The sequence below is a fragment of the Orycteropus afer genome, unplaced genomic scaffold, assembly GCF_000298275.1.
Source record: "Orycteropus afer afer isolate SDZICR_OR568_19922 unplaced genomic scaffold, OryAfe1.0 scaffold00107, whole genome shotgun sequence".
NCBI classification, from domain to species: Eukaryota; Metazoa; Chordata; class Mammalia; order Tubulidentata; family Orycteropodidae; genus Orycteropus; species Orycteropus afer.
The window spans coordinates 3214408-3286496 of record NW_006921694.1 but is presented as its reverse complement, the minus strand read 5'-3'; the positions used below and the strand labels follow the sequence as shown (position 1 = coordinate 3286496).

At 41.1% G+C, this 72089-nt stretch overlaps 1 protein-coding gene across 1 annotated transcript; it reads left to right on the top strand.

The window, feature by feature from the left end:
• The first annotated feature begins 38709 nt into the window (after positions 1 to 38709).
• LHFPL2 (LHFPL tetraspan subfamily member 2) lies at positions 38710 to 65647 on the top strand. The gene is made up of 2 exons (XM_007943451.1): positions 38710 to 39139; positions 65391 to 65647. The coding sequence occupies exons 1-2, from the start codon at positions 38710 to 38712 to the stop codon at positions 65645 to 65647; spliced, it is 687 nt and encodes a 228-aa protein (XP_007941642.1).
• The last annotated feature ends 6442 nt before the right edge of the window (positions 65648 to 72089 follow it).

The following is a 72089-nucleotide window of genomic DNA, read 5'->3' as shown; positions in this document are numbered from 1 at the left end:
TCACTGATAATGCTGAGTAAAATTGAAAATGACATGAAATTAATGTTAGCTCAGCAGTGTCATCAGCAGAATATTGGATTTGGAGTGCTGGATTTTTTTAAACATCATTTGAATTATTTGGTTGATCATAACAAAACAAGACATTTTATTAGATCATTAATAAGAATCCACATTAAAAGTAAGTGCCCCTGTAATGAATGTAAATCAGCCTTCTGGGGCCATTTGTAACTGATGAGAGAATTATACTTCTTGGCTTTAACAATTCACCAAGGAACAGAATAAACATCAAACATTAATTTTATAGGACAGTTTCATACGGTTTATGTTTTGAGATAAAAGGGACATGACTTTTGACTCCTGCCTGAAAGTAAAGCACTTAGATAGGAATCTCCCATGTTGCCAGATTCCCAAATTGGAGAATTCATATCTACATGCCATTGTTGGTCAGTTGCCACCTTTCTTGAAATATATAGAAGCCAGTATATAAATCACTTAGAAACTTGTATTTTACCATGTCCTCTGACGTATGGTGATCAAATTCTTCATGACTCCAAACATTTTACTTGTTTAGAATAAGATGTAAAAGCATGTTAGAGAGAGAAGGGCTCTTTTTATGACTATGGATTTTTCAGAACTGAATTGTTGTTGTTGTTATGTGCCGTCAAGTCGGACCTGACTCATAGTGACCCCTCCTTGGGTTTCCGAGGCAGTATCACTACAGAAGTAGATCACCCCATCTTCCTTCCGAAGAGTGGCTAGTGGGTTTGAACTACCAGCCTTCTGGTTAGCAGTCAGGTGCCTTAGCCACTATGCTACCAGAGCTCCCCAGAACTGAATTAAGGTCCTTTAAGTGTAGGATCCATCTCTGAAGATAAGGATAAAAGGGGCCTCAGTTTTAGGTATTAACCCAAGGATAGGAGTGGGGACTACTTTACTGTAATCCCAAGGATCAGAAAGACTCTGGAACTAGAAATGAAAGGTTCAAGTTGTGGTCCCTCACCCCAGGAAAAAAAAAAATGGATGATTGGAAGAGAGAACCAGTCAAGCCCACTTCCTTTGTCCATGGCCTCAGACAGGTCCCTGTGCATGTGTAAGGATGGGCCCTGTCCTTTGGCCTACTGTGAGAAAATGTGACCTTCTCTTCTACCACCTTCAGGCCACTGGACTCAGCATTGCTCACACACTACACAGTCTCCACTTGTCCCTTCCAACCAGAGGCCTCCCTGAGTCTGGAGAGCTGCCTGCTGTAGGAGGAGTCACTAGTCTGGTAAAGTGCCACAGAAGGTGGTAAGAGGTGGCCGTGTGCTTGGAATGACTGACATCTGGAGCTGAAAGTGTTAATGGTGATTTGCTGATCTGGCCCATCACCTTGTGCTTGAGACAGTAGTGCAAGAGTCATTAAGGGAGCTCTGTGTGATCACACACTAGACAGGGAAGAGCCTACATGAGAACCCCTGTCACCCTGACTTCCTGCTTAATAGTTTTCCTCCATGTATTATTTTCTCATTAGACTAACTTCAGTCTACAGGGTTACTGATAATAATTTATATGGCTGTGTGGAGACAAGGGAATCTCTTTATGGCACAAGTGGTTAACACATTCAGCTGCTAATTGATAGGTTAGAGGTTTGAGTCCACTCAGAGGCACCTCAAGAACAAGGCCTGGTGATCTACCTACAAAAACTTAGCCATTGAAAGCCCTATGGAGTACAGTTCTACTCTGACACACACAGGATCACCATGAGTCAGAATCAACTCGATGACCACTGCTTTTTTTGGGGGGAGACTACAGACAGGCCCTAGAAGAGCAGGAAAATAAGTGTTGACCAATATGATAATAGTAACGATAATGGTTCCTATCATGTATTGGCTACAATTATACCTGGCTCAATATGCATGACATTTGTAATCCAGGTAACGTGGTGTGAGGCAGATAATTTCATTATCCTTATTTTAGAGATGAGGAAATAGATCCTCAGGGAGGGGAGTTAATTTCTCAGAGACACAGAGATGGTTAGTGGTAGAGTTGTGTTTATAGCATTGGAACAAGTCTGGTTCCATGCTGTATCCTTGCTGCTATCCAACTCCTTTTACATGGGGAAAATTGGTGTTTGAAGGTAAGGCTGACTACCCACATGCCAAGTGGATCCAGAACAGGAAGATCTAAATGGCCAAAGGAATGCCTGAGACATGACCTCAGAGGAAGCCATGTTTTTGCTTGGTCACAGAATAGGGAGGCTGATCCTGTTCTAGGAAATGTAGTCTGTGTTTATGGAGTGCTTACCACGTGCTAAGTACTGTTCTTAGCTTGTATTTTAACTAATTTGATCCTTACAACTACCCTATGTGGTAGGTTTCATTTTACAGACACAGGAACTGAGGCACAGGGGTACAACTGTGCCCGAGATCACCACCTAGGCAGTAGTAGAGCCAGGATTCAAATGCAGACAGTCTGGCTCCACATTCAGTCACTCCCTGATGCAGCCTCTCTTGATGAGCTCAGTTCTGGGAGGGTGGAGTGGTGAGTTTGTAGTCACCCTGGAAGGGCGGCTATTGAGCTCATCCTTGCCATGTATGTTCTTCCCCAAGCCTGACAGAGTCTCCCCAATGGCATTGTCCTGCTCACAAATTATGCTGAGACCCCGAATTTCGAACCACCCCACTTATGGAGAGTTTGGCACTTACTGTGCAGAGAAAAGGAACTTTTCTGCCATGTGTGGATGTCTTCTCTTGAGGCCTCTGGTGATCAGGGCTGAAGGAAATGGTTTTCAGTAATAAAAGTCTGTTAATTCTCACCACCTCAGAGAAGTATGTATCAGCACCCCAGGGATGCTCTCTTTTATTACCTAACCAAAATAGAGTCTGTTTTTTCTCCACTGACTCCCCCAAGCTGTCTTATCTAGCATCTTTTTCATACTCAGAGCCTTGTGAGTTCTTCACTCCAGCCTGGCTCGTGCTGGGAGGATGGTCCCACTCCCACTGCGGCCTCTGGGAGAATTTAGCACTGGATAAGTTGGAAGCTGGGGAACAGGGCAATGGGAAGTCTCTCTATAGAAATAAACCCAAAGCCATTTCTGCTGCCAGCCTTCCCATCACTTTTGTTTTTGTTTTTGCAGTGGCCTGGTCTTCTCACACATACTCTTTTCTTCTGAGATACTCAGTTGAACTTTGTTTACCATGTCTAAGTATTGTCGGGAGCTGTGATAGTGCTTATTTCCGGAAAGAGGGTTCTGACTCCCAAGAGCAAGTATGAGGATGCAGACTTCCAAAAAAGGGGGTTTTCTGTAGCCATCTTGGACTTTGAGCCTGTAGTGACTTCATCTGAGCTGCCATGAGGAAAGTTTGTTGGACCTCCTCCTCCCAGCGGGTACATTCCTGAGTCATTAAGCCAGTTCAGTAATGCAGGCCAAGGCTGTTGTCCAAGTGTAAGGATCGTTCTATATTTACAAGGACCTGGAGCTGCTAGCAGCTGTGTATTGAAGTTGCTCTTTCTTCCATGAGTGTGTATCCCTTTGGGAGCTGTACATAAGCCCATCTGTTTTCAAAACACAATTTGAATCCCAGACATCTGGGGAATTCCTCTAGTTAACAAATGAAGGAAGTTAAGACTGCTCTACAGTTTTAAGTTTAGCATTCTCATTAGGGAAAGTTGAAAAATGCTGGAGAGCTTGATCTTTGGCTATGAAATCGTTGAGAGAGGCAGTGGTTAATGGACTGGGTGTGGACATAGTATACGAATCGGTCTTGCTGGTTATTCTCAAATGTTTTAAAAGTATGTAACATTATGTGTGTGTGTGTATCATTTCATGGGTCCGGTAGTGAAGTGGTTAAGGTATTTGGCTGCTAACCAAAAAGTTGGCAGTTGGAATCCACCAACTGCTCTGTGGAAGAAAGATGAGGCTGTCTGCTCCCGTAAAGATTTACAGCATTGGAAATCATATGGGGCAGTTCTACTCTGTCCTATACAGTTGCTATGAATTGGAATCAACTGGATGGCAGAAGGTTTGGTTTTTTGGATCGGAGAAGAAGGAGTCCTGGTGGCTCAATGGTTAAGCTCACAGCAGCTAACAGAAATGTTGGCCATTTAAACCCATCCAGTGACTTACTCTTGCAGTGACTGCAAAAGTAAGACCTGACAGTTGGCTTCCATGAAGATAACAGGCAAGAAAGCCCTATGTTTTTTCTGTCACCTGGAGTCACTCTGAGTCAGAATCTACAGTGCCTAACAACAACATGTGAGAGAGAAATAAAGCAGTAGAAAGAGATTTTTGATGCTTATAAAATTATAAAAAGCCATGTTTGTAAGCATCCACCATGCACATTCAATTCTATTTTTCAGTGCATGGGTGTTCAATATATAAAGCCATAGGCCATCTTCAGATCCCTCTTAGAGCTCTGCTCTCTGCTGTCACAGCCTTCAGTAAGTAAATACTGTGGACACTGAGACAGTCTTGGGCCAATGTCTAATATAGGCTATGTTCGTATCTTTAAGAGCAACACTGAACTCTTCAAATTCACCTTTTATTATTATTATTATTATTTTACTCACATTGGTCTGGCTTTGTATGTGTATATGTTTACATAAAATTTGCCAAGACAAGGAAACCAAGACAGGGAAGTTGAGACTTTGGGGCTGGTTGTACTTTGGTTGTAAAAAGACAGCATAATTCAAAAAGCTAAGCAGAGAAGCTAAGCAGAGAATTAACATGTTGTTGTTAGGTGCCATCAAGTTGGTTCTGACACATAGTGACTGTGTACAACAGAATGACACGCTGTCTAGTCCTGCACCAGCCTCACAATCATTGCTGGCCTGAGCCTATTATTGCAGCCAGTGTGTCAATCCATCTCATTGAGGGTCTTCCTCTTTTTCTCTGACTCTCTACTTTATCATGGACTGGTTATTCCTGATGATATGTCCAAAGTACATGAGATGAAGTCATGTACCCTTGCTTCTAAGGAACGTTTTGGATGTACTTCTGAGAAAAATTTGTTCATTCTTCTGGCAGTCCACAGTATATTCATTATTCTTTGCCAACACCATACTTCAAGTGCATGGATTATTATTTAGTCTTTCTTATTCATTACATAGCCTTTGCATGCAGTATCAGGCGATTTTAAAAAACAATGGCTTTGGGCAGGTGCACTTTAGTCCTTAAGGGGACATCTTTGCTTTTCAGCAATTTAAAGAGGTGTTTTGCATTAGATTTGCCCAATGCAATATGTCATTTGATTGCTTTACTGGTGCTTTCATGGGCATTGATTTTGAATCCAAGGAAAATGAAATCCTTGACAACTTCAAAATTTTCTCCGTTTATCATGATATTGCTTATTGGTCCAGTTGTGAGAATTTTTGCTTTCTGTCTGTTGGTGTGTAATCCATACTGAAGACTGTAGTCTTTGACCTTCATCAGTAAATGCTTCTTCAGGTCTTCATTTTAAGCAAGTAAGGTTGTGTCATCTGCATATCACATGTTGTTAATGAGTCTTCTCCAATCCTGACACTGTGTTCTTCTTCATATAGCCCCACTTCTCGGATTATTCGCTCAGCATACAGAGCACATACATGCTTGGTAAGAAGAAGGTCAGTGAGAAAGGGGAAGACCCTCAAAGAGATGATTGACAAGGTGGCTGCAACAGTGGGCTCAAGCATAGCAAGGATTGTGGAGATGGCACAGGACTGGGCAGTGTTTTGTTCTGTTGCACATGGGGTCACTATGAGTTGGAGCTGACTTGATGGCACCTAACAACAACTGATTGAATAAGAATGGTAAAAAGATATAACCCTGACACACACTTTTCCTATTTTTAAACCACACAGTATCCCCTGTGAGCTCTGGGCATATTGCCTAAGGCGTTTGACTGCTAACCAGAAGGCTGACAGTTCAGACCCACCAGCCACTCCTCTGAAGGAAGATTGGGCAGTCTACTTTCGTAGAGATACTGCCTTGGAAACCCAAAGAGGGGTCGCTATGAGTCGAATCGACTTGACAGCAGTATCCTCTAGTTCTTTTAAAGTCCTACATCTTGATCTTGGTACAGGTTCCATATGAGCACAATCAAATGTTCAGGAATTCCATCCTTTCCAATGTTATTCATAATTGGTTGTGAGCTGCATAGACAAATGCCTTTTCACAGTCAGTAAAATGCAGATAAACTTTCTGGTATTCTCTGCTTTCAGCAAACATCCATCTGACATCAGAATGATATCCTTCTTTTCATTTCAACTTGAATTTCTGCCCATTACCTGTTGAAGTACTGCTGCAGCCATTTCTTCAGTAAAATTTTACTTATGTGTAATATTAATGATACTGTTCAATAATTTCCACAGTCAGTCAGATGATCTTTCTTTGGAATTGGCATAAATATGGATCTCTTCCAGTTGGTTGGCCAAGAAGCTGTCTTCCAAATTTCTTGGCATAGACAAGTGAATGCTTCCAGTGTCAGGTCCTTTTGTTGAATCATGTCAATTGGTGTTCTGTCAGTGCCTGGAGCCTTGTTTTTTTGCCAATGCTTTCAGTGCAGCTTAGACTTCTTCCTTCAATACCATCTGTTCTGATCATATGCTACCTTCTGAAATGGTTGAACATCGACCAATTCTTTTTAGTATAGTGACTGTATATTCATTCCAGCTTCTTGTGATGCTTCCTGTGTCTTTCGATATTTTGCCCATAGAATCCTTCATGTTAATACAACTTGAGGCTTGAATTTTTTTTTCTCCAGCTCTTTCAACTTGAGATATGCTGAGCATGTTCTTCACTTTTGGTTTTCTAACTCCAGATCTTTGTGCATGTCATTATAGTACTTTATCCTCTCGAGCTGCCTTTTGAAATCTTATGTTCAGCTCTTTTATTTCCTTATTTCTTTCCTTCATGTTAGCTACTCTCCATTCAAAAGCAAGTTTCAAAGTCTCTTCTGATGTCCATTTTGGTCTTTTCTTTCTTTTCTGCCTTTTTAATTACCTTTTGCCTTCTTCATTTATGATATACTTGATGTCATCCCACAACTTGTCTGTTCTTCAGTCATTAGTGTTTAGTGTGTCAAATGTATTCTTGAGATGGTCTCTAAATTCAGGTGGGATATACTCAAACTTATACTTTGGCTCTCGAGAATTTTGTTTGAATTTTCTTCAGTTTCAGCTTAAACTTGCATAAGAGCAATTGATGATCTGTTCTACAGTCATCCCTTGGCCTTGTCCTGACTGATGATACTGAGCTTCTCCATAGTCTTTCCACGGATGTAATTGATTTGATTCCTATGTACTTCACCTGGTGGTCCACAAGTATATTCACCATTTATGTTGTTGAAAAGGTATTTGAAATTAATAAATTGTTGATCTTGCAAAATTCCGTCATGTAATCTCTGGTGTTCTTTCTGTTACCGAGGCTATATTTTCCAACTACTCATCCTTCTTCTTTGTTTCTGACTTTTGCATTCCAATCACTAGTAATTATCAATGCATCTTGATTGCATGTTTGATAAATTTCAGACTCCAGAAGTTGGTAAAAATCTCTAATTTGTTCATCTTTGGCATTAGTAGTTGATGGGTAAATTTGAATGATAGTCGTAGTAACTGGTCTTGTTTGTATGGGTATGGATATTATCCTGTCATAAACAATTGTCATATGACCTAGCAGTTCTACTTTTAGGTACATACCCAGAAAAATGGAAGTACAAGAAGATCCTTGTACACTAGTGTTCATTACAGTATTACAGTAGCCAAAATGTGGAAATAATCCAAGTATCTAATAACAGATTAATGTATAAGCAAAATAATGGTTTGTACATACAATGGAATATTATTTACCATACAAGAAATGAAGTTCTGATACATGCTATGACATGGCTGAAACTTGAAAACATGCTAAGTGAAATGAACCAGACACTAAAGGACGTATGTTGTATGATTCCACTTATATGAAACACCTACAGTAAGTAAATGTATAGGGAAAGAAAGTTGATTAGAGGTGACTAGGGACTGGAGTCCATGGGAAAGGGAAGTTTTTGTTTAATGTGTACAGAGTTTGTGTTTGGGGTATTGAAAACATTTTAGAAATAAATAGTGGTGATGGTTGTACAATATTGTGAATGTAATTAATGCCACTCGATTATACACTTAAAAATAGTTAAAATGGCAATTTTTATGTTATCATAATAATTTTAAAATAATAATAAAAAAAGAGCCATTGATGTGAGTGAAAAAATAAAACACAGGTGAGTTTGAACAGTTCATTGATTCTCTTAGAAATATGAACTAACCTACATTAAAAGTCAAGAGACTTCAAATTCCACTACTGCTTAGTAATGTTGGGACAAAGAGAAGTGATGTCAGTGAGACTATACAAGTTTGTTTGTTGTTGTTGTTTAAGTGAACAATGACTAGCATTGTCTCGGTCCCTGGGTATCCCAGATTAGGCTCTTGGTTTCTTAAGGATATGGGTTGCCTTACATCATTAGGCCCAGTTTGTTTACTGATAATATCCTTTAGAGGGTAATTGCTGATAACCTTGCAAGCAAACCCAATTAAGGCTGGTAGCTTTATTCTGTGCTTGGAGTGTTTGTTTTCACTTAATCCTGGGTGATGGTTGCTAGTGGGAGCTACTCCTGCCTATGTACTTCAGGAAGTTCCTGGGTTGACAGGCAAGGAATCCTCTTTCTGTGGTTCTTACAGCAAGACTGTCCTGTTGGCCACTTTAAGGTTTCTGCTGCACTTCTCTTCACACCCAGTCACCTCCTAAACAGCTGCTTGGAACCTTGGCAGTAAGGCCAACTTAAACATTACCACTCTCTTTTCTTCTGATAGTACCATTAAAGGGCCAGGTTGTCAGGGCCAGTGGACATAGGAGGAAAGAAAAACTTTATTTTGCCATTTTTAACCATCTTGTGTATATTTCTATATTAACATTTTTGTCTGTAACTAATTATTGAATTTATAAAATACCATATTGGTATTAAAAAGAAAAAAAGGAGGGGACCTCAATTCAAAAAGAGACAGTAACTAAATTAAAATAACTTCATTTTTAAAGTGACAGGTATTCTCATGAACTGGGACCATCAGTTGTCACCCTAATGCTATGTTCTTCTCATTCACCTCAGAAATGGCCATTTTCCTAGAAGGAATATTAGGATTCTAAGGCACTTGACTGCTCACCAGAAGGCTGGTGGTTCAAACCCACCAGCCACTCCTCGGAAGGAAGGTTGGGCAATCCTACTTCCGTAGTGATACTGCCTCGGAAACCCAAGGAGGGGTCGCTATGAGTCGGGGCCGACTCGACGGCAAACAAGAACAACAACACAATAGAAATTAGAATCCTAATATTTCATCTAGGAAAATGGTGGAAATTCCACCACTTGTCTGTCAGTTTGTCATACTGTGGTGGCTTGAATGTTGCTGCAAGGCTGGAGGCTGTGCCACTGGTATTTCAAATACCAATAGGGTCACCCATGGTGGACAGGTTTCAGTAGAGCTTCCAGACTAAGACAGACTGGGAAGAAGGGCAGGGCCATCCACTTCTGAAAAAACTAGCCATTAAAAACCTTATGAATAGCAGTGAGACACTGTCTGATATATTGCTAGAAATCTTTACGAATAGCTATGAAACATTGTCTGATATAGTGCCAGGAGATGTGACCCTCAGGTTGGAAGGCACTTGAAATATGACTGGGAAGAGCTGTCTCCTCAAAGTCGAGTTGACCTTAATGATGTGGGTAGAGTAAAGCTTTTGGGACCTTCATTTGCTGATGGAGCATGACTCAAATGGGAAGAAGCAGCTGCCAACATCCATTAATAATCGAAACATAGAATGTATGAAGTATGAATGTAGAAAAATTGGAAGTTGTCACAAATGAAATGGAGCATATGAAGATTGGTATCTTAGGTTTAGTGAATTCAAATAGACTGGTATTGGCCATTTTGGATCAGATAACCATATGATCTACTATGGTGGGAATGACAAATTGAAGAGGAATGGTGTGGCATTCATTGTCACAAAGAATGTTTCAAGATCTATCCTGAAGTACAATGCTGTCAGTGATAGGATAATATCCATACGACTAAAAGGAAGACCAATTAATAATACTATTATTCAAACTTATGCAACCACTAAAGCCAAAGATGAAGAAATTGAAGATTTTTACCAACTTCTGCAGTCTGAAGTTGACCACAAATATGCAATCAAGATATATTGGTTATTAATGGTGATTGGAATGTGAAACTTAGAAACAAAGAAGAATCATCAGTAGTTGGAAAATATGGCCTCGGTGATAGAAATGACGCTATAGGTCGCATATAGAATTTTGCAAGACCAGTGACTTATTCATTGCAAATACCTTATTTCAACAACATAAACAGTAGCTGTGCAAGTGTACCTCATCACATTGAATACACAGAAATGAGATTGACTACATCTATGAAAAGAGGCGATGGAGAAACTCACCAGTCAAAACAGGAGCTGACTGTGGAACAGACCATCAATTGCTCATATGCAAGTTCAAGTTGAAGCTGAAGATAATTAAAACAAATTCACAAGAGACAAAATATGACCTTGATTATATCCCACCTGAATTTAGAGACCATCATAATAACAGATTTGACACATTGGACACCAGTGACCAAAGACCAGATGAGTTGTGGGATGATATCAAGAACATCATACATGAAAAAAGCAAAAGGGCATTAAAAAAGACAGGAAAGGAAGAAAAGACCAAAATGGATGTCAAAAGAAACTCTGAAACTGGCTCTTGAACGTAGAATAGCTGAAGCGAATGAAAAAAAATTGGCAAGAGAGCTGAACAGAGATTTCAAAAGGCAGCTCAAGAAAGCAAAGGAGAGTATTATAATGAAATATGCAAAGACCTAGAGTTATAAAACCAAAAGGGAAGAACATGCTCAGCATTACTCAAACTAAAAGAACCGAAGAAAAAATTCAAGCCTCTAGTTGCAATGTTGAAAGATTCTATAGACAAAATATTGAATGAGGGAGGAACCATCAAAAGATGATGGAAGGAATACACAGAGTCACTGTACCAAAAAGAACCGGCCTGTGTACACCCATTTCAAGGGTAGCATATTATCAAGAACCAATGGTATTAAAGGAGGAAGTCCAAGCTGCAATGAAAGAATTGGCAAAAAACAAAGGTCTATGAATTGAATACCCATTGAAATATTTCAACAAATGAATGCAGTGCTGGATTCCAACACACGTTTTGAGAGGACATTGTTGTGTTGTTGTTGTTAAGTGCCGTCGAGTCGTTTCCGACTCATAGCGACCCCATGCACAGCAGAATGAAACACTGCCCGATCCCGCGCCAGCCCCACAATCCATGCTATACTCAAGCCCATCATCGCAGCCACTGTATCAATCCATCTCGTTGAAGGCCTCCCCCTCTTTCGTCGACCCTCCACCCTACCAAGCATGACATCCTTCTCCAGGGAATGGTCCCTTCTTACAACATGACCAAAATAGGTGAGACGACATAGTTCAATCTATAACAATCTGTAACACACTAATTCCATTTATGCCAAGAGATTTGGAAGACAGCTACCTGGCCAACCAATTGGAAGAGATCCATATTTGTGCCCATTCCAAAGAAAGGTGATCCAACAGAATGTGGAAATTTTATATATATATATATATATATAATTAATATCAAATTCAAGTAAAATTTCACTGAAGATAATTAAAAAACAGTTGTATCAGTATATTGACAGAGAACTTCCAGAAATTCAGGCTGGATCTAGAAGAGAATGTGAGACGAGGAATATCGTTGCTGATGTCAGATGGATCTTAGCTAAAAGCAAAAAAATACCAGAAAGATGTTTACCTGTGTTTTATCGACTATGCAAAGGCATTCAACTCTGGGGCTTATGACAAATTATGTATAGCATTGAGAAGAATGGGAATTCCAGAACACTTAATTGTGCTCATGAGGAATGTGAAATACACCAAGAGGCTGTCATTTGACCTGAACAAGGGGATACTCCATGGTTTAAAATCAGGAAGGGTGTGTGTCAAGGTTGTATCCTTTCACCATACTTAATCTGTATGCTGAGTAAATAATCCCAAAAGTTGTACTATATGAAGAAGAACATGGCATCAGGATTGGAGGAAGACATAATAACAATCTGTGATATGCACATGACACAACCTTGCTTGTTGGAAGTGAAGATGACTTGAAGCATTTCTTATGAAAAGCAAAGACTACAGTTTAAGTATGGATTACACATCAACATAAAGAAAATGAAAATCTTCACAACTGGACCAGTAAGCAACATCACAATAAATGGAGAAAAGACTGAAGTCGTCAAGGATTTCATTTTACTTGGATCCACACTCAACACCCATGGAAGCAGCAGTGAAGAAATCAGATATATTGCATTGAGCAAATCTGCTACAAGGAAACTCTTTGAAGTGTTAAAGAGCAAAGATGTCATTTTGAAGACTAAGGTGTACTTAATCCAAGCCATGTAGATGTAGATGTAGTCCCCTCATGAAAGCTGGACAATGAATAAGGAAGACTGGAGAAGAGTTGATGCCTTTGAATTGTGGTGTTGGCAAACAATACTGAAAACACCACAGACTGCTAGAAGAACAAACAAATCTGTCCCAGAAGAATTGGGTAGCTTTTAAAATCAGAAATTTCTCACTGATCTGAAGGTGAAAATCCAAGTTAGAGTCTTGGCGGTATCTATTCCATCCTTGTCATTTCTTGTTTCTTGGTGATCCTCACCTGGTGTCTGTCTTCCCTGTGTGTTCTTTCATGGTTCTGTGTCTAGGCTGTTCCTTTTATAACTCATAAGTTTAGGATTCACCCTACACTGGTATGACCGCAGTGGTTGATTCTATTAGACTACATCCACAGGGATAGAGGTGAGGATTCCAACACACGTTTTGAGAGGGCATAGTTCAGTCTATAACAATCTGTAACACACTAATTCCAACTTGTGCCTTCATTTGACTCAGATTTTCACTCTCCTTGCTTTGAGTACTTTGCATCATGGCTTACTGTTCTCCTCTTGTCCCTGGCTTTGGGTGTCCCCACTGCTTTCCTCACTAGCTTCTTGCCCCAATGTGAGTTAAGACCCTCACTTCAGCCCTGCGGTCTCCATCTGTGGGAAGACCTGGCCTGATGCATGTTGGAGAGAGTGAAGACTCTATGCAGCACTGCACCATTGTTCTTTCCACACACCTGGTACCAGTGGTCTTTGAGGTCTCTCCAGAGTTGCCCATCTGGCTGAGCCTTTCCCTTCAGACAAAGGTCAGAGCTCTCTGCTTGTGGCTGTTAAATGCAGAACTCCTCGTTGCAATCCTAACTGGCAGCTTCAGGAGGTGGTTAGAGCCATCTCAAGGGTAGCTCTTATGAGAACTAAGTGTGGAAGGAAATACAAGGAGGCAAAGGAAAACTGAGGCAGCTCCCACTGAAAATTAGGACATTTGGATGAAAGAAGTTGAAAAAACAATATTTTTATTGTAGCAGCTTACCTAGTTGAATTCTATAGTGAATGCTTCTGAGACAGTTGCCAAGATTTAATATGTCTCCCTAGATGACTCCCCCTGCCCATGGTTTAATCTCAAACAGATTTTTTGTTACCTGTATGATAGGGGGATGATGAGATTGAATTTAACCTGATACCAAGTGACATAGACAGATGGCAGGCACACTGGCCCAGTCAGGAGCTGTGTTGCTCAGAAGAGTGTGGGTTGTGTCATGATCCTAAAAATCTCAGCCTGGGCAACAACAGAGGTTTGGTTTTGGCCCACTCTGCACATCATCGAAGGAGCTCTGGTGGCATAGTGGTTAAAGCACTCAGCAGCTAACCAAAAGGTTGGCGGTTTGGATCCACCAGTCACTCCGTGGGAAAAAGATGAGGCAGTCTGCTTCCATAAAGATTTACAGCCCTGAAAACCCCATGGGGCAGTTCTCTGCCCTAAAGGGTCACTGTGAGTCAGTATCAACTCAGTGGCAGCGAATTTGGGGGCACAGCATCAAGAGTTGGCGGTGCCTCTGCATCATGCTGTCAGGCTGATGGAGCAGTCTCTGGGAGTTTTCTGATCTCATGGCAGAGGGGAAAGCGAGATGGGGAGAGCAAAGGGCCCGCCCCTAAACTTCTGCCACAAGTGGCATGTGTCATATCTGTTACATTGGATTGGTTAGGAGAAAATCTAATGACCAGACTTTATGTTAATGTCACTATAACTCCTCCAAGAAGGGAGAGAGACTACTTTAGGCAGGAATATAGGTTGGGCAATCCTACTTCCGTAGTGATACTGCCTCGGAAACCCAAGGAGGGGTCGCTATGAGTCAGGGCCGACTCGACGGCATATAACAACAACAACAATAGTCTTCCACAGGAGACGCTTCTAGTCAAGAAAGGACTCTTGTTCTAGTTGATTCTGTGTTCACTGGTGTTTTATAGGTTTCTGTGAGAGACTCAGAAATAACAGATGGCATAATCCTCTGCATTTCTCATGTTGGGGGTTTCTCAGGCTGTTAGGAGGCTGATGGTATTGTATCTTGGCTGATGATATTGCATCTTGTGAATAAGAAATGGTTCTTTCTGCTTCTGTACAAAACGGATGATAAAAACACCAGTTGTTGTAAAAATGAACGTTAGTTGCTTCACCAGTGCTGGGAGAAGGGAGGCTGCCCAGCTGCCCACTTAGATGAGCCAGAAGCCTGCTCTCTGAGGGTAATTTATTCTCAGAGTTGAGTTAATTGAACAGAGGGCATGTGGAGCTGCTCATCTAGGACACAGGGGAGCTCATGAAGAAGGAAATTGTGTTCCAGACTTTTATGGATAACTTCTTATAAGCTCTTTGCTTTCCACCCATTAAAACTCTCTCTTATCGATTCTGAAAAGCCAAATGAGGCTCACTTTAAGACTTATATTTTGCCTAATATCACATTAGTAATTGTAGGCTTGAAAACACTGTTTAAAATTATGTTAAACTGAGAAACTAAATGGCACCTCTTGAAACTCAAGTCCTAATTCCATTTAAACAAACCAAAACACCTTTTGACCCCACAGTGTGTACAGGACACAGGCATGTAGCTCCCCAGCTTAGAGGATCAGGGGTAATCACACTTTAGCATCTGCCTTGGAAGTTTGTCTCTTCAGTCCCTCCTGGCTGAGAGACAGAAATGGAAAGACACGTGAAGAAAGAACTTGCTTCCCAAAGCTTTTGAGATGATAACATTTGTAGAACACGGGCGGGGGTGAGAGCAGGGAAGAGAGTTGTAGAATGTTTTAAGTGGACTTCAAAAATCTTAAAGAATGACTCATTTAGAAAATAAGGCCAAGCAAGTGGACCTACTATTGAGCATTGCTGATGCCTCAGCACAGGAAATGGGAAGATGACTTCTCTGGAAACGGTGGTTGATTCAATCAGGCAGAAAAAGCAGACTGATTGGATCTGGGAGTAGTTGGAGTGGGCATTGAGAAAGTGAGCTATGACTGGTAAGGACCAGGGAATTAAGAGAGCAAACTAACAATGGGCAGCAGCTCAGGAGTGTTCACTGGGTGCTTCGTGCCCTGAAAATAGAGAATTGTTCAGGTGCCTCTGAAGGGTGGGGCCCTTGCTTCTCTGGAGGGCACCTGAAACTTGGTCTGTAGACTATGTTTCCTCCACCATTATGGCAACAAAGAAGCACCTTGTAGAATAGAGTCAAGCAGGTGTCAGGTCATCATTGGGCTGCCTAAAAATGGCTTAGGTCCATTTCATATATTCCTTGAGATTCCTTCCTGTTTGGAGTGGTCAAGGCCACCTGAACATGGACTAAGTGGCCAGCCCAAATCTGGAGGAGGGAAATTTAAGAGACATGAAGGATATGTGGCCAACCTTGCAGTTTTCTGCAGCAAAGCCCATGGCCCTCAGGTAGAGGGAAAGAAAGTGAACAGCAAATGAACTTCTGGTCTTAATAACTAGGGAGTGCCACTTTGCCATTTGAAGACTACTGAGAGCAAAGGATAACTTTAGTATGTGATCCAGAAACTTTTGAGACCCCCACAAGAATGGCAGGATCAGTACAGTGCTTCTGAGTCTGCCCACTCTGGCCAGTACACGTTCCTGTTACTCTGTCATCATGGACATACAGACTAGTGTGGATCTTAAAGAAAACAACTAAAAATGTATATAATTTAGTAAATACTATCAACATGTGTTGAACATCCACCACCACCCACTGCCATCCAGTCAATTCCGACTCATAGCAACACTATACGACAGAGCAGAACTTCCCATAGGGTTTCTAAGGCTGTAAATCTTTATGAGAGCAGACTGCCTCATCTTTCTCCTACAGAGTAGCTGATGGCTTCAAACTGCTAACCTTTTGGTTAGCAGCCAAATGCTTTTTCCACAGTGCCATCAGATCTCCTTATTGAATATAGCCTACTCATATTCCTATTTGCTTGAGTTTGGCTCTTTATTAAGACTGGGGACTGAGGTAGGTGGGCTCGGGGCTTGGAGGCTACTTTTCACTTGGGTGCAACACTGTATTAAGGCTGGGGCCTGAGGTAGACAGGTGCAGAGGGGTTAGGAACAACTAAGGAAAATGAACTTGTTTGTCCTCCTGTGGTGGCTTACATGTTGCTGTAAGGCTAGAGGCTATACCACCGTGTTGCAAAATGCCAGCAGGGTTACCCGTGGTGGACAGATTTCAGTGGAGCTTCCAGGCTTAGACAGACTCAGAAGAAGGAAGAGGCCATCCACTTCTCAAATAATTGGCCAGCGAAAACCTCATGAATAGCAGTGAAACACTGTCTGATGTATTACTGGAAAACTTTATGAACAGCCCTGAAACATTGTCCAACATAGTGCCAGAAGATGAGCTCCTCAGGTCAGAAGGCACTCAATATTTGACTGGGGAAAAGCTGACTCCTCAGAGTAGAGATGACCTTAACATTATGGATAGAGTAAAGCTTGCGGGGCCTCCATTGGCTGATGTGGCATGACTCAAAATGAGCAGAAACATATGGAAGCATCCATTACTAATTGCAACATGGAATGGATGAAGTATGAATCTAGGAAAATTGGAAGTTGTCAAAAATGAAATGGAATGGATAAAGATAGATATCATGGCATTAGTGAGCTGAAATGGACTGAGTTTGGCCATTTTGAATCAGACAACCATATATGACCTACTATGCCGGGAATGACAAATTGAAGAGGAATGGCGTGGCATTCACCATCACAAAGACTGTTTCAAGATCTATCCTGAAGTACCATGCTGTCAGTGATAGAACAATATCCATACACCTACAAGGAAGACCAATTAATACTATAATTATCCAAATTTACGCACAAACCACCGAAGCCAAAGATGAGGATATTGAAGATTTCTACCAACTTCTGCAGTCTGAAATTGACCACGCATGCAGTCAAGATGTGTTGATTATCTGGAGCAATTGATGACAGGGCACCAGAGGGGCAGCATTCACAAGGAGGAAAAGCAGGACACATAGGAGTGCATAACTATGAGGGGCAAAGGAGGGTGGTGGTTACTGGGCAGGGAGGGGAGGAGATCGGGTTAGGGTTGGGGATGTAATTGAGGAGTGAAACCAAAAGTACATGAAATGTTGAATGTAAAACAAACTCTGCTCTGTAAACTTGTACCTAAAGCACAATAAAAGAAGAAGAAGAAAAGATGTGTTGATTATCACTGGTGACTGGAATGCAAAAGTTGGAAACAAAGAAGAGTTACTGGTAGTTGGAAAATATGGCCTTGGTGATTGAAATAATGCTGGAGATTTCATGACAGAATTTTGCAAGACCAATGACTTACTCATTGCAAATACCATTTTTCAACAACATAAGCAATGACTATACACATGGACTTCACCAGATAGAATACACAGGAATAAGATTGACTACATCTGTTGCAAGAGGTGATGGGGAAGTTCAATATCTTTGGCCAAAACAAGACCAAGAGCTGATTGTGGAACAGACCATCAACTGCTCAATGTGCACATTCAAGTTGAAGTTGAAGACAATTAAAACAAGTCCACAAGAGCCAAAATATTACCTCCATAATATCCCTCCTGAATTTAGAGACCATTTAAAGAATAGATTTGATGCATTGAACACCAGAGATTGAAAACCAGAGGAATTGTGGGATGACATCGAGAACATCATTCATGAAGAAAACAAGAGGTCATTAAAAAGATGAGAAAGGAAGAAAAGACCAAAATGGATGTCAGAAGACTCTGAAACTTGCCTTTGAGCAGAAAGTAGCTAAAGCAAATGGAAGAAATGACAAGATAAAAGAGCTGAACAGGAGATTTCAAAGAGCAGCTCAAGGACTTCCTTGTAAGATAGAGGAATAGGCAGACAAGCAACACAGACCCTCTTCAACAAAGAGAAGAAAAACTAATTGACAGAGATACAGAAGATAATCCTGGAGCCCTGAGCTTTGAAAGGAACTACACAGAAGTGGATTAGGCACCAACTAGTGGAAAAACCTGAATGAAAACGGTGAGTATAGAGACGGTTGGAGCTGCGGACTATAAGCTACTCTGACGGGACCAACAGCCTGAATATTTCCGAGTAGTGTTGGGACCTGAGAATTGATGTAAAGATCAGCCCTAGTCACTAAGGGCTTCAGAGAAGGCTGCACTGGTGACCTATGACTAGGAAGGGAAACAGCAAGAAGGGAGACAGCATGAGCTGTTGACTTTCCCCTGTCCAGAGGGCACAGCGATTTTGATTGTTTACAAGCAGCAGCCATTGTGGATATTTAAAGTGACTGAGGGGCACAGCCATTTTGAATGTTTATAAGTAGCAGCCATTTTTTATATTTAAAATAACCGTGGGCTCAGCCATTTTGAATGTTTACAAACCCTTTTGGATATTTTAAGTGACTGAGGACACAACCATTTTGAATCTTTACAAGAGGCAGCCATTTTGAATGTTTACAGATGGTGGCCATTTTGGATATTTAAAGTGACCAAGGGCACAACCATTTTGAATCTTTACAAGTGGCAACCATTTTGAATTTTAAAGTGATAGCACTCTCATTCGGATTCCGGGAACCTAAGAAAAGGCTCTGTTTACCAAAGTTGCAGGGACATACGAGAGGCTGACAACAGGAAAGGAGACAGATGGTGAGTGTATAAATGCTGTCATCTGGTGAATAGAAGAGCACAGCACAGTACCCTGCTTGTGTACATAACATACAAACAAAACAAAATGAAAATTGTGAGCAAGTCCTCCAACATACAATCACCAGTTAAATATAAACACAAAAACATCACAATGCCTTGGAGACAACAGAGCATCACAGTCCACACAAAGAAGCAAGATAAAGCAGGAGAAACAAGGGACCATGATACAGACCGAAAACACATCCCTGAGGAAGACACAGCATTGGAATTCCCTGGTAAGGAATTCAAAACACTTATATTTAGGTATCTCCAACGAATTGAGAGGCAGATCAAGGAAAACACAAAGAAAACCCTACAACAGTTTTGAAAGACGATACAAGAACAAAATGACAAAATAATGAAAAATTAGAAATACCAAATCTACACACAGAAATCCAGAAGATGAATACTAAATTCTCAGAAATAGATAAGACATGGAATGGGCAAAGGAGCAGAACTGAATCAATGGAAGACAGAATAAGAGAGATTGAAGGTAAATGCCTGGATACTTCTTTGGAAAGGGATAAATCAGAAAACAGATCAAAACAAAATGAAGAAAGCCTAAGGTTCATGTGGGGCACCATCAAAAGGAATAACCTACATGTAATAGGTATTCCAGAAGAGGAAGAGACAAATAAAACCACAGAGAAAATTGTTGAAGATTTGTTGGAAGAGAATTTTCCTGGTGTGATGAAAGAGAATATATCCATTCAGGAAGTCCAACATACCCCAAACAGGACAGACCCCAAAAGAAAATCACCAAGACATATCATCATCAAACTCACCAAAACGAAAGACAAAGAATCATGAGCAGCACAGGAAAAACAAAAAGTTACCTATAAGGGGCAACCAATAAGACTCAGCTTGGATTTCTCGGCAGAAACCATGCAGGTGAGAAGACAATGAGATGGTATATATAAAACCCTGAAATAGAAAAATCTCCAACCAAGAATTAGGTACCCAGCAAAACTGTCCCTCAAATATGATGGTGAAATTCGGACATTTCCAGATAAGCAGAAATTAAGAAAATTTGTTAAAACCAGACCAACCTTATAAGAGATGCTAAAGGAAGCGCTTTGGACAGAGAAGCTACAATAGCCAACAACAACTGACCATTAACACACATGATAATATAACCCAGAAACCAACCCAGCTATGGAAGTATCCAAAGTAAAGAAGCCTACAAGATTGTAAACAGGGAACAAGAGACATCAATTGACAAATGAGGACAACTACAAACCAAAAAAAGGGGAAAAACTGTCATTACAGAACTTCTAGATGGTAGGCAGGTCAAGACAATTAAAAGATAGAACAGATCATTCTAAACTTGGGAAGAAAACTATAAATCACAAGCTAACCTCAAAGAAAAATGATAAACCTTCACATGAAAATTAAAAAGAGAACAAGCACAAATATTTAGCAAATACTAAAACAATAGCAATGAATAAAGTGATAACATGATTCATAAACAAAATGAGCTCAGCATAGAAAATTATATGGAACAAAGAAATCGCCACCATAAAAAAAGCACATAACAAAAATGACAGCAACAAATTCATATTTGCCGATAATTACATATCTGGCACGAGATTTATCTCTAAGATTTGTAGAAAACTCCAACACCTCAACACCAAAGGAATTATCAGTCCAATTGAAAAATGGGCAGAAGACATGAATAGACACTTCACCAAGGAAGATATTCAGGTTGTCAGCTAATACATGAAGAAATGCCACAATCAGTGGCCATCAGAGAGATGCAAATCAAAACAACAATGAGATATCATCTCACCCTAGCACTCATGGCCAGGTTCAATGAGACAGAAAATAATAAATGCTGGCAGGGATGTGGAGAGATTGGAACTCTCATACACTGCTGGTGGGACTGTGAAGTGATACAACCACTGTGGAAAGCAATATGGTGATTCCTTAGAAAGCTGGAATTGGAGATACCATTTGACCCTGCAATCCCATTACTAGATATATATCCTAGAGAGGTGAGAGCCAGGACGGGAACAGATATATGAACACTCATGTTCATCGCAGGACTATTTACAATAGCAAAAAGATGGAAACAACCTACATGCCCATCAACGGAAGAGTGGATGACCAAACTATGGTACATACACATAATGGAATGCTACTCAGCACTAAAGAATAATGTAGAGTCTGCAAAACACTGCATAATATGGATGAACTTGGAGGACATTATGCTGTGTGAAATAAGTCAATCACAGAAGGACAAATACAGTATTAGTTCATTGTTGTGAAGGGTGAAGGAAAGGTTTATATATGGAGGGAAACTTTCTTTGTTGGTTGCCAGGGATGGGAGGGGCGAGGAGGGAACATTGCCAAAAAAAAAAAAAAGTGCATTGACCCATGTCACTTTAGTTTTGTGTATTTCACTGCACATAAATTATATTTCAATAAAATGCATTAAAAAAAAAAAAAAAAGCAGCTCAAGCAGACAAAGCTGGTTACTGTAATGAAATGTCCAAAGACCTGGAGTAAGAGAACCAAAAGAGAAGAACATGCTTGGCATTTCTCAAGCTGAAAGAACTGAGGAAAAAAATTAAGCCTTGCATTGCAATATTGGAAGATTCTATGGGCAAAATAACAACAACAAACATGGGCAAAATATTGAATGATGCAGGAAACATCAAAAGAAGATTGATGGAATACACAGAGTCATGGTAACAAAAAGAATTGGTCAATGTTCATCCATTTCAGGAAGTGGCCTATGATCAAGAACCAATGGTTTTGAAGGAAGATGTTGACGCCACACTGAAGGAATTTGTGAAGAACGAGGCTCCAGGAATTGATGGAATACCCATTGAGATATTTCAACAATTGCATGTCCTGCTGGAGGTACTCACTTGGTTATGCCAAGAGATTTGGAAGACAGCTACCCGGCCAACTGACTGGAAGAGATCTATATTTGTACCCATTCCAAAGAAAGTTGATCCCACAGAATGTGAAAATTATTTAACAATATCATTAATATCACATGCAAGTAAAATCTTACTGAAGATAATTCAAAAACGGTTGCACCAGTATATTGGCAGAGAGCCTCCAGAAGTGCAAGCTGGATTCAGAAGAGGATGTGGAATGAGGGATATCATAGCTGATGTCAGATCGATGTTGGCTGATAGGAAAGAATACCAGAAAGATGTTTACTTATGTTTTAATGACTATGCAAAATCATTCTATTATGTGGATCATAACAAATTGTGGATAACGTTGAGAAGAATGGGAATTCCAGAATACTTGATTGTACTCATGAGGAACCTGTACATAGGTCAGGAGGCTGTCATTTGAACAGAACAAGGGAATACTGCATGGTTCAAAATGAAGAAGGGAGTGCATCAAGGATATAACGTTTCGCCATACTTTTTCAACTTGTATGCTGAGCAAATAATCTTAGGAGCTGGATTTTATGAAGAAGAACAGGGCATCAGGATTGGAGGAAGGCTCCATCTATGATATGCAGATGACACAACTTTGCTTGCTGAAAGTGAGGATGACTTGAAGTACTTACTGATGAAGATTAAAGACTACAGTCTGCAGTATAGGTTACACCTCAATATAAAGAAAACAAAAATCCTCACAATTGGTCCAATAAGCAGCTTCACAGTGGATGGAGAAAAGATTGAAGTTGTCAAGGATTTCATACTAGTTGGTTCTACAATCACCACCAATGGAAGCAGCAGTCGAGACATCAGATGATGTATTGCATTGGGCAAATCTGCTGCAAAGGACCTCTTTCAAGTGATGAAGAGCCAAGATGTTTCCTTGAAGATTAGGGTGCACCTAACTCAAGCCATGATATTTTCAATCACCTTTTATGCATGTGAGAGCTGGACAGTGAATAAGAAGGAATGAAGAGTTGATGCTTTTGAGTTGTGGTGTTGGAGAAGAATGTTGAGAGTACAATGGACTGCTAAAAGATCTAACAAATCTGTCCTGGAGGAAGTGCAGCCAGAATGCTCCTTGGAGGTGAGAATGGCCAGATTTCATCTCACCTACTTTGGTCATGTTGTAAGTAGGGACCATTCCCTGGAGAAGGTTATCATGCTTGGCAAAAATGGAGGGACAATGAAAAAGGGGAAGGCCCTCGACGAAATGGATGAACACAGTGGCTGCAATGATGGGCTCAAGTATAGCAAGGATTGTGAGGCTGGCACAAGGCCGGGCAGTGTTTTGTTCTGCTGTGCATAGGGTCGCTATGAGTCGGAGACAACTCAACCACACCTAACAATAACAACATATTCCAATGACCTTTTGCTTGTAAAAGTGTTAGAAATCTATTTTAAGTTGCACCAACACATTTAAAGGTGGCTTCATGTGGGAAGCCTCCAGAACAGGATTTCTCAACCTCAACACTAACATTTTGGGCTGGAAAATTCTTTGTTGTGGGGGCTGTTCTGTGTATTGTGGGGAGTTAATGGCATCCTTGAGCTCTACCCACTAGATCCTAGTTACAGGTCTCTCTTCAAAGTTGTGACAACTGAAGACTTCTCCGTACATTTCCAAGTGTCCCCTCAGAGGCAAAAATCACACCTAATTGGATACCACTGCTCCTGCATTTGCCCAGTAGAGTCAGAGATGGGATGGTGGTGGGGGTTTATCACTGAGGAAGAGGAAATAAGGAAAGAACATTGGCTATAAACAAGTGATGTTGAGCGTGAGTTAGACAGGAACTCCAACAATGTAATTATTAGTGCAGTTGGACCCATGTCTTAAATATAGTTAAGATGTCTTGTGTTTCTGTTATCAGAGTATGTCTTACAGAGTAGCCAGCATGAGAATTTTCAAAACTTATTTTGGTAACTGATTAAAAAACAAAGAAAAAAGTTATGCAAGGTGCTGTGCTTTTTGTACCAGTGCTATCCTTTCAGTCCTGGAAGCTGCTTTTGTGCTCCGAAGAGTCCTGAATTGTGCAGAGCTCACTTTCCTGCTGTCTGAAGACTTTTGGACAACATGTGGGATAGGGGAACAGCTGGGGGACAGAATCATTTGTCCCTATGGCTTGCGTCATTTCTTGAGCTGTGCTGAGGACAGGTGGTTTGGCCTCTAACTTTCTCTTGATTGAGCAGGGTCACACTTCTCTTCCCCTTCTTCCTCAGCCTCCACTCCCTCCTCAGCCTCCCCTTTCCAGCACCTAGTAACTGCAAGGGGCAGGTCTACCTCACACAGAGTTTTGAGACTTCATCCTGACTGGCTCTCAAGCTTCACTATTTAAAGACTCTCCTGGAGATTTGTTTAAAAATGTCTATTCTGGCACTACCTTCAGAGACTTTGATTCATTGCTTTTTAAATAGGTGGCCTATGTCTTCCTTTAGGAGATGGGGGTGGTTCAGGGACCACACTTTTAGAGATAGCACTCTGGAGGGTCTTTCCAACTTTTGGAGAGAAAAAGAACATAAGTTCTACCTACCTAGTCTTATTATTCCAGAAGACACTGGGATGGAGTCCATATTGCTGCACCTGTGTGAAGTTTGTTTATATCTGAGACATGGAAATAATGAAACTAGATATTGGCCAAGAAACTGCCATTGACATGGGGCAAAATATAAACTATTTTGAGGTACATTGATTATTTGGGCCACATGGGTCAATGTGCAGTAGTAAATTGATTATTAATAAGAGCTAATTTTTTTGCATGCTCACTGTACCACATTGTGTTGATCTGATCATATGACAGTGGTTAACGATAGCTAACATGTGTTGAGCACTGAGTTAGATGCTATGCTGATTATTTTATATAACTTTCTCCTTTAATTTTCACAGTACCCCTGTGAGAAATGCACTGTTGTCCTTATTTTACAGATGAGGAAATTGAGGCTAGCAGAAGTTAAAGGTAACCTCTCCAAGGACACACACTTACTTTGCGGCGGAGCTTATATATTTGATCTTAGATCTCTTGTCTTGGATAGTTTAATGCCCTTTTCCCAACATGACATTGCCTCACGCCTTATGACCTGTAGTTGTTGTTAATTGCCATCAAGTTGGCTCCACTACAGCTGGTTGTTGCTGGTCCTGCCCCATCGTCGTGATTGTTGATGTGCACTGTGCAACCACAATGCATTCTGCCGAGAGGGCTTGTCTTCCAGCACTGTAGCGGGCGGTCCTTTGTTATGATCCACAGGGTTGTCATGGGCTAATTTTCAGAAATAGATCACTAGTTCTTTCTTCCTATTCTGTCCCAGTCTGAAAATAACATTAAAACTTGTCCACTATGGGTGACCCTTAAATTTGGTTGCTAACCAAAAGGTCAATGGTTTAAACCCACCAGCCACTCCATGGAAGAAAAATGGGGTAGTCTGCTTCCATAAAGATTGATAGCCTTGGAAACCCAATGAAGGACTCTTGAGTCAGAATCAATTCAATGGCAGTGAGGGGTTTTGTTTTGTTTTCTCATTGGGTGACCCTGTTGTTTTTTGACGTACTGATGGCACAGTGTCCAGCATCACGACAACATGCAAGCCACCACAATATGACAAATTGACAAATGAGTAATGGTAAGACATGTTGGGCAGGGGGCAGGGGCAGGGGTATTGGGCAGAGAACAATCTCAGTGAGGTTTCAGACAGCCCAAGCTTGACCTTTTTGGAAGAGAAGGCTCTGAAATTAGGCAAAGGATTATGGAGCTCAGGCCACTATTAAATCATGTCCTCCTTTGTTACACAAAATCTTTTTCTGGTGCTCTCTCAGCTTAAGTAAAATCTCTGAAAAAGGGCTGCATTTGTTTAAGGTTGTATCTGTTCCTTAGGTCTGTACATCTTTTCGAGTTTTCATAAATTATATGCAAAACATGGTTTTATTGCAAATAAATACAGCAAATGATGCTGAGAAGTTAAATTCTTCTGGTAAAGACTATATTAACTTCTAGCATGGCATCTCTTAGAACAGGCTTGTCAACCATGGCATCAGAATCTACCTGAGGAGCTTTGTTGTTGTTGTTATGTGCCACTGAATCGGACCCCACTCATAGCAACCCCTCCTTGGGTTTTCGAGGCAGTATCACTACGGAAGTAGATTGTCCCATCTTCCTTCCGAGGAGTGGCTGGTGGGTTTGAACCACCAGCCTTCTGGTTAGCAGTCAAGTGCCTTAGGCACTGCACTACCAGAGCTCCCTGAGGAGCTTTAGGGGAAAAAAATTCCTGCCCTGACAATCCTTCTACCACCAAAACTACCAACCTTGTAATAATTCTCATAGAGTTCAGCACTGGAAAAGAGCTTGGGCATACATCTGTCTTTCTCCTGTCATGTATTTCTTTTGATACCTACACAGATGATTCAGAGCAGTAGGCTCAGTACTGTTCCTCCTGAGGTGGTACGGCATTACCTATGAGGAATTCTTGACAAAACTATTTAAGCTGACTCTAAACCAGCCTTTAGATTTAATCTGCAGTTTCTATGAAACAGAGGATAGAGAACATGTTTAATTGACATCATTAGGAAATAAAAAAAGCCGGATTGTTGGATAAACTCTAAAATGACTATATCCTGATAACTTCCAAAAGGTCAATCTGGGGGCGGGGGGGGGTTGTGGTTACGAGTGGAAGCCTTGATTGAATCATCATTGAGCAGCAACAACAACAGCTGTAAAAATGGGGATGTTGGGGAAATCTCTGTAGGGAGTAGGCTTTAGATATAACGCATTACTGTCAGTTTTCATAGGTGTGTTGATCTCATTGTGGTTACATCAGAAAATGTCCTTTTTTGGGGAGGTGTATGCTAACATATTTAGGAATGAAGTATCAAAATATCTGCGGCTCGTTTTCAAGTGATTCATAAAGAAATGTTTTTGTGTGAGTGTTAGTGTGAATGTGTATACTATTGTAGTTGTTGTTGCTAGGTGATGTCCAGTGGGTTCTGAATCATAGTGACCCTGTGCACCACAGAATGAAACACTGCTTGGTCTTGCATCATCCTCACAGTTGTTGCTCTGTTTGAGCCCATCGTTGCAGCCACTGTGTCAGTCCATCTCATTGAGGGTCTTCTTTTTCAGTGACCCTCTAAGTGTGATGTCCTTCTCCAGGGACTGGTCTCTTCTGATAACATGTCAAAAGTATATGAGGTGAAGTCTTACCATCCTTGCTATATTCTAAGGAATATTTTGGCTATACTTCTTCTAAGACAGATTAGTTCGTTCTTCTGGCAGTTCATTTAATATTCTTTGCCAACACCATAATTCAAAGGCATCAATTCTTTGGCCTTTCTTATTCATTATCCAGCTTTCACATGCAGACGAGGTGATAGGGTTTGGGTCAGGAGCTTCTTATTCCTGAAAGTGACATCTTTGCTTTTGAATACTTCAAAAAGGTTTTTGCAATGCAAATAGTTTGGTTTCTTGATTGCTTCTTCCATAGTCATCATTGTGAATCCAAATATAATTAAATTATTGACAACTTTAATCTTTTCTCTACTTATCATGATGTTGCTTATTGGTCCAATTGTTTTCTTTACATGAGGTGTAATCCACACCAAACGCTGAAGTCTTTGATCTTCATTAATAAGTGCTTAAAGTCCTCTTCACTTTCAGCAAGCAAGGTTGTGTCATCTGTATATCTCAGCTTCTTAATGAGCCTTCCTCCAATCCTGCTGCCACATTTTTCTTAATATACTCTAGCTTCTTGGAGTATTTGCTCAGCATACAGATAGAATACGTATGGCGGAAGAATACAACCCTGATGCACACCTTTCCTGATCTGAAACCACGTAATATCCCCTGGTTCTGTTCAAATGACTGTCTCTTGGTTTAGTTCAGGTTCTGCATTAGCACAGTTAGTGTTCTGGAATTCCTATTCTTTGCAGTGTTATCCATAATTTGTTATGGTCCACACAGTCCAGTGCCTTTGAATATTCAATAAAACAGGTAAACATCTTTCTGGTATTCTCTGCCTTCAACCAAGATCTGTCTGACATCAGCAATGATATCTCTCATTCCATATTCTCTCCTGAATCTAGCTTGAATTTCTGCCTGTTCCCTATCAATGTACTGCTGTAACTGTGTTTAAATTACCTTCAGCAAAATTTTATTTCCATGTGATATTAATGATATTCAATAATTTCCTCATTCTGTTGGATCACTTTTCTTCAGAATGGGCACTAATATGGTCTCTTCCAGACAATTGGCCAGGTAGTCGTCTTCCAAATTCCTTGGAGCCTTGTTTTTCATCAATGCCTTCACTGCAGCTTAGGCTTCTTCCTTCAGTATAATCGGTTCTTGATCATAAGCTACTTCCTGAAATGGTTGAATGTTGGTAAATTCTTTTTTGGCACAGGGACTTTGTGTATTGCTTTCATTTTGTATTGTTCGACATCTTGCCCATAGAATCTTTCAATATGGCAACTCAAGGCTTGAATTTTTTCTTCAGTTCTTCAGCTTGTTGAAATGCCAAGCATGTTTTTCCCTTTTGGTTTTCTAATTCCAGGTCTTTGTGTATTTCATTCTAATGTTTTCCTTTGTCTTCTTAAGCCACCCTTTGAAATCTTCTATTCAGTTGTTTTATTTCATCATTCCTCTCATTTGCTGTAGCTACTCTTTACTTAAAAGAAAATTTCAGAGTCTCTTCTGACTTTTATTTTTGGTCTTGTCTTTCTTTACTATCTTTTTAATCATCTTTTCTTTCTTTACTATCTTTTTAATGAACTTTTATTTTCTTCATGTATTATGTCCTTGCTGTTATCCCACAACTTTTCTGGTCTTTGGTCATTAGTGTTCAGTGCATGGGAGCTCTGGTAGCATGGTGCCTAAGGCATTTGACTGCTAACCAGAGGACTGGTGGTTCAAACCCCCCAGCCACTCCTTGGAAGGAAGATTGGGCAATCTACTTCTGCAGTGCTACTGCCTTAGAAACCCAAGGAGGGGTCACTATGAGTGGGATCCAACTTGATGGCAGTGAGTTTGTTTTTTTTTTGTTCAGTGCATCAAATCTATTCTTGAGATGGTCTCTAAATTCAGGTGGGATATATTCAAGGTCATACTTTAGCTCTTGTGGTTCTGCTTCAACTTGAACTTGCATATAAGCAATTGATAGTCTGTTCTGCCGTTGTCCCCTTACTTCGTTCTAACTGATGATATTGAGCTTCTCCATCATCTCTTTCCATGGATGCAGTTGATTTTGTCCCTGTGCATTCCATCCAGTGAGGTCCATAAGTACAATCACCGTTTATGTTGTTGAAAAATATATTTGAAATGAATAAATTTTTGGTCTTGCAAAATCCTGTCATATGATCTCTGGCATCATTTCTAATACCAAGGCCATATTTTCCAACTACTGATGCTTCTTTGTTTTCAATTTTAACATTCCAATCACCAGTAATTATTAATGCATCTTGATTGCATGTTTGATCAATTTCACTATACCAAACCAAACCAAACTCACTGAGGTCGAGTTGGATCTGACTCATAGAGACCCCTCCTTGTGTTTCCAAGGTGGTATCACTATGGAAACCCAAGGAGGGTTCGCTATGAGTCAGATCCGACTCGACGGCAGTGAGTTTGGTTTGGTTTGGTATAGTGAAATTGATCAATACAGAAAGGAGATCTGGTAGCATAGTGCCTAAGGCACTTGACTGCTAACCCGAAAGCTGGCAGTTCAAACCCACCAGCCACTCCTTGGAAGGAAGGTTGGGCAATCTACTTCCATAGTCATACTGCCTCGGAAACCCAAGGAGGGGTCGCTATGAGTTGGGTCCGACTGGACGGCACATAACAACAACAACAACAGCAATGACTACAGAAGTAGATTGCCCAATGTTCCTTCTGAGGAGTGGCTAGTGGGTTCGAACCAACAGCCTTCTAGTTAGCAGTCAAATGCCTTAGGTACTACACCACTACCAAAACTGTTGCTGTTGAGTTGATTCCTAGTCATAGCAACCCTATAGAACTGGGTAAAACTGTTCATAGTGTTTCTAATGCTATAAATCTTTTACAGAAGAAAACTGCCACATCTTTCTTCCACAGAATGAATGGTGGGTTTGAACTGCTGACCTTTTGTTTAGCAGCCAAGCACTTAACCACTGCACATCAGGGCTCCATATTATAGATTGATAGAACAAATATGGCAAGATGTTAACATGTTGAATCTGAATGTCAGGTATATGGGTGTGTTCATTGTTCTTTTCAGCTTATCTCTATGATTGAAAATTTTCATGATAAAGTTAAAAAAAAAAAAAAAAAAGAGCCATGGTATATAAGCAAGCTAGTGTTCTTCTAATCATCGTGATGACCTCATTCTTTGGGTTTGTTGCTCCTGTAATGGTGGAGAATGGGCTGTTTGATGAAGCTTTGCTGGAAGTCCTTTAATTTCCCTCCACCTTTCTTGGTAAATGTGAACTTTGCTCTGGGTTTCTAATCTAGTCAACAGGCCCTGGGTGGTACAGGGCACACATGCGCTTTCTTCCCTTCTGACAGCAGGAAGTAACCAAAAATAGAGCCCTGCTGACCTAAGTTACAAACACCAGTTCAGCTCTGCTCAACACCCTCACATCACCCTTTATATACAGTGAGGCTTCTGAAGAATATATATGACTGACTCCCATGGACCGACCACCTATAAACTCGCTCTTCTTCTGTATTCTGACCATAGTTATTAATATAAGCTTCTGCAGGATTCTAATTTTTTAAATTTATATATATGTATGTAAGTTGTTATTATTATACATATATATTAATATTTATAATTTATTTGCTAGAATGTTTTACTTTGTAGAACTTTGTGACAATCATAGATAGCATTGTTTTATAAAAGCCAGAAGGCTGTCCCGATCATCCTCAGTCATCAAGGATTTGATAATCAAATCATGTGTTCCACAGAAGTATGTTTAGTGGCCAACCAAGAATGGGAGACTTTTGTGTGGAATGGCAGTGGAGGCCTGTTCCCCACACCGTGCCCCCCTCAACATTTTATTATGCTTTAGGTGGAAGTATACATAGCAAATTAGTTTTCCAATCAATAATTTATACAGAAATTATCCATGACATTGGTTGCAATTTCCATAACATGTCAGCACTGTCCCTATTTCCTCCCTGGGCTCTCTGTTTCCATTAATCTCGTTTCTTTGTCCCTCCCTGCCTTTTTATCTTTGGTTTTGGGCAAATGTTGTCCTTTTTGTCTCATATAGTTGATTGTTCTAAGGAGCATGTTTTTCACGTTATGTATTTATTGTCCAATTATTTTGGCTGAAAGGTGGCTTCTGGTAGTGTCTTCAGTTTCAAGTTAGAAGGTTGTTTCAAGGCAATAGTCTTTCTTGGAGGTTTTTCTCTCTTTCAGATGAGAGAGTCTGGTCTTTTTTTTTTTTTTTGGCTTTGAATTTTGTTCTACATTGTTTTTACCCATTCCAACTGGGATCATCTATTGTGGTCTTGGTCAGCGTAGTCAGTAGTGGTACCATCTACTTGTTCTAATCACAGGTTAGAGGAGACAGTAGCTCATGTGGGTCATTAGTCCTTTGGACTAATTGCTTCCTTGAGTTTTCTTTTTTTGTTTTCCTATGCTGCATTTAGGAGCTCTGGTAGCATAGTGCCTAAGGCACTTGACTGCTAACCAGAAGGCTGGCGGTTCAAACCCACCAGCCACTCCTCGGAAGGAAGATGGGGCAATCTACTTCCGTAGTGATACTGCCTCAGAAACCCAAGGAGGGGTTGCTATGAGTCAGGTCCTACTTGACAGCACAAAACAACAACAAAAACAGTGCTGCATGTGGGAATACATCAATAATTGCTTCTTTGATGGTTACTCACAAGGTTTTAAGACCTCATATGCTACTCTCCAAAATAAGATGTAGAACATTATCTTGATGAACTGTGTTTTACAAGTTGACCTAGATATACCCCAAGACTATGGTCCTTAGACTTCAGGTCAAGTGGTTCAGTCCCAATGTCTAAGCAGTTTCTGTAACTCAGTAACTCTGCCCCCCATATGCTTTATAATATATATGAATACACATGCAACATTTGTAAATGTTTGTAGAAATGTCCACCACCATACCTATATATGTATGCAGATGTATTCCTATATGACGTCCCTCACCACCTATTCAGGATCCATATATACTTATGCATCTACTCACAAATTATTGTTACTTACTACTGCTATTGCAGGAGTGTATATGTTACAGCATTTACTTTGGTTGTCCAAGGCCTGGTTTTATTAAGTGAGCTGTGTGGAAGCAAGAATTACAGTTAATAGCAACAAGTGTTCATATTGAGGAGCTCTGCCAGTATCCTGCAGTTAATGAGGATTGATTTCCCCTTTGATACAAATATTGTCTTAGCAAGTGCCCGCCTTTCCCTGTACATGTGCACACTGCCAAAATGTGACACTCTGCAGACCACAAATCACTCTAGAAAATCCCTGCTGCTTTTCTGGATTTTTCCTTCCACGAGAACCTGAGGACTTTTCCTGGATTTACAGGAAGCCCATTGGTTAGCTGGTCAGGCTTACATACTGTAATTATTCCTTTTTTAATAGCAATAAGTGAACTTATTGGGGAGACCAAAGCATCTTCTCTCTCTGCCGTTGAGTTGGATCTGACTCATAGTGACACCTCCTTGGGTTTCCAAGACAGTATCACTATGGAAATGGATTGCCCAGCCTTCCTTCTGAGGAGTGGCTGGTGGTTTTGAACCGCCAGCCTTCTAGTTAGCAGTCAAATGCCTTAGGCACTGCACCACCAAAGCTCCCCAAAGCATCTGATCTCTATTCAAAACAGAGAAAACTAAACACCTCATCTAAGCCATTCTGGTGTGGATGTGGAAATTTAGTGCAGTTGATGGGGATTGTTTTAGCACAAATAGACAGGGAACTGTCTTATCTGAATTCTAACACATGAATCCCCAAATAGTGCTGCCTTAAATTTAGCCCTTTGGTGAGGTCGTGGCTACAATGACTAAGCACAGATGTCACTTTTTCCTCCTTGTGAAGTTTCATATCCTTTCTCTTCAGATGTTGCAACCTAATTGCATTCCTGACTGGCCAAAGCATGCTGTACAGGACAGTGGATAGTTGGCATATTCATTAAGGTACAAGTCACCTGAGAGGTTGTAGCAGAGTCCTGAGATTCTTAAAGAGGATAAAAATATGTAGACATTTTATATTTACATAAAATAATTGCCATTAAAAAGTCCCGATACGAAAAAATATTTGGTAATAACATATATGACAAGGGACTTATCTCTAGAATTTATAGAAAACTCTAACACCTCAATAACAAAAAGACAAACAATCCAATTAAAAAATGGGCAGAAGACATGAATAGACACTTCCCCAAGGAGGATATTCAGGTGGCCAACAAACATATGAAGAAATACTCACGATCATTAGCTATTAGAGAGATGCAAATCAAAACAACCATGAGGTACCATCTTGCTCCAAAGTTCAACAAGACAGAAAATAACAAATTCTGGCGAGGTTGTGGAGAGATTGGGACTCTCATACACTGCTGGTGGGATTGTAAAATGGTACAACCATTGTGGAAAGCAGTATGGTGATTCTTTCAAAATTTGGAACTAGAAATACCATTTGACCCAGCCATTCCATTACTAGGTATATACCCTAAAGAAGTGAGAGCCATGACAAGACCGGTTTTTTGCCCCCCCTTTTTCTTGGCGGCCTTTTTTCCATTGGCCAAAGGTTGGAACAACCTAGGTGTCCATCAACTGAGGAATGGATAAGCAAACTATGGTACATGTACACAATGGAATACTATGCAACACTAAAGAATAATGTAGAATCTGCAAAACACTGCATAACATGGATGAACTTGGAGGACATTATGCTGAGTGAAATAAGTCAATCACAAAAGGACAAATATTGTGTTAGTCCGTTATTGTAAAAGTTAAGGAAAGGTTTATCTATAGAAGGAAATTTTCCTTGCTGGTTACCAGGGGTGGGGGGAGGGGAGGGAACACTATTAGATAGATAGAGATAAGTATTGATTTGGGTGAAGAGAAGGGCAATGTACCAAATGTGAGTGACCAATATGGCAGCATTGAGGATGAGAAAGACATAGAGAGGTACATGGGAAGTACAGACAACAAAGATGAACCCTTTTGCACATACAGTACTGCGTTGTCAGTGAAGGCAAACATGGGTATATGGGTGGATAGATGGGTGGACAGGCTGAACTATTAGGTATGTCTATGAAGTAGGGAGTGTATCCAAGAACATGTATAGGATTGCCAGACAATGGTCCTATAAGTTTATGTGAATAATCAGAATTCCCAGGTGTATAGTAGAGCTGACAAGGGGCAAGTTTGTGGTCACTGCTTGGTCACAGCCAGCTACACAGAGGGACTGAGTAGTTGAACATGTGGGCTTGGGACCATAGTCGCATGGGACATCAAGCTCAATTGGCATAACATACTATAGAAAACATTGTTCTACTTCCTACTTTGGCGAGTAGCGCCTGGGATCTTAAAAGCCAGGAAGCTGCCATCTAGAGGCAACGATGGGTCTCTCCTCGTCCAGAGCAAAGAAGAATGAAGAAAACCAAAATTCATGGAAACAATTACTCCTAGCGACTGGTACACCATCCGATCTGCAGCCTACACAACTATGAGACCAGAACAACTAGATGGTGCCGGCTACCACTGTCATCCACTTGGAAGGGGATCTATGTAGGAGATCCTTGTTAGAGAGGGAGAACAATGTGGAACAAAATTCAAAATCATTTGGAGGGGAAAAAAAGAGGGGAGGACCAGTTTTGCTGGTCCAATTGAGCCTGGTGGAACCACTGAGACTATGGCCCCTAGCTGCCCTTCAGATCTGGAATTGAACCCACACCTGTGGTTTCCAGCCAAACAAAATACAGGCATATGAGTTAAACATTTACCTCAAGTAGATACACTACTTGGAGAGAACAATCATGGGAGAAAGAAGGGCTGCTTATGCACAGGGAGACGGCTCAGGGGGCAGGAATGTATGGAGGGATGGACACTGGGAAGAGGTAACTATGGGGAGGAAGTGGGAGGGGAGCTGTTGCATTGGGGTAAACTGTGGTCAATGACATGAGAAAAAATATATTTGAACTGCTGTATGGATAGGGAATTTGCTCTGTAAATCTTCACCCAAATCACAATAATAATTTTTTAAAAAGTCCCGATACATGCTACACTGTGAATGAATCTTGAAAATATTATGAGTGAAATGTCAGTTTCAAAAGGACAAGTAGAGTGTGGTCTCACTTGTATGAAATACCTAGAATAGGCAAGTGTATAGAAATTCACCCATGGGACTCCATGTGTGACGGAGTGGAACTGCTCCAGGGGGTTTTCTTGGCTGTAATCTTTACAGAAGTAGATCAGCAGGTCATTCTTCCCTGATGCCACTGAATGGGTTCAGTAGTGGTTAATTGTTAAGCTCAAATTGTTTGCACCATGCAAGGATTGTCATGAATTGGAATTTACTCAACAGCACTGGGTTTGGGGGGTTTTGTAAAGAAACCCAAAGCGTATTGTCAGGAGGGAGAGGAAAGAGCTATTCATTGCTTAGGGGCACTGAGTTTTTGTTAGACTGTTGGAAAATTTTGGAAATGGAGGGTGAATTGATGTCACTGATTTGGACATATAAGAAATGTTGAAATGGGAAATGTTTTATATATACATATACATACACATACACACACACACACACACATATATATATAAAATAACCCAGAAAAAACAAATTCACTTCCATGAAGTCGGATCCAACCCATAGCGACCCCTCTTTGGGTTTCCAAGGCAGTATCACTACAGAAGTAGATTGCCCAGTCTTCCTTGCAAGGAGTGGCTGGTGGGTTTGAACTTCCAGCCTTCTGGTTAGCAGTCAAGTGCCTTAGGCACCACATCATCAGAGCTCCCATATATGTATATATCGCACAATAAAAAAAAAAAAAAATTACCACTAGGAAGAAGGATTGGAGATAGACTGGGCGTAACAGTAAAATGGTTTTCTGATCAAAATTGAAAGACTTTTGGTGAAGCCTCATGTTTTTCCTAATGGGCTAGCCTCTCTACCAGTGGGTTCAAAGTATCTGTGAACCAGGTGGGCAGGTATAGCCTCTCATGGCCTCCCATAAGTCATTTTGGCTCCATTTTCATATTCTCATTCAGAATGATCATTTTCATTATAAACAACCTCCAAAGGTCTTTTGTATGCCTTTTCTATTGGCCATATTGAGAGTGCAGAATGAATGAGTGGGAGGGGGATAGGCCTTCTGACCTAATGATAATTTATTTTCTTCTGTTGAGTTTGGCAGCTGGGTTAAGCAGTGGGGAAACCAAAAGTAAGACCAAGACTTTACCCTTGAAACTCACCAGGAAGGCTTAGACATGAGTGACTTCATCTATCTCTGAACAGCCTGAGCTTAATCTTTTTCTGTATATAATGGCCAGATTTCTATCATCTACTGATCACCTCCATTGATTAAATTGTTGTCTGGCTAGTATCTTGTTGAGGCTAATCTTCTAAGGGAAAGGAGGTAATGCTTACTGAGCTCTTACTCTGCCAGCCACTATGCTAGGTGCTTTAAAAAGTTCTTGTTTATTCCTTACAACATACGCTGAAGTAGAGAAGTACACTGTCCCCATGTGGTAGAGTGGAAGCTGAAGTTTAGAGAAGACAGATATCCACATGGCTGGATTTGGAACCAAAACCTGATGGACTCCCAAACCCTTACATTAAAGCACATCCCCTCTCTCTCACACAGCACTCAGCACAGTCCTATTAAACACACCTACATCCTGCCTATGTCTTAGTAGTGTGCTAACTATTCCCCAATATATCATCTTTTGTAAGGAGCTCTGATGGTGTAGTGATTAAAACATTTGGCTGCTAACCAAAAGATTGGTGACAGGGGGATTTTGAAATAGGTCTTGTCTTATGAGGTAAGTAATGTCACATCTTAATTGGAGGCAGCCAGCAGGCAGACAGCTGGTATCTGGTGTAGAAATAGGTTAAATTTGACAATGGGCTTCCTTACTTCCCCATTTTCCTCCCCCTTAGATACAAGTCAGGGGTCTCTTTGTAGTTCGCTTGAAGTTAACATGGCTTGGGTTATTAAGATCTAGTCATTCAGAACAGGATCATGTGTCCATATGACAGATGTGAGCTGTACAGTGCTTCCTGTCTTTGGAGAGATGGCAGAAACATGCTGTGAACAAGCCCTGGTGGCCTGTTTCAGGGTTCAGGCTCCTCTGGTGGAGGTTTGGCCTGTGAGAGCAAAGTCCTCTGGTAATGAAGTCACTTGTCCTTGGGAACAGAATAAGTCCTCTGTGAAATCAGAAACAATGGGCATGTTGAGTTCCAGATCCAGGGTGAATCGAAGCTGGGGCAGAGGCACATGGTGATGAATTGGGACAATTCAAGGGATGCATTCTTCAAGACAAGTTTCTGATGTCAACAGTCGACTAAGTTGCAATGATAGTTGATGCCTCAGTTTTGAATAATTTCCCCAAGTGAATAAGTTATGAACTCTTCCTTGTAGTTTATTTTGTCTGAAAATAATCATTTGAGAAATGGACGAAAAATAGTTTGGGGTAACATTCTTTTCTTATTTTTCATGGTATTGTTTCCCTTTGCATTTTCATTTACCTGTGAAGCAAATACTTACTCTCATGTGTCTGGTTGGTTTGTTGCTAGTAATAAAAGTTGGGTGTTGCTATTCTCTACTGTTAAGCAAAAGCTTTGGTACAAATTTTTCAGAATTTAACTTAGGAAGCCTAAGCAAACAAGTAAAGAGTCTTGCAAACTTTAAGAAAAAGTAGCCCATCCATTAACATAGTTCAGCCTCATCTAGATCAGTCTGTGCTGTTTTAGGTTTTCTAATAAAAGAGCAGGAGCTGTGTCTCAAGAGCCCAGTGTCGTGGGGCAGTGCCCCCTGTACGGTGCTGCTGAGTTGGGTGCAGGAACTGGCATTGGCCTCTTTCCTTCTGCCATGCTCCCTAGAGATAAGATTAACAACTACATGCAGTTGCCAGTGTATGCTAAGGGAGCGTTTGAAACAAAGAAAAGCAGCAAATGCACTAGGAGCAGCAGGCACACTGGCTGGGGACCAGGATTTGGTAGAGGGAGGCTCTGCCTGGGACCTGAGTCGCTGCACTGTCTGAAAAGGGACAGTGTATGAGAGCAAGAGGCCAGGGAGGTCCGCCGTGGCAGGGAGTTTCCCCGGGAGGGGAACAGCCCAGCGAGTCTGACCAAAGGCCCCTGTAAAACACTTGCGTTTCAGACCTCGAAGTTTGTTCTTGGCAGCGCTGCAGGGGCGGGGCCTGGGAGCTCTGCTAACCGCCCTCCTCCTTTCTCTCCTAAAGGTGAGCGCTGTGGGGCGGCCGGATCGCAGGAGCTGCCTGACGAGCTGGAGGAAGCGCCATGTGTCAGTATGAATGCTGACCGAGAGGCTTGCCTGTTGGTAACCGCACTGCCAGAGGAAGAAAAAGAACAAGCAGCCCTGGGGCTGAGTGAGTGAATGACCAGCAGAGCCAACTTCCTCCTCTGAGGTTGGCTGAGCCTCTGTGCTCTTTTCCTTCGCTTTCTTCTTTGATTAACCCCGTGGAGTCCTGACTCTTCTTCCACCTTGAACATCAATATGTGTCATGTCATTGTCACCTGTCGCTCGATGCTCTGGACTCTCCTGAGTATTGTGGTGGCATTTGCAGAACTCATTGCCTTCATGAGCGCAGACTGGCTCATTGGAAAAGCCAAGACTCGCAGCCATGCCGAGCTGGACAACCAGACCGGAGGCCCCTCGGAGCCCTACCACCCCACCTTGGGCATCTACGCCCGCTGCATCCGCAACCCCGGGGTGCAACACGTCCAGCGGGAGACGCTGTGTGGGCCCTATGCTGAGAACTTCGGCGAGATTGCCAGTGGCTTCTGGCAGGCCACTGCTATTTTCTTAGCCGTGGGGATCTTCATTCTCTGCATGGTGGCTTTGGTCTCAGTCTTCACCATGTGCGTGCAGAGCATCATGAAGAAAAGTATTTTCAACGTCTGTGGGCTGTTGCAAGGGATTGCAGGTGAGTGTGTGAGCAGAGGGAGGGGCTCGAGAGCCGAAGAGATGCTTTAGATAGGGATTTTAAAGACAGCCTTCTGTGTCAACAGGCTTACTTTGTTAATGTACTGTTCCAGGCAACGTGAACACACTTCCCTCATTCTCCCTGCTTCAGTCTCTCTTGCCTAACAGGAAAACAGTGTCTTGTCTTTTTTCTGGTCTCACATGTTCCTCTTCCCTGTGTATTTCCTGGGCTTGTTGGCTGTGCTTTGAGTAACTACTCGTATTTTTTGCTTTTCCCTTTAAATTAAAAGCATGTTTTTCCTGTCAGTGCATTCCACACTGAGGAATTATGGCGAGAGAATCCCAGCGGTAGCAAGTGCTCAGTGCTGAGAAAGAATGTAAGTGCTAGGAGTTCATTAAGCCTGGTGAGCCTGGTCCTACCGCACTCCTCAGCCCCATCCCGACTTCAGGAGGGGCAGATGGGGTGGGAGGAATTAGTATCAGCTGCTCTGTGTTTAATACTGTTCTGGTTTAAATTGTCTGTCTCCTGGAGCCTGACAGAATGTTCTGTGCACTCAGATCAGAAAATGCAAGCTACCTCTTCCTTTTTCTGGGTAATTCTCACTAATGAGCTTGTTAGAAATCATTGGAAGGGAAAGTGTGAGCTCCTCACAGAAATCCCAGCGGAAGGAAGGCGTGCGGCAGGAAAGTGTCCCCTGTTGCCAGCACTTTCTTAAGCTTCCTCATGTGAGCTTGAAAGTTGGGTCCTGAACTAAGGGCGTATTACTCTGTCTTGATTCAAAAGACTTACTCTTGGCAACAGAAATTCACTCTCTCTCTCTCTCACACACACACACACACCCACACACCCCTGATGAATGTGAAAGAAGTAGAGAAGTAGACGTCTACTTTAATTTTCAGGGGGGAAAATTCATCATAGTCAAGGTATTTATTAATCTGAAACCTAAGAAATGGTAATATAAATATAACCCTAAAAGAAGGGCACACCCCTCAGCAAAGGACCCTAATAAAACTCTGGTTTGCCTTTTAGCAAACTCTTGAGCTCAGCAGGGCTGCTTCTAAATAAACGGATCAAATGAGGTGGTTGTCCCTTCCCACACACACCCAAAAAAAAGCAGTTCATAAGATAAAATTCTCTGTTCCTCAAATCTTTAGGGCTCTGTGGCAGTGGGTTTAATTAATGGGGCAAAAGAAAAGACAGAGGATCTGAACCATGGTCCTGATTTGTCTGTATGGGGGGTACACTCCAGTCAGACACCAGGACCCTTCATTCTCCTGACCTAAAGAGCTTCCCTCTCTTTATCTGCCTGGATCAACCATATTATATAAATGACCCAGGCACTCACAGCATTTTGGGGGCCAGAATTCTAATTTTCAGCCTTGCTACTAACCAGCAGTTAAATTTGAGAGAAACGTACCACCTCTTTTGACTTGTTTTCATCTTCTGAAAAATAGGTGGAGTAGAATACATGGTCTTACCATAGTGTGATTATGTCCCATTGTCTCTTTTTGAAATCTCTACTTTTGAAGTATAGCCCATATAGTTTGACACTTCACCTCTCAGAAATGTTAAATAGGGTTAGTTCCAAAACCAGTCCATCTTTTGCTTGTCAGATGAATGTCCTTGCTTTATTCTCTTCACACACACAGTGCTTCAGTGTGTGTGCATACACAGATGTGTGTATCTCAAAAAGTTTGCTGAGAAATGTTACCAAAGGCTTTTGAAGAGTCAGAATAAACCTGTGTGTAAGGAGAAGCCGGCACACACAATTTCCTAATCCTGTCGAAGAGTCCTTCTTGGCCAGAGAGACAGAGTTCTGCTCAGTTTTCAGTCACTGCATTATATTTGTGCATCCTTGATGACTTCAGGCCTTTATAGTGGGTTTTATCAAGATGCTGGTATGCAATATAATACTATGCAACATTAAAGAACAATGAAGGATATGTGAATCATCTCACAATGTGGATGAGCCTGGAGGACATTATGCTGAGTAAAAAAAGTCAGTCACAGAAGGAAAATCATAGAAGGAAAATATTGTATGAACCCATTACTGTAAAAAGACAAGGAATGGTTTGCTTAAAGCAGGAGACTCACTTTGTAGGTTACCGGAGTGGGGAAGGAAGGGGAGAGAATAATTTCAGGCTAGTTGGGAGCCACATGCTGAGGTGGGCAAGAGGAGGGATGGTGTGGAAAGTGTCTGTGACCACTATGATAACACTGGGGAAAGGAAAGACACCAAATTGTGCACATAAGATATAGACAACAGAAGCTAATACCAGTATATCCACAATACTGCATTACCATTAACACCAAACACCATGGTACAGATAAACACATAAACATCTGAGAAGATCAGATGGGGGTCAGTGAACGGGATTATACTCTAGACTAAGGATAGATTCAGCTGAAGCTAATCCTGCACAGATACCAGTGATACAAAATACCCACAATCCTTACAGAAACAATGGAAGACAGACATAGAGCAATCCCTCACAGACACCCAGACGCTGTGGGAGAGAGAGCCAATGGATCTACTGACTTGGGACCATAATTTTTGGTGACAGCAGACTCAATTGGCACAATAAAATACATAAAAATCTTGCTCTACAACCTGTATTGGTGAATAGCAACTGGGGTCTTAAAAACTTTTGAGTGTCCATCTAAGATGCAGCTAATGGTATCCTATTGTTGGAAGCAAATAAGAGCAAAAAACCAAGGACATTTGGAAGCAATCAGCCCTAGGACATGATGGCCCTGGAGACCAGAAGAACTAGATGGTACCTGGCTACCAATGCCAGCCACTCAGGAAAGGATTAAAACTGGAGATCCTGGATAGAGTGGGATGAAAAATGTGGAAGAAAATCCAAAAACTCAATAATACCAGAATTACTGGTCAGATGAAGTCTGGTAGGATTCCCAAAACTATGGCCCTGGGATACACTTCAGGCCTGGAATAAAACTCACTCCCAGGGACTGGCTCTCAGCCCAATAGTAAACAAGACATACACGCAGACCACTCAACCCAGGTGATGCACCCACATACTCTATGCAGATGCATCCCTTGGAGCAATCTACCATGGGGCACGAGAGGGGCAACATTCGCATGTAGGAAATGCAAGACACACGGGAGTGTGTAACTATGAGAGGCACAGTGAGGGGTTACTGGGAAGGGAGGGGAGGAGAGTGGGTTAGGGTCGGGGATGGTAATTGGAGAGTGAAACTAAATGTACATGAAATGCTGAATGTAAAACAAACTCTGCTCTGTAAATTTCCACCTAAAGCACAATTTAAAATATATATATATCATGGATTGAGTCAGATGCACACACACAAAAAGATGGTGGTGTGCAGGTGAGATCCCTGGTTTCTCATCCTGAGGGATGCCTTTCATCCCGAGAAACAAAATGGTGATCCAACTGCCTCCTAGCAATGCACTGGACATTCACATTAGGAAGTGGGACATCTTGGGCCAAAACACCATGACCTGTCTCTCATAGTCATTCAGAAGCAAAGACTGATTTATTTATATCTAGTTTTTAATAAGGTGTTAGTCCGATGAATTCAAGCTCTAAGAATGCAGATTAGTCCAACAAATCCTCTGATGTTCCTGTTTGCTATTTAACATAAATGGCAACAAGTGTTCATTTTGGCACAAAGATTCATACATATCTTAGCTATTATTCATGCAGTCCAATGAGTTATTCCTGGCTTTTCTCTCTCCCTTTCTCTCGGAATAAGGCCTCTGGGAAAAAGCGTTGAGGAGAAGGGAGCACTGCACACCTGAGTGGCTAGCCTGCTGGCTCCTCCCTGTCTTTTGAAAAAAGTCTCCATTTTCTAAAAGAAATTTTTATTTTCTTCCCATTACTGTTACTTATATTTCTCTGCATACATAGAACATCTCAAAATTTCTGAAATCACTCAAAATCTTAACCCTTTCATGGCCCATGGGACATTTATCACCCATCAACATTTTCAGCGTCATAGGTTTCTTGGGAAGCTGGTATCCCAGATGTAGTACATGCTACCACCTATTGGGGACCTGAATAACATGTGAAGCTAAAGAAGCAGGCCTCACCCCACCAATCCTACCACCAGAGTCTACTTGGGACATTTATGTCCCACATAATTGTATCGAAATCCATATTACCTCAAAAAAGTTTTTCCTTAATTTCAGCATGCCTTCCATTATTGAAAACACATGGTATCAACAACAAATGCAAAGCAGAAAATAATTTAGTCATGAAAGGGTTACATTTGGAGGAAGACAGAGGTTGTATAGTCATACACATACACTGTGTCATACATGTGTCATACACTATGTAGTCATAGGACACAGTCAAGCACTGAAATACTGTGAGGAAGTGGTTTCTTTTCACCTTCCAGCTTAGCAGCATGGCTCTGAGAAGAAATCATGGGAAAGAAAGATTAAGCACTTGTGAGGTCAGCCATCAACCAGCTTCCTTGTGTTTGGGAGCACACCTGTGAAGGGAGGCTCAGTGGGCTGTCCTTCCCTAAGGGAGCTATACACCAGGCAGTTCAGGCCACATCAGTAGCAGCCACGAGTCTCGAATATATTGCTGAGAAAACTGCCACAGCAGCAGGACTGAGAACTAGTTCAGTGCAGTTCGAGCCTCTGCTGAGAATTTGCCTTTCCTCCCCAGATATACTGAATCAAAATCTACATTCTAACAAGATCCCCAGGTGGTTCTCTGAGAGTTTAAAATATAAATTCTGATTCAGTATATCTGGGGAGGAAATACAAATTCTGAACAAGGGGTTCAGAATTCTGAACCAGAATGAACCGATTCTAAGCCCTGCACAGCAGTGTCTGAAGCAGCTGACTTGCTTTCTCTCCTATTGGCCTATCTCTGTAAGCATCTGGTCAGCCCAGGCTGAGCCAGGACTGGCTGCAGTTGGAATGATCAGTCTTTTCTGTCTCCATACCCCATTCTCTTTCAACCTTGTTTCTATTAGACAGTGAAACAAATGGTGGAAAAGGAGGCTGTTGCCAGAGAAACAAAAGGATCTTCTAGAAATACACTGTAGACTGTGTTTGTTCTTACAACTTGCATTTTTGCGAAAATGACATTTTTGTAAAATGTGACTGGGGAAAACTGCAAGATATTGTAAGCATATTCCTTTTGCTACACCTACTTTTAAAGAATAAAGTGGCTACAGACTTACATAGCCCTCATTGTCTATTTGTAAAAAGTATAACACAAATCATTTTAAAAACTGATATTTTGATTTTCAAAAGAATCTGCTACCTCAGTAGAATCCTAAAACAGAGTTACTTAAAGCATAAATACACACAGCTATTAACCAGATGCCAGGATTTGCCTTTAAGACCTAATGGTGGGCACCAAGCTGACCCTTTCAAAATACTTGCACACAAATGCCCTTGGTGTTCAACACTCCTTCTTGTCAGTAATTAGAGTTCAAGCCTCACCTGGTCCTAGGTCAGTCCTGACCTACCTTAAAGTGTCTGTGACACATTGACCAACTTACTTCTCTAAGCCTCCGTTTTCTCACTTACAGAATGGATATGATAGTACGTGCACCAGGGTTGTTTTGAGGATTGAATTAGATAATGTATGAGAAAGGCTTGTTAAGCATAGTTCTTCACACACAGTAAATCCTCAGTACACGTCAGCCATAGGATTCTAGATTTTAATGCTGTCGGGTTGACTCCGACTCAGGGTGCCATGTAAACCAGCACAAAATGTTGCCCGATCCTCACCATCTTCACAGTATGCTCAAGCCCACTGCTGTGGCCACTGTGTGTTCTGAGTTTATTCCAGCCTCTGGGGCTCCACATCCAGCACACTATCAGACAGTATTCTGTTGTGATTCTTAGCGTTTTCATTGGCTGGTTTTCTGAAGTAGATGACTGGGCCTTTCTTCCTAGTCTCTCTTAGTCTGGAAGCTCTGCTGAAACTTGTCCACAATGGGTGACCTTGCTGGTATTTGTAATGCTGGTGGCATCACAGCAACACAAAGTCACTGTAGTATCACAAAGTGACAGATGGGTGGTGGAGCTATATGAATATTATTATTTCTGCTTTCTTGACAGGATTTAGTACTTATTTTATCTTTCCTAGAATTGCTGTAGTCTAAGGAATAGGCGTGCCTTCCATGCTTCAGAGTTAACCTTATTCTATTCAAATGAAACATGAATACGTTGTGTAAGGCCACTTCCTGGGCCCTTACTAGCCTGCTTGTGTCAGATAAAGGGTGCAGAGCAGTCCTGTGGCTTTGGTACAAATATGAGTGTTCTCGGGTATTTTTTATAAAGCATATACAGAAATTGAAATGATAGGAAAACAAAGAACTCTTCCTCCCTCTCCCCTGCCCCTGACACATTCTCCATTCCTTTCCTTTCTGGAGGCAGCTTCTAACAGTTCAGTCTTGATTGCAGGTGGTTTCTCAGGCTGCCCTGGCAGAATCAATCACAGGCTGATTAGACTTCACTGGGTGAGAAATTGTCCGGGACTGAACAGAGCCAGAAACACACTTGGATTATATCCCTCTGGGATTCATTACAAAAGCTGGGTAATCAGCCAGCAGGGTCATTTTTTGCCAGCTATCTTCCTTAGGTTGTGACCTGGATGTAATCCATAGCGAAACCATAGAATGCAAAAATCCAGGTTTTCCATGACAGCATTAAGCAGTTTGTTTTTGGAAATGCACATAGGGCTCTGTTAGAAGTCCACGGAATCCCCAGTGACTCAAGTTTGGGACAGAAGCCATTGAAATGAGCTCAGGGTTTGGCTCATGTGTGCTGGCCTGGTCTGTTCCACTGGGGTTGCTCCAGGGTTGGACTAACACATGAGCTGTGGAGCCTGGCTGCCTGCTGTCTTCCAGTCTTCCCTCATATGCCTATTGCCTCCTTAAAGTCTGGTTGGCTCTCTCCACAGCCCTCTGTCTCCATCAGGACAGCCTCAGCGAGCTGCCCCACCAGCCTGAGCAGATGGGGCTGAATTCCTGCTCCGCAGACCCGGGCTGGAGGGGGTATGGTCCATGAGGCTGCTCTCGGCAGTGGGGACTAATGGCCTGGGGTGTGCAGACTCAGCTTTATTGGGAGTGACTAACAACTGAGGATGAAGAGGACAGTATGAAAAAAGAAGGGAAAAGGACAGAAGGGGAAAATCTGAGAGAAGACAAGTAGAGGATTTTGCTTCTGCTGCTTTTAGAATAGCTTTTGTTATGAATCTGAATGTGTGTGAAGAATGTGTGGGTATGTGAAATAGACCGTGATCACTCTGTAGGACTTGGATTCTCAATGCTGCTTTCCACAGGATGAAAAATAACCTTAAGCATGAAGAAGATGACCCAGTCATTGGAGAGGAGAGAAATAAGAACAGGTTTGAGAAGTACTGAGAGGGAAGGAAATTTCTGGCTCTCACAAAGTCCTGCCCCATAATTTTACACCAGAAGAATTCATATGACTTTCTCTAAGAACATAGTGTTGCCTTGGTTGCCCAAATTTAAAACACCCTCAAAGAAAGAGACTGAGGAAAATAGAAGGAGTAGCCCCCTGCTTTTTCTCCTTAGTGAGAATGAGGTCCTGGAAGTTTAGGCTTCCAAATGGAGGCTCCTGATTTCTGGATCTCCAGGCAGATAATGCCTCCTCCAGAAGTCAGGTCCAACCCGATCTATATCTGAATCAACTAATTCATCAACATTTAATTATCCAATGGAAAAAACTAAAGAATGCAGAAATGTTATAAGGTTAAGCCATGAATAAATTTCCATTTAAGGAGCTTTATTGTATGTCTACTAAGTGCAAACAGCTGTCCTAGAAATACTCAGGTTTACAGTTTCTTCAATTTCTCCTCCCAAGCCATTTTAGGGAGTCATCACTTCATAAACTGTACCCAGAGAAACAAAAAAAATATGTATCATTATATTTAAAGGGAACAAATAATTCAACCATATCAGATTAAAAAAAAAAAAACTACTGCCTTAAAGCAAGTGGACCAAGCAAGCATTAATTTGAGTAAATCAGGAGACTAGCATCTCTTTTAAAGAATCAGTTGGAAGGTCTAAAATAAAATTGCAAACTCTCTTAAAATTCAGATGAAACGATTGATATGCCCGACTCATAGCAACCCCTCCTTGGGTTTGCGAGGCGGTATCACTACAGATGTTGTTATGTGCCGTCGAGTCAAACCCGACTCATAGCGACCCCTCCTTGGGTTTCCGAGGCAGTATCACTATGGAAGTAGGATAGCCCAACCTTCCTTCCAAGGAGTGGCTGGTGGGTTTGAACCACCAACCGTCTGGTTAGCAGGCAAGTGTCTTAGCCACTATGCTACCAGAGCTCCTATGTAGAAAGTGGTTTCCCATGGTAACCACTTAATTGTAGATAAATTATAGCAGCACCATGGATGATCTGTGTTCAGATTCCAATAACAAATAATCACTAAGCATGACTTTGAATATTTATGCAAGCAATTCAGGCATTCTCTTTTAAGATCTTAATGCAACAGTAGTAGTCTTCTTCTAAGCTGTAAAGCCACTTCAGAAATGATCTGCATCTTCTATGGAGAACTGCACAGTAGCACAGCCAGCCATATTTATGAGCCCATTTCTTGTTTATGGGCTTTCTAGTAGCTTCACTAAATTGCTAGTATATCATAAAAAAAAAGAAAAAGAAAAGCCCTAGTATAGACTTGATCTTAAAATGCACATGGTAAGAAAATGAAGCCAATATTAAAATATTTTAATCATCAGTACAAATATATAATGACATGGGTGGAGTAAAGCTTTCAAGACCTCCATTTCTAATGGGGCACAACTCAAAATGGGAAGAAACAGCTGCAAAAATCCATTAATAATTGGAGTGTGAAATGTACAAAGTATGAATGTAGGAAAATTGGAAGTTGTCAAAAATGAAAATGCAAAAATATTGATATCATAGGCAATGTTTTTGTTGTTAGGTACTGTCAAGTTGGCCCTGACTCATAGCAACTGTGTGTACATCAGAATGAAACACTGCCCAGTCCCGTGCCAGTCTCAGAATCCTTGCTATACCTGAGCCCATCATTGCAGGCACTGTGTCAATCCACCTCATTGGCATTAGTTAGCTGAAATGGACTGGTTTTGGTCATTTTGAATCAGACAATCATATGATTTACTCTGCTGGGAATGACAAATTGAAGAGGAATGGCATTGCATTCATCATAACAAAGAATGTTTCAAGATCTGTCCTGAAGTAAAATGCTGTCAGTGAAAGGATAATATCCATATGCCTACAAGGAAGACCATTTAATACTACTGTTATTCAAATTTACACACCAACCACCAAAGCCAAAGATGAGGAGATTAAAGATTTGTACCAACTTCTGCAGTCTGAAATTGAGCAAACATGCAAGCAAAAAAAAAAAAAAAATCAGTCTTGAGTCATAATACTGAAAAGATTCTATGGACAAAATATTGAATGATGCAGAAGCATTGAAAGAAAATGGAAGGAGTATGTTATAAAGAACTGGTTGACATTCAGCTACTTCAGGAGGTGTCATATGATCAAGAACTAATGGTATTTAAGGAGGAAGTCAAAGCTGCACTGAAGGAATTAGTAAAAAAAAAAAAAAAAAAAACAAGGCTCCAGGAATGGGTGGAATACCCATTGAGATGTTTCAATAAACAGATTCCTTGTTGGAGGCACTTACTCATCTATGCCAAGAAATTTGGAAGACAGCTACCTGTCCAACTGACTGGAAGAGATCCATACTTGTACCCATTCCAAAGAAAGGTGATCCAACAGAATGTGAAATTATCGAACAATATCATTAATATCACAAAGTAAAATTTTGCTGACAATAATTCAAAATGGTTACAGCAGTATACTGACAGTTTATTGAACTTCTAGAAATGCAAGGTAGATTCAGAAGAGGATGTGGAATGAGGAATATCATTGCTGATGTCTGATGGATCTTGGCTGAAAGCAAAGAATACCCGAAAGATGTTTACTTGTGTTTTATTGACTATGCAAAAGTATTCAATTGTGTGGATCATAAAAAATTGTGGATAACATTGAGAAGAATGGAAATTCTGGAACACTTAATTGTACTCATGAGTAGCCTGTACACAGACCAAGAGGCTGTCATTTGAACAGAACAAAAGGATACTGCATGGATTAAAATCAGGAAGGGTGTGTATCAAGGTTGTATCCTTTCACCATACTTACTGAATTCATATGTTGAGCAAATAATCCAGGAAGCTGAACTATATGAAGAAGAACATGACATCAGGATTGGAGCAAGACTCATTAACAACCTGCGATATGCAGATGACACAACTTTGCTTGCTGAAAGTGAAGAAGCCTTGAAGCACTTACTGATGAAGATCAAAGACTAATCTTCAGTATGGATTACACCTCAACATAAATCAAAAATCCTCACAACTGGACCAATAAGCAACAACACAATAAATGGGAAAAAGATTGAAGTTGTCAAAGATTTCATATTACTTGGTTCCACAATCATCACCAGTGGAAGCAACAGTCAAGACATCAGATGACGTATGTATTGCACTGGGCAAATTTGCTGCAAAAGATTTCTTTAAAGGAAGAGCAAAGATGTCTCTTTGAAGACTAAGGTGCATCTAAACCAAGCCATGGTATTTTCAGTAGCCTCATAGGCATGTGAAAGCTTGACAGTGAATAAAGAAGACCGAAGAAGAGTTGATGCTTTTGAGTTGTGGTGTTAGCAGAGAACATTGAATGTATCATGTCTTCTCAGAAGAACGAACAAATATGTCCTGGGAGAAGTGCAGCTGGAAACCTCCTTGGAAGTGAGAATGGCCAGACTTCATCTCACCTACTTTGGTCATGTTGTCAGAAAGGACCATTCCTGAGAAAAGGATACCATGCTTGGTAAAGTGGAGGGTCAGCAAAAAAAAAAAAAAAGGAAAGACCCTCAACGAGATGGATTGATACAGTGGCTCTAATGGGCTGAGGTATGTAGCAAGGATTGTGAGGATAGCATATGACCAGGCAGTGTTTCGTTCTGTTGTATAAGGGTAGCTATGAGTTGGAGCTGACTTGAAAGCACCTCAAGACAACAGCCTCAAAGACATTAACAGGCAGGAAATTTACTTATTGTCCTAAAAATTTCATTGCTTTGTAATGAAACTGTTTTAAAAGTTCCTTTTACTTTGTTATATACTGCATTTTCTTTATTTTGGCATCTTATTCTGAATTATCAATGCATTTTGGTTTTAGTCAGACAGCTCCCTGTCGTGTGAATAATTTACCAAGAAAATATTTCATACAGCTCTTCCAGGTACATATAAACAGTTTAGCTAACAGCTTGTCATCTGCATGTGAGTAAAGCTTTATCACTAACTGATGGGAAGGGACAATCTGGCTCAGTTAGTTTGTTGGGATACATGTCAGTACTTAGGGCTTTAGAAACTGCCAGTGAGGCAATTTCCACATAAACATGAATCATTGCTGAGAAGGACCTAGGGAAGCTTCAACATGGATCCTTCTTCTAGATTATTTCTCTATATCCTAAGTCCTTAATTGATGGTCTTTAATTTTAGTAATTATAACAGAAATGTCCTCTGGAGGCCATGGTTATAAGGTCTTTTTGGTGTAGTGCCTAAGGCATTTGACTGCTAACTAGAAGGCTGGAGCTTCAAACCCCCAGCCACTCCTCAGAAGGAAGGTTGGACAATCTACTTCCGTAGAGATACTTACTGCCTTGGAAACCCAAGGAGGAGTCGCTATGAGTCGGGACCAATTTGACAGCAGTGATTTATTTATTTATTTTTTAAATGCTCTAGTTATCTTTCAAAGAATTCTCTTTATGTTGCTCTGCCATCTTCTTTCCACCCTCCACCCTATAATTTAATGGGAACATTTTTAGCAGAAAATGAGTACCCCACTATACTTTGGGGAGATGAGATAAAGATTAATACAAGCATTTTTTTTTAAATCATTGATACCTACAAATATCAAGCAGATCTTTTCCTTTTCCTTTGGGGTGGGTGGGGGGAACCTCATTGGTTAAAACCTTTATTACTACTACTGATCATACACTAAATTGACATGTAGCTGTAATGTGCTCTACAGAGATAGTGAAAACCTTTTCATTGAACCCTCTGTTCTTCATGTGATTGTCAGACCACAGGTACTAAAGGGCAAAGCTGGGCCTGGTCTAGCTTGTCTGTCAATTCTTAAAATTTTCAAATGAGATGCAACAAAAACAAGGTTATACTACAGACTCCAAGAGGTCAGAAAATTCAGAGCAAACCTCATCACTCTTGCCCTGGTACTTGCACATAATAAGCTTCCTAGAAAGTTGTCCCCATCCTAACACGGCTTCATTACCCCACCCACACACTTCTCAGAAGATCCACTGGACCAGTTGTTTGCAAATACTGTTTTTGATGCATGCCAGTCCAATCTGTGCTGGTTTTTACCAGACCACAGCAAAAACAAGAATAAAGATAAGGTAGTAAGACTTCATAAAGTTAATCTATTCCAATTTAAAGAACATTCCCCTTTTTCTCAGATTACATCCTTTATCCTTTTTGTGTTAAAATGTCTTAGCATCTGTAGAAGTCAGGCAGGCTTGACTACTACTGTTACTTAGTTTTTGGACTTGGGCCTCATAGAATCAGAAGGCTTTCAGTGGAAGAAAGCCTTCAGGGCATGACCCTAGTTTCTGGAGTTGTCATAAGCAAGATTTTACAAGAGCCAGATGCCTACAACTGAAAGTAACACCCACTGCCTATAGACATAGGGACAAGCAGATCTCTCATTAACAACATGATTAACTAAAACCCCCAGCGCACTGGTAATGGTGCAAGGAGTTGGGTGGGAGGAGATCAGGAAAGCAAAGATCATCCCCTCTGTTCTAGGAATTGAAAAGCTATTCGAGGAGGCAAGAGGTAAGAATTTGCTTCAGCGATGATCTGACCTACTGGAAGAATGATGTAATAATGCTACATTTGAGGGCTGTCTGAGAATACTTAATCTCTAATCAGCTACAAATGTCTATCCTGGAAAGGACATATGTTATTTTCTGGTGGATCATTTTGTGGATGGAATTATTATTATAGGTGGATGTGCAATTTCAAATGTGTTCCAAGGATATAGGGTCTCAGAGCAAAAACTTAAATGAAAGCTGATTATACAGCTTTTTTCTTCTAATCTGACGGGTTTTGTGCCTTGTTTGCAGTTTTCTGCTCACACAGATGTTCCACATCTTACACAACAGAACATCATAGCAAATTTTACATTGTTCTGACCTTTTCACTAGGGTTTTCTTTCATGAAGTTGCTTTGGTGAAGGGCCAGGGTGGCATCTATACTTGCAGTCAAGAGGCTGGTGATGTTCAGATTGGAATGGAAACAAACTGGAATGGAATGGACAGGACATCTTACCTTGCTTCTGTCTTGCTGTAGCATTAACATGTCAACCTACTTGACAATGGATGACCCTTTGTTTTAGTGCAGCCTTCCCCTTCCCATTATCCTCTGTGTTAGGCTGGATTCTCTAAAGAAGAAAACCAATAAAACTTACAGAGAGAGAGAGAGAGAAAGATAAATTTATCTTAGAAGAATGGCTCATACAGTTATAGAGTTGGCAAGTCCCAAGTTCCTGGATCAAACGTCAAACTGGAGGCTTTTCCCGACTCATGCAGCTTCAGGGGCTGATGAGCTCGAGGTTGGCAGGCAGTTTACCAGTTATTGACTCCAGCGGATGATGAATCCAAGATCACCAGGCCAAATGGTGGATTGTTCCCTCATGGACGGTTGGAGGCAGCACAACAGGATCCAGATCCACAGAAGGTTCTCTCTTTTTCCCAGGATGTCCATATATATATATTGCAAGGAGGCCATGCCCCCAGGGAAACTCCCTTTCAACAGATTGGCTGCTCAAAGCACATACATCTGATCTCATCATGAGATTAACTACATCACAACTGCTTCAGCCACTCAGGATTGTGGCCCAGCCAAGTTGACACACAACCCCAACTATCACACCCCCTCACAACACTCCTGTCACTTTCTCATTTGACAATTGCTCTTTATCATCTGCTCTCCAACCTTTCAGAGGTGTACAAAAGCCAACTCTTGAGTACCTATCAATGTCTTCTTTTTAGCTGGACAAATGCCCTGGGTTTGGAAGCTACTCTCTGGTCTGCAGCACAGCAACAGTCTAGCAGGATGTCTCAGGAGGTGGACTCTGGAGTCATAATGCCTGGATTTGAGTCCAAGCTCTACCACTGATGAGCTGTGTAACCTTACTTCTCTGTGCCTCAGTTTCCTCATCTGTGAAATGATGATATTAATAGTACCAACCTTGTGCCTTTCAGTATAAGTCCATGTTGGTGGTGAGACACTCATGTTAGGAGTACTTTTTTTTTTTTTTTTTTTTAATCTCAGGAACTAGCTCTCTAGCATAAATGTATCTCAAATAAGACTCATCTCTGTGAATGTGGGTGTGATGATGGACTCTGCTCCGTCTGCCAAATGCCATTGTGGGTATAACAACATTTTGAGAAGCTACCAAATCCATAAGTTTTTTTTAATGCTGTAAAATATAGTGGCTAAATATATGCCACCTACACTTTCAGAGATGAATCAGTAGCCAGCCTGGTCAGATTGAACACTTTAGATGTATAAAACTTTATCAATGGAACTGTTCCATCAAGAGGTAAAGTGTATCAAGATTTGTCTGGATGGATAATAAGTAATTTCTCTGCACGGGTCTCTAAATTTAGTAAGTACATGGCTGTATTGGTGTCTTGCTTCAATAAAGGCACATAAAGATTTTAAAAAAAAAAAGCACCAACCTCACAGGATTGTTGTGAGGACTAAATAAGTTGTTATATTTAAAATGCTTAACCAGTGCCTGGCACATACTAAGAGCTTAATGAACATTAACTCCTGCCACTGGCATAGCAGTTATTATGATGATCATTAAGAGAATACAATCACCTATAAAAATTTCCAACTTTAATTAAAGCATCCATTATGAGTGTATAAAATTGGGAGAGGCTTCAATTCTATAACTCAATACATATCTTTACATGGAATCTGCCATTTTTATCATAGAAGACCTTCCCAAAGGTGTTTCCAAAGTTAAGTGAAGACTAGAAAATAGAAAGGAAATGGAATTCAGAAATGACATGCAAAGGTGGTCAGCAACATAATATGTGGAGGTATAGATGACGAGGTAATAGCCATCCCAAATGTGGAGATCTGGGATGGGGATGGAGATAGAATCCAAGGAATAGAGAACACACTCCTTACCAGTGTCACCACATCTACAATCAAATGGAAGTTCACATGAGCCAAAAATCCATATGTTTTGAGGTATCTAGGAAGCCTTGAAATGAATGCTGTCTTATTATGGAGTAAATGCATATTGTATCACAGTAAGAATCATATTTTTTACTACCATTGTTCTGGATAGGTCTCCAGATAGGTGGCTAACCATTTACTCTTAATTTTTATTTAAACGTTTTGCCCATAAAATTCTTTCTAAATTGTATTATATGTTTCTTCTTTCTTAAAACAGTGTAGGGATGCTAGTTTTGTCTTTTCTCTAAGTCCCTGATGGCAAATTCAATGGATAGGGCACTGGATGTGGTCGGATATTGTTTGTCATCCTCACAAAGCACAGCCTTCAGTTTGCTTTGGGGAATTGTGAAAGAAAATGTCCCCACCTAACCACAGTTGAAGATCTACAAACAGCTATCAGGGACTACTGAAATGACTTCTGTCTCTCAGCACGGAAGATGACTTGGGGAGAATAAAAATTTAAACAGAGAAGAGAGGACACATACAGATCCCTGTTAACTAGCATGCGTAAGATTGTTGTGTATCACTCTGTGCAAGTACGTATCACCCACATGATTGAACTAGGTGGTCCCCGACTTAGAGCTAAATAACTGAGCTTGTTGTTCCTCTACTGGAAACACAGATGCCCCCAATACACACATCCCCAGAGGTTCACCTGTGGTACTGCTCTCTCTTGTTTCAGGAATATTTTCTTGGGCTGTAGAGCAATTCTAAGGAGCCCTGGTGCTGCAAACAGTTAAATGCTTAGGTGCTAATTGAAAGGTTGGTGGTTTCAACCCACCCAGCAGCTCTGCAGGATAAATATTTGGTGGTCCACTTCCGTAAAGATTATAGCCAAGAAAAAAAGATTTCTCTGTCACATGGTATCACTATGAGTTGAAATCAACTTAACAGCACTTACCCCTTCTCTGCTTGCAGTTCCAGCACCTCCTCTGTGGGTCTTTCCACTCTCTAGGCTCCCTGCCACCTCTAGATACCATCCATTCCTCAGACGCTGTCATAGCCTACCTCCTCCTTCATTTCCCCTTTTATCCCTGTGTCTTCTATCACGTTCACTTTCCTGCACTTGTCCAGGTTTTTCCTGTACTGCTGCTCCCCACCCAGCTGTGCCCTGGCCACTCCACAGGGCAGCCACAGCCTGTCTTTTCAGCTGTCCTCACTGCAGCCAGGCAGAGTTGGGAAAAATCTCAGACCTTTAAGGCTAAACTAAACCTCGTCTCTAGATAACTGAAAATATATTATGCTTAATCCACTTAGTACTTTCTTCCTATGTGATTTCCCAACAAATGGCCATTTTCTGTAGCCAGGAATGAGGTTTGCAGTGCTGGCAGTCAAGGCAAAGGCCAGTCCCATGGCTTGGACTCTGCATGTGTTTCAGTAGTAATAGCATAGCTGGTGTTCTGCTGGCCAAAATTACCAACCCCTGAAATTCATGTTATTGACTGAAGCTTTTTCTCCAGCCACTTCAAAAACTTAACAAGAACTTTCCACAGTGGCTTTATTAAAAATGTAATGTAAAATAAGCACATCATAGCACACTCTTCTCATTCATCCATTCATTCAAAACTGTTAACTGAGCACCTGTTCCATGTTAGACATTATTCTAGGCAATTGGGAAAGAAGAATAAACACAAAATGCTTTGCCCTCATGGAGCTCACAGTCAAGCTAGTAGAGAAAGATAGTACACAAAATAAGTAAATTATGTGTATGTTACAAGATGATGAGTGCTGGAGTGGGGGGAGAATAGCCAAGGATAAGAGAGATTGGGTATCCTGTAGGTGAAGGGTGAGGGAGGGAAGGTTATACTATTAGATAGGGTGGACAGGGTAGTAGTCATTAAGAGATCTGACAAAGACTTGAAAGAGATGAAGGAGTTAACCATGTGGCTAATCAGGGAAAAACACATCCCAGGCAGAGGGCTGGCATGAAGGCCAATAAGTTTTGCTGATAGATCAATGTGGGCCCTAAGAGAAAGGAAGGAGTCATGGATGATTCCAGGGTTTTTGACCTGAGCAGGTATAAGATTGAACTCCCATTTGTTGAGATGAGCTTGGTGGTGTGAAGAACAGGTTTTTGACAAGGGGAGCGGGAATCAAAGGTTCAGATTTTGACATAATTTTCAAGTACTGTATTAGATATACAAGTGGAGGTCAAGTACAAAATTGAGTATACAAATCGAGTATACAAATCTGGAGTTCAAAGTTGAAGATAAAAATTTAGGAGCCATCAGTATGTTGTTGTCGTTGTTATGTGCCGTTGAGTCGGATCTGACTCATAGCAACCCTCCCCTTGGGTTTCCCAGGCATTATCTCTAGGGAAGTAGATTGCCCAACCTTCCTTCCAAGGAGTGGCTGGTGGGTTTGCACTGCCAGCCTTCTGGTTAGCAGTCAAGTGCCTTAGGCATCCATGCCATCAGTATAGAGGTAATATTTAAAGCTATGGGGCCAAGTATAATCAGTAAGTGGAATGTAGATAGAAAATAGGGCCAAGGGTTGGTCCCTGGGCACTTTGGTATGTAGAGACTGGAAAGAAGAAGAAGAGCAAAGTTTCCTGAGAAGGAAGAGCCCCCTTGAGGCTAAACAAACACTACTGGCAGATGATCTAAAATTCATGTGACAATAACTGCCTTGGCCTAGTTTTATTTTAACCCAGTACTGTCAGTGCTTTTTGAACTTGTTGATAAAATTTTTCTGAAGTTACCATCCTCAATTAGTCAGGAATGCTGATTTGTCCTAGAATGGGAATGGGGTACTCCTCAGCCTCTCTCTTGCCTGCTTCCTCTTGTTTCAAGTTGAAGAAATGGCTGCCTGAAGTGGGAGGCTGGGGGGTGGGCAGAGGAGCCTCTGGCATTCTGCTATAGTGAACTGAGTCAACAAAGACTGAGTCTCAGACTCAGGATCATGGCTAGACCTCTGACTCTCTTGATAGGCTTAATAGTGATAGACAACCCTGGCTGGGGTTTTTCCCCCACTGTATTCTCAGAGAAATAATGGAAGGGGAAAGGATGTCCGACAGTTAGAAAGCCTCCTGCTATGTTCCTCAGTGAGTCAATACAGAGCCAGGAATAATTTGAACTCTTGACCTGGTTACCCAAGGTTAACTGTGATACACACCCATCAGGTTTACTGTTCAATGTTATGACAAAATTGTGATGTCTCATGAGAATCAGTGTTGAATCAGTAAACATTGAGTACCTAAAAATAAATGTCAGATACAGGAATAAATCTTTCTGCCCTCAAGGGGCTCAGAGTCCCCCTGGAGTGGGGGGTGGGGCGGTGGTGACTGTATCTTCAAGGCCTAGAATTGTGTTTGACAAACAGTAGATAATTCAGTAAATAGGTTTTCATTACATACCCAAAAATAGCATAATGAGATAAAGAGCTGATGAGGAGGGATGACCATGGGGCAGTGGAAGCACAAAGAGAATAACATTCTGGCAGGAAGTAGTGGCAAATGTTCTACATAGAGGTGGCATATGAGCTGGGATGAGGGGGTATTTCCAGGTCGATGAGGGCCCATGGGTCAGCATGAATAAGAGCTTCCTGTTCTAAGACATTTGACTGGTAACCAGAAGGCTGGGGGTTCAAACCCACCAGCCACTCCTCAAAAGGAAGGTTGGGCAATCTACTTCCATAGTGATACCGCCTTGGAAACCTAAGGAGGGGCTGCTATGAGTCAGAGCCACCTCATCGGCAGTGGTTTTGGTTTTGATTCAGTGAATGGTGATGTGTGTAGTGTGACCAGATTCATTAAACCTTGCTGGCCTGAAAAGTATTAAAGTGTCTAGAGCCCATGAAGCCCACAGCATCCCACTTCTATAACCCTACCACGACTTGGCATGGGGACGGGCACTTAGTGTGAACTTCGTGGATACCCCTTAGGAATTAATTAGAGCCAAATGTATCAAAAGATTATTGTTGTTAGTTGCCATCGAGTGAGCTCTAACTCATGGTGACCAGTCCTGGGCCAGCTTTGTGATTGTTAGTATAGTCTAGTGTATTGTTGTGGCTATTGTGTCTATCCATCTCTTTGAAGGTTTTCCTTATTTTCACTGACCCTCTACTTTACCAACTATGATGTCCTTTTCTAGGAATTGGTCTTTCCTGGTGATTGCCCAAAGTTAGCAAGTTGAAGTCTCACCATCCTTACTTCTAAGAAACATTCTGGTTGTATTTCTTCTAAGACTGATTTGTACATTCTTCTGGCATTCCAAGTATTCTTGGCCAATACCATAGTTCAGATGAAATCAGTTCTTTTTTTGCCTTCCTTTTTCATTACCCACCAGGCCACTCCTTGGAAGGAAGATTGGGCAATCTACTTCTGTAGTGATACTGCCTCGGAAACCTAAGGAGGAGGGGTCACTCTGAGTCGGATCCGACTCCATGGCAGTGAGTTTGGTTTTTGGTTTTTCGTTGTCCAGCTTTCACATGCATATGAGGCAATTGAAAAGATCATGGATGGCTTAGGTCAGATGTACCTTAGTCCTCAAAGTGATATCTTAGCTTTTTAAAACTTTAAAGAGGTCTTTTGCAGCAGATTTGTCCAGTGTAATGTATCCTTTGATTTCTCGACTGCTGCCTCCATGAATGTTCATTGTTGATCCAAATAAAATTAAATCCTTGATAACTTCAGTCTTTCTTTCTTTGTCATGATGTTGGTTACTGGTCTAATTGTAAGGATTTTTGTTTTATTTATGTTAAGGGGTAATCCATACTGAAGCTGCAGTCTTTGATCTTCATCAGTAAGTGCTTCAAGTCCTCTTCCCTTTCAACAAGGAAGGTTGTGTCATCTGCATATCGCAGGTTGTGAAGGAGTCTTACCACAATCCGGATGCCTTGTTCTTCTTCATATATTCTAGCGTCTCAGATTTATTAAGCATACAGATTGAATATATAAGATGAAAGGATACAACCCTGCCTTACATCTTTTCCAATTTTAAATCATGCAGTATCCCCTTGTTCTGTTTGAACAACTACCTCTTGATCCATGTCTAGAGCACTGTTAAATGTTCTGGAATTCCCATTCTTCCTGTTATCAAAAGACATTTTAAACTAAGCCTGGTGTCAGTTGGCTGCTGTGAATTCCCTCTCTGGAGATATAAGGATAGTTCATAGCTTTAGAATGAATAGTTTCTTGTTTATGATTTAGCAGAGGCTAAGTGTTGTGTCTCTCACTAGTGGCTTCTCTGCAGGTTGCCAGTGGCAGTAACACATGGCTTTCTTTTATTCTTGTCCTTAGAGAATTTCCTTTGCAAACTGAGGTCTAGTCAGTCAGTGTTCAATATTTAGTCTAGAAGCCTGTCTGAAGAGGAAGTAGAAGGGTGATGTCTAAAGCTCACTTTTGTTCAGATGGTTAGAGCCAATTTATAGTTCTCACATTTTCAGACTAAGAAAAAATTGCCTTACTCTGTACAAATTGTGGGTGACCCACAAAAGACAAGAAATCTTGAGTCCAGTTCCTTGGCCAGCAAGTACTAAGAATGTGGTGAGTGTGTGACTGATAATAAAAAAGCACAGGAAAGGTTGTGAAATAGGTACTGAGCCTTTCCTCCCTTCATTCACAAGCTGAAGAGTTCAGACTAGGGCTCACAGCATCCCATATTCCTAAGCTTCTGTTGTGCATCTTCAGACCAGGTGAAATATTATCCATTGTATTCAGCAACTCCTAACCTTTCCAAAATTGGGAGCTTGGCAGGACTACAGAGATGTTTTCCTTCCCGCCTAAGAGATTTAATTAAAATTTATCATTTATATCATACTATTTGATTCCAGGGCAGTAGCAACAAAATGAACTGAGACATATAATTTTGTGGCTGATCTGATCCCAGTCAGCACTGAATGTTGAGCAGAAAGCAGAGGAACTATGACTTTATTTTCCCTGGTTGGGTTGGGGATGTGGGCATGAGTGGCATGAGAAAAGGCTCTAGGATGTGTTTCATTTATTTCTTAAGTATATTCTGTGTCATAAGTAAACTGCAATGCTAAGACACAGTTCCTCCCCTCACGGGGCTCACAGTTTGAGTTAAACCCAAACTAAATGTTTATGTTCTCCATAAAGACTCTAAAAGTTCCTGTGCAGGAAGAGTTGCTGGGAATCCAGGATTAAATCTGAAAGATCCTTCCAGGGGGGGCATATGGAGGGGCAGGATGGGAGCACTCATCTGATCATGAAAGCCAACACCATAAGGTACTTGCTAGTGAGGTTGTCAGGGCTGTCTCTAGCTTGTGGTGGTATCTATCTGGCAGTCCAAATGACTGTCAGTTTCTTGCCATGTATTTATTTTTCTTCCCTAGATAAGGTTGAGGAGCTCTGGTGGCATAGTGCCTAAGGCACTTGACTGCTAACCAGAAAATTGACGGTTCAAACCCTCTAGCCACTCCTCAGAAGGGAGGTTGGGCAATCTACTTCTGGCCTCAGAAACCCAAGGAGGGATCGCTATGAATCAGGTCTGACTCGAGGACACATAACAACAACAACAACAGATAAGGTTGAGTCACACCTTCCCTCTCCCCAACCCAGGGCCAACATATGCTGACATCATCTAGTCCTCTTGGTACAATCAGCTGGGAAGCTGTTAGCAAGGGAGAAAAAGCTGAGAGTATCTTTTCAGGTTATTAAAATAGTACCTTCTTGGGCTTTCATCTTACCAGGTCAAGCCTGTCAGAGGTCACTAGCTCCTGTTACTTATGGTTTCTGTCTATGGTGGCTGTTTGCTTTGGTTGCTGGCCATTATAGTTCTCACTGTTCTTTCTCCTCCTCCCAGCTGGGCCTGCTGCAGCTCAACCAGGCACCAGGGAGACATGCTAATCAGAAGAAAAGTAAATACTTAGTCCTTCACTTTTTCTGTCACCTTCTACCACACACGCACATATCCCAATGGTATAATAAGGCAAGGTGATAGAAAGGCCCTTGACGCCACTGGAGGCTGGCCTAACATCGGCAACTGCTTTTTAATAGCTGTAGAGGGAGGTCAGACCATGTCTGGTTAAGCTCTTATGTGAAACTCAATCCAGAGCATACTCTACCTTCCATTTGGCCTCTGGACATAACCCACAACCAAGCTTATAGTCTCTAGGTACACTTCAAATTGAGGACAAGGAATACCAGAATTATGGTAAACTTCCTTGTGTCTTACTGTATTCTTTCCCTTTGGTCTCATATGCCAATTTAAGAAGTCACTGATTTTAATTCTATTTCATGACCTGGTGTCAACAAGCCCATCTGGAAGTGAGGACACAGTTCCTTCTAGACCCAGGGTCTCGGCGATCTAGAACAAAGCAGTGTGGTAGGATAAGCCAACCAACTAGGGATCACCATTGTCCTTCTTGCTAACACACTTCATTCTTACTGATTTGTTGAAAAGTTATTTTGCCATTCAACCCCAGTGGTATTATTGTTTAGAAATATTTGTTATAGAACAAATATTATCAATATCCAATAAAATTTTATTAAGGTCTTACTATTAGCCAGGCACTATTCTGGGCACTGACTTTACAATAGTAAATCAAATATAGAAAACTCCCTGCCCTCGTGGAGCTTAAGATCTAGGATAGATTCATTCATATACTAATCAAACTAATTAAGTAAAACATTAGGTTGAGCCATATGAAATGGTCACTTTTGTAGGTAATAATATTAGCAAGCATTGATAGTTTCATATGACTCAAAGTAATATATACTTTGAGTCATGGCGTTCTTTTTATTACTACGTTAATAGTAAATGCTAAGGAGAAATAATAAAGCAAGGAAGTGTAGGGGAGAGTTGGATGATTGAAATTTTAAATAGAGTAGCACAGAAGACCACACTGAGAAGGTGGCATTTAACCAAAGATGATCTGAAAGCTACTGGGAAAGAGCATACAGGTAGAAAGAATAGCAAGTGCAAAGACTTGAGCATGTCTGGTGTGTTCATGGAAGATCTAGACAGCCAGTGTGGCTGCAGCAGAGCGAGCCAGGTTAAGAAAGGTACAGGTGAGTTCAGAGAGGTGATAGGGACCCAGATCATATAGGGCCTTTAAGGCCAGGGAAAGAAATTTGGAATTTATCTGATAGTTGAGAAAGCTTTGTGGGCTTTTCCTCAGCAGTTTTCTAGGGAACAGAAAGAATCAGTGGGGTTGACATTTGTGAAGAACAGATGCTTGTTAGGGTGCCAGTGGTTCCTGCCCCAAGAAAAGTGGAGAGCAAGGAGTATGAGAGAGAAAGGTCCACTCTGGCCCTGCTGGTCAGGGCAGGATAGACAGTGGACTTCCTCCCATTGATAATTTGGATAAGGCAGTCTTGTGTTTGTCTAGGCTGGCTGCCTAGGTTGGAAGCATGTGGTTCCAGCACACATCACATCTACTGGGCCTTGCAGACAAATCACATCTCAGCTTTTTAGTGTCCTCCGGCATGACTGTACTGTGGCCTTATAGTCAAGCCGAGGCTTTCAATAGTATGGCACCTGTATATCATAAGCAAATCTTCTCTGCTGTCCTGATTAACAAATTGTGCCAGTAGCAGCAACAAGATTTTTAAATGGCCCAAGGTGCCTCAGGGAAAGCATCTGAGCTATTAGAAAAGGGAAAACTTAAGAGAGCTAAGCAAAACTACTGGATGGATGGACGTGAATGCTCCCAACTGGGCTCAACACTCTGTTGAAAGGGGTCTGATGCCATTAAAATAAGGATTCTGTTTTTATTTAAGTGCCTACCTCCAAAAAGCATCTGTGACAGCCAAACTCAGGCACTTCGTATGTCCTACAACCAGGCAGAGCCAGGTCTGGGTGGTAGAGCTGCTGCTGCTAACGAAATTGAAGCTTTCTGTCTTCTGTCCCTAATGAAGTAAAGTGCACCCATTTTACTTACTGGCCTTGTTTAAGCCACATAATAAAAAATAAAATGTGCAATTCATATTTAATTGGAGGCACAACTCAAATATGAACACTTTGGTCTTTTAAAATGCTCATTACCTGCAGCCTGCTCTTGAAGCTTGAGAGCAGAGGCTGCATGCAATAGAGTGCCTTTGCATCCTGAGCAAGGGGAAGCTTTACAGAAGGCCTAGTGTGGAAATTAGGGCCATGAGGGAAACTACCAAGTGTTACATAGTACACTCCAACATTGGCCATTCCCTCAAATCCAATCCTTCTGTACCCAAGGATGGGGGAGGCTTCTTAGAAAACAAGGCAGCCATGCAGTCAAGATTAATCCAAGCTTATCTTAGGCCTTAGAAATGCTAAAAAGAATTGGCTATATCATCTTAGGTCTCCCCAGCTGAGTAAACCTCTATTCAGATGGAGAATAGTTTACGCATTCAAGGGTCCTAAATTGTAGCCTGGTGTCCTCCCTTCTCCCCAAATTATTACACCTTTCAAAATATACCTTCAAAAAGAAGTTGATCTCCTTATTCATAACTGATAAACTTTAAATTGCTGGTGTTTATCCCTAGAGGGTCTGTTAATTCGACATCAGGCTGCTAGTCTATGTTCCAGTTGTGATAATGTTCTTTGGGCACAGAAAGCACTCTTTTCAGACTTCAGTACTCACAACCATTTTGTGAGGTAAGGATTAGCCCCATGTCACAGGTGATGAACCAGATTCAGATTAAGAAACTTTTCTAAGGTCATCCAGCTCCTAGATGGCAGAGTCTGGATTCAAACTTGTATTTACTCCAAAACCAGGGTTCTAAACTACTAACTAATCTCTCTCTCTCTTTAGTGAGTCTTTGCCATGCCATCATGCTAGCCAACAGGGGCATTTCTGCTACATGATTTCTATCCCTTGTCTTGACTGTGAAGACCAACCAAGATTCAAGGCCTTTCATATCCCAGCATTCTCCACTGGCTGCCTTTATCCTTGGGGAAACTGGCTTCCTGTTCCCAGTCATTTCTAACACTCTCTCCGAGATGCCTCATTCTGCTGCTCCTCTCCAGCTTGCTTGCGCTTCCCAATACTGGATCACATTTCCTCAGCTACACATGACAACTTGCCTACTCTTAACACTGAGACCTAGTGAGAAATTGAGAGCTTCAGGGTTAGAAAGACTTCTTTGGTGAATCACCCTTCTCAGACAGTGAGCCATATGAATGAATCCCCTCGACTGCACCTCTGCTAGACAATTCCCCTCCCCTAGGCCATCATCTGAGTAGCACAGTGGGATCAATTTAGAAAGCAGGGGCAACCAGACCCCCAAACCCAGTCTAGCCATGAAGTGGCATTACAGGATGGACACAGCTATGAAAGTTATGACCAGAAGTCATTCAGCTCTGAAGAAGCAGGGCCTGAAACGTTTTCTTCAGACTTCTAGCTACCATAGTTCAGTCATGTTCTCTTTGTAGAAAGTTGCTGTACTTGGAAGTTGTACTTTGGTGTGGCAAACCCAGAAAATTTTACTTCAAGTAGGAAGAGAAATGGAACTTAGAGCCATGATTTATCCCTATGGATAGATTTGCTTTTCCAAGGTATCTAAAAAACAGGACTTTGGGTTATGATTTAGCAATTTTGATTATATAGGTGTGATTTTTTAGAGAAAAGGTTTTTTTCTGCCACAGAGAATAAAGCCACCCTCATCATGCAGAATCTTACAGGTGAAACAAAGGTCTTTAAGGAAGACTTTCTACCAAGAAAGTTATTCTGAGTATAAGATGCCTTTGTCATTTCAGGTTCTGAACTTGCCCATAAGAAGCTTTTGCTGTGTGAATGGCAGCCAGGGTCTGGACTGGGGTGAAGCAAGTGAGGTACTCTTAAGCTCATGCAGGTACAGGGTGGGCACCTGAGGGTGAGTACCTCCTTCACTTTTGTACCTTGAACATGTCACTTGCCTCACCCTAGTCCTAGCCCTGGTGGTAGCTCCTAACAGAGCCTGGGCTGGAAAAATACCTGCCACCTGCTGCATTTACAACCACTGCACTTGCCACCTAATTTGGTCATTGTTTTCTCTTCTTCCCTGCAGGTCTGTTCCTCATCCTGGGCTTGATACTCTACCCGGCTGGCTGGGGGTGCCAGAAGGCCATAGGCTACTGTGGACATTATGCGTCTGCCTACAAACCTGGAGACTGCTCCTTGGGCTGGGCCTTTTATACTGCCATTGGTGGCACGGTCCTGACCTTCATCTGTGCTGTCTTCTCCGCACAAGCAGAAATTGCAACCTCCAGTGACAAAGTACAGGAAGAGATCGAAGAGGGGAAAAACCTTATCTGCCTTCTTTAGTTTGGAAGAGAGACATTAACACCATTTTCTTCTTTGTATAACCTTGTGAAACAATCCACCTCCTGTTTCATCATTTGAGTCAAGGGGAGAACTAGCCTCATCTACCAAAACTACATTCCACAGCCCAGGCCTTAGCCGGACCAATGAGAGGCAACATCCAGCTAAACGGACTTACTGGACATGAGGGCCACAGTACAAATTTTAAGGCATAGAACCTGAAAATAGTATGTAAATGGTGACAAGTTCTGTCAGACTCCATCTCCCCCAGGGCTCACTGAAGTAATGATCTCCATCATTAAGGTAGCAGTCTCTCTGGACATAGAAGAGACTGTTAGCCAGATTTGCAAGCTGGTTTGAGATCCTGTTTCTGCCACAAGTTTGTGTGCCTGTGAGCATCTCTGTCTCAGGATAAGGTTTTGGGTTGGTGTTTTAGTTTTCCTCCCTTATAACTTGTCTGGGTTGGAGACTAAAATGAAGACTACAGACTTACCGGGGATAGCATATGTGTTAAAGGGCATAGGGAGACACTTTTACTTAGCTGACCAAAGGGTCAGCAAGGACAGTGTGGGCTCCAGTTGTGGAACTATGTCTAGGCTGAATTCCAGGATGAATTAACTGAACTGACCCTCCAAGATTTTAGAAATTTGAGTAAAGAAAACATCATCACCTGAACAATCATATGAGAATATAAAAGTAAAAAATCTGCTAGTGAACACAGAGTCATTGTCTTCCCAGCACCAGGCTAGGGCCAATACTGGCCAGTCTCCTCTGCCACTGTAAAATCACATGTTTTTCTTCCAGGGTTAGAATTGTGCTTTGACTGCCAAAGGCAACCTCATGTTATTTCCTCATTCCAGGGTCAAAGGTCTCCAAGCCAGTTGTGGCTCATTCAGATGTTGGCTGGGATGACTTGCCTGAGATCTCAGCACTTGAGGGGAGCCGTTTCCCATTGTTTAGTAACTAGGCTGTAGTCGGCTGTATTTATAACCCCATCAGCAGCAGAATGGCATTCTTTACAGGAAAAAAAGGGAGCTAGTCATGGAAGTAAGTTTTTCTAGTTACTAGTATGGATCCTGAAAGTTGACTGAAGTAACATTAAATTGCTGCAACTGGAGAGTTGTATCAAAGGCTTCATTCCCAGGAAACCACAGAGTAGAAAGTCAATGCAAAACAAGAGCTAGACCAAGCTCAAAATACTGGCCTACACCTGTTTACAAAAAAGTATTGAACACCACTATTTTAAAAGATTCAGGAGCTATTAATCTAGTTTCCATAAATTCAGGGAAGAAGATGGTATTAGCCATCACCTTAAATTTATTTTGAAATGAACAGTAGCCAGAAAGAACCAAGTCTGACATAACCTTAAGCTTCAGAATTGCACATTAATATAAAAATGTGACTCAAGCAAGTGGGGTGGACCAGGCAGACTGCTGGAAAGATTAAAAGTATAGGTTCTTTTTGGGCTTATGACTCTACTCACTTGAAGGCTTTGTTTTGAAAAATTTAACACATAGAAGTTGCAAGGTATTATGTGGCAAGTGCCACCAGTTATAGAACCTTAAATTAGATTTTACAACAACTTTGCCCAGAGAGAATCATCTTAGGGCTGTTGAGTCTAAAGCCATGCCTTGTGGCTGAACAAACTGCTATATAAATAGATAGAATGGGGCAACTAACATTTTTTTTTTTCTCCATTCTGACCTTTGGCATATTCCAGAAACCATCTTATAGATTAATAGCTAGGGGTAGGGGAGGCAGACTGAATGAGTTTACCATTGTTGGACCCAAGTTCAAAGTAAGAAAGCCATAAATCCTATGACTTTATTTTTAAAAGAGAAGGGGTAAATAGGTATCTTCATAGCAGTCTACATATCAGTAGGAGCTTGGCAAACATTAACCATGTCTCTGATGACACACGGAAATGGACAAGGCTTCTGTCCCTGATAGAACATTATAAATGCACAAAGTCCCTAGGACTTGCCAGGTGGCACAAATGGCTAAGAACTTGACTGAAAGTCAAAAGGTTGGTGGTTCAAACCCACTCAGAGGTGCCTTGGGAGACAGGCCTGGCAATGTTTCCAAACAGTCATAGCCTTGAAAACACTATGAAGTAGTTCTACCCTGTACACACAGGGTTGCCCTGAGTAGAATTCAACCTGACAGCTATCAACAACCACCAAGTACCTATGCCAGCATAGTAACTACTTATCAAACCTTTTTCCATTTAAATAATTATTTAAAACAAACCAATTCCTTTTATCAGGCAGATAATATTTCCTTTTCCTTAAATTCATAAGATTCACCCTACTTTTATTTCTTTACAAGATGACAGAGAATCTATTTGCTAACACTGATTTTACAATCTCACTGTCCTCTTTACAGAGAAGTCATAAGCCCAGAGGATCCTCCAGGCATGTCTGTTGTCATCTTTGCTGCCTGACTGCTCTTTGGCCATAGAGCAGTCTGAGTCACAAATGGAAATGTGACCTCCCTTGGCTAGAATAAAGCCACTTGACAGTGTTTATCTTGTTAGTTTGAATACTACAGTACATCAAACCCACAAAACCCAAACCCACCGATAACTACCTAAACACTCTAATACGCAGAAACGAAACTTCTCTAGCAGAGACAGTAAAGAGGAAATGTTGAGATCTTTTAAACCTTCTATCCTTAGCCAGGGAGCTCTGGTTGTATAGTGGTTAAAGCATTCGGCTGCTAACCAAAAGGTTAGTAGGTTTGAACCCACCAGCCACTCTGGGGGAGAAAGATGAGTAGTCTGGTTCTGTAAACATTTACAGTCTTAGAAACCCTATGGGGGCACGTCTACTTGTATTATAAGATCACTATGAGTCAGAATTGACTTGATGGTAGTGGGCTTGTTTTAATCCATTAGCCATGCTTTTGGTTGGGATGGATGTCTAAAATCATGCTACTATAGGCTAAAAACTCTTCTGCACAGCTGTTTTAACAACCACTGAATATGAGGAATGTGGTAGGAAAAAAAGTTAGAAACAATTACTGTTTGTTGACCCACACCTAATTTCCTAATGAATTTCTATCAATCACCTCATCACCTCATTCTAAATGTCTAGTGTAGCTGGACCACTACTACTACTACTAGAAAAGTCTTATTTATTTTTGCCTTCATTTGTGCTTAAAGGAAAGTTTCATGGTGGGCTGGCCTTCTCAGTGAACTCCAAGGAAGCAGAAATATTTGACTTGGATTCTGTGGATTCTTTAAACCTGTGTGCTAATTTTACAACGTTACATGAATTGTTTAAGGGTTTTTGTAGTTTTCAAACACCTGTGGTGTGATATCTTTGTTAAACATGTATTCTGTAAAGTGCCATAGTTTTTTTTGTGTGTGTGTAGCATATTTAATTATATATATAGATGTATATTATACATACACAAATCTGTGTGAAAGATGTGCAATAACAAAGGTGTATGTTTTGTTTTTTTGGGAAACTGGACAGGAGTCAGAACAGGGATGTTTCTGTTTTGGCTAAGGAAAGTTACACATTTTTGCCTTCATGGCCCAATCATTAACCCGTAACAATTTTAATGCTACACAAGCCTTATGTGAAGAAAAGACTGGTATGAAATCATTTTTCCTGGGTCTAATTTAAAACAATATCACTAGATTTATGTGAACGTTAAGCCAGCAAGCCAGGCCCAGTTAATGCTAGTCTTTCATGTGAAATGTGAAGCTGCCACGTTGCTTTTTCTGTTAGTGTGATAACTAGTAGCTGGTACATAATCACTAAGGAGCTATTTCTTAACATGCTTTTATAGACCATGTTAATGCTAGACCACTATTTAAGGGCTAATCTCACACCTCCTTAGCCATAAGAGTCTGGCTTAGAACAGACCTCTCCGTGCAATAATAATGTGGCCATTGGAAATCCCTGGCCTGCATTTGTATTTGGAAAGCTGACTCCCAAGGGCCAAAAGAATTAAAGGCACAACTGGGATTTCTTCTGAGACTGTGGGGAAACTCCTTCCAAGGCTGAGGGGGGGGTCCTTAGGTGCTTTGAAGGAACTCAGCACCACTTGATATTCAATAGCCAATTGAGCCAAATATAAAACTGTAGTTACAGCTGATGGACTCAATTTGAGCCTTCAAATGTGTGGTTATCCTATTGTATTGTAAACTAATAATACGTTATTTGTCTAGCATTGATTAGGTTCCTGTGCGTATATATTTTCACAACCTGCTCCCTTCCCCTCTCCAGATGTGAATTAAACCAGATTTTGCAAACTCATTCTGACTCAAGTCTGAGTATATTGGCTTCAATATGATGTATATAATTTGATCAAGAAAATATCTACCATCCAATTTTATTTTAAACACTAACTTTTGTGTAATTTTGGTGATGGAAAAAATGATATTCAGGTATTTTAAACTAGTCCCTTCACTAATAACATACATAGATAGATAAATCCTTACATTAGCTTTAGTTTCAAGATAAAGTACTGTATATAATACCTCCTTGGAGACTAGTCAACATAATTATAAGCAGGGGGGGACAAAGTTCTCAAATACTAAAAATAAAGCTATGAAGTATGAAAATGCTTCAAAAAGTATTCAAAAGGCTTCATAGGCTAATGCAAAGAAATATGTTTAATAATCGCAAAAGGGGGGAAAAAATCAACTGAAGAACACACTGTCCCCTTCCAACTAAAATACCAAAATTAAAAGCCAGTCATACATGGGAGTTCCATATCCACACTTCCTGAAGGTCATCCTTCCCACAAAAACTCACACAACAGGTAGAATTCTAATTTCTTAAAGATGACACTAGTCTTAAAACTCTTACTCCTCCAGTCATATCCCATGAATCACTATCTGATAGAATAAACAAAAATAGTTATTTTGTTCCCTGATCCAGGGCCTGTGACAGTAGAAACACTGATGCTCTGGCTTCTAGACACACCTGATAATTGGCAGGTTTCTAATAGAAATGAAAACTTGACAAAACTATCACTAATCAAAGTCATTTTCCAAACAAATCATGATCTGAATAATCCAAGAAAAATTGAAATTTTTAGTTGCTTTCAAAAGTTATCATCATCAAGAGAAAAGACCCTGGATTTAAATTTCAGCAGGGATTGTGGAACCCACACACATGCTATTTTACTGTTGGTTTTTACCTAGTAATGTTGCCACTAGATCAACTTTCCATGACATATTCCTGGAACACACTGTATTCAACTTATTCCCAGTTCCCCTCTTTAAGTCTTTGCTTACCATAAAACCACTTAAGAACAGTCTTTACTATCAATCAGTCTTTACTATCAACTTTCTTTAAACCAAAAGCTCACTGCCATGGAATCAGATACAACTCACAGCAACCCCTCATTGGGTTTCCAAGGCAGTATCACTATGGAAGTAGATTACCCAGTCTTCCTTCCAAGGAGTGGCTGGTGGGTTTTCTTTAAGAGGGTATTATTTCAGTAGTTTGCAGTAATTCCTTTCTGACTCAAACACTAAAGGATTAGGGCATCAAAACAAACCTTTAGTCTATTCTTCAAAGCAGAACCAACCTCTATCTTCATTTCCTGTCAACAGCTTAGTCATTTGGCTAGCACCATCCCAATGCTGGCCCTACTACTATCTTTTTCCCTATAGCTTTCTCTTCTCACCCTGAAGAATTCTCTAAGATTAGCAAAATTAGCAGTTCATGTCTTAAGACTTAGGTACACAGGATAAAGACAAAAGCATAAATAGATAAGAGGAAGTAATAAAATCAAACCAGTGAGAAAGAAAAATCAAATAACACATAGGTATTAGCAGCTCTTAGACTTACTAGAACTAAATATCCCAAATAATCTAACACCCTCAGATAACCATGTTGAGGAGAAGCCACTGTCATTTATTTACGAGAGAAGAAGAGAGCTTAAAATAAGGTCATGATGGTGAGGAGATTGACTTGTTATTTTGTCACACAGTGGCAGCTCACATGTTGCTGTGATGCTGGAAGCTATGCCACCAGTATTTCAACCACCAGCACAGTCATCCAGGGTGTACATGTTTCAGTGGAGCATATAGACTAAGATTAGGAAGAAGGAAAAGGCAGTCCACTGCTAAAAAATTATTCACAGAAAACCTTATGAATAGCAATGCCAGAAGATGAGGCCCTCTGGTTGGAAGGCACTCAAAAAATGACTGGGGAAGATCTGCCTCCTCATAGTAGAAGCAACCTTAATGGTGTGGATGGAGTAAAGCTTTTGAATCCTTCATTTATGGATGTGGCACAACAACAAAGAAAAAGAAATAGTTGCAAACATCCATCAATAATCAGAATGTGGGAGGATTCAAAATGGAGTCTCATCAGTAATCACTATGCTATTCCCCTCTAGCATCTTGTTGTTGTTAAGTGCCGTCGAGTCGTTTCCGACTCATAGCGACCCCATGCACAGCAGAACGAAACACTGCCCG

Excerpts from the sequence above, each read along its gene's own strand:
- LHFPL2 (XM_007943451.1), top strand. The coding sequence starts at position 38,710 with ATGTGTCATGTCATTGTCACCTGTCGCTCGATGCTCTGGACTCTCCTG. Across the intron at positions 39,140-65,390 it reads GCTGTTGCAAGGGATTGCAG|GTCTGTTCCTCATCCTGGGC; the intron begins GTGAGTGTGTGA and ends TCTTCCCTGCAG.